The sequence below is a fragment of the Nicotiana tabacum genome, chromosome 1 (genome assembly GCF_000715075.1).
Source record: "Nicotiana tabacum cultivar K326 chromosome 1, ASM71507v2, whole genome shotgun sequence".
Lineage (NCBI taxonomy): Eukaryota > Viridiplantae > Streptophyta > Magnoliopsida > Solanales > Solanaceae > Nicotiana > Nicotiana tabacum.
In genome coordinates, this window is record NC_134080.1 from 215266109 (window position 1) to 215338197 (window position 72089).

Consider the following 72089-nt stretch of genomic DNA (forward strand, 5'->3'; position numbering starts at 1 on the left):
AGCTTGTTGTGCTTATTGAGTTTATCATAATGTGGATTCATCGTTTCTTACTTCTCAGTATTTATTTACTCTTATTACTTACTGGGTTGGAATATTCACATTACTCCCTGCACCTCTTGTGCAGATTCAGGTTTTTGGAACCCGGTAGTAGGTGTTGTAAGAGGCGGAGTCATCAGAGTTAGCAAGGTGGCTGCATGACGTTCACAGCACTGCTTCCTTCCTCTCATTTTCATTACTGTACTTAGTACACTTTTGACTGTTCTTGTTGTATTCAGACCTTGGTAGATGCTCATGACTAGTGACACCCCGATGTCGGGCTTGTGTAATTATTCTGCACTTTTCTTTTAAATGTTCATTATGAGATTATTGGTTTATAAATGGTATAAAAATAACTTTTATTGGAAAATGGTTGATTTGGGAATTGTGTTGGCTGACCTTGTCTTCACGAGAAGCGTCATCATGACCGGGTCCAGTTTAGGGTCGTGACATTTATACCTCAAAAACATGTAATCTAGTCGGATTATTCGATGATAATTCAATATTATGAGGTAGAAATGATCACAAGTGACTTACCTCAAGATTTTCCGTGACTTCTCGCTCAAAAATCGCTCCAAGCCGCGTTCTTTTCATCCAAAAATGTGGGAATGAGCTAAAAAACAAGACAGCTCAATAAAACACGATTCTGGTTGCTAAAATCCCTATTCCCGTTGCTAAAAGTGCCAAATCTGGTCGCTAAAGGTGCGCACCAGATCCTGCTGCACCAGCAATATTTATATTTACTAAAAACTCCACCATGAGAACTCAGCATTCTATGATTCTTATTCCTATGAGTCACAAATAATAATACGAACATATCCCTTCAATCGAAACTCAATTCGGAGCTCATTTGCTCAGTTCAATACCCATTTCGCTCGTTAAACAATTAACTCATGTTTCGTGTCAAAAACTTAATCACAACTTGATGAAGTTAGACCAAACTTTCCAGATTACTCCTATAATTCATTATAAAAATTTTGGAAGTCTCGAAATCAAATTTCGATCTCTAGAACTAAAAATGGACCTTTGGATCATTACATGCTTATGCTCAAAATGGCAAAAATCTTTCAAAAACTCCTCCAAAACCTATCCGAGCCTCATGGGACCCCGACCAAACATGCCAACACACCCCATAACATTATTGAAACTTTTTCCAAACTTCGGAATGCTAAAAACAACATCAAAATATCGAATCACCCTCGGATTCAAGCCTAAGAATTCCAAAACTTTCGAATTCCGAATTCGATCAAAATGTCTATCAAACCTCGTCTGAATGACCTAAAATTTTGCACACACATCAAAAATGACAAAACAAACCTACTCCAATTTTCAAAATTCCATTCCGACCCCGATATCAAAATTTTCACTGCCGACCGAAAAATGCCAAATTTCCAATTTCGCCAATTCGAGGCTAAATCTACCACGGACATCCAAAATACATTACGGACGTGCTCCCAAGTCCAAAATCACCTAACAGATCTAACCAAATCATAGAAATCCAAATCCGAGATCAAATACTAAAAAGTCAACACTTGGTCAAACCTTTCAAATTTAAAACTTCAAGCTGAGAATTGTTCTTCCAAATCTATTCTAATTATCCTAAAATCAAAACCGACAATTTACATAGATCATAATACATCATACGAGGCTATTCATGCACGAGAACTGACGAGCAAAGTGCAAATTCTCAAAACGACTGGTCGAGTCGTTACAACGAATCTTAACAAGGACAAGAATGAATCTGTAGTTAGAGGAACAACAGTAAATTTTTCATCTGAAAGTATCAATGAAGTTTTTAGTTTAGAAATAGTGAATGATGACTTGACTCAATTGATGATTAAAACACCTAATTGGGAAGAAGTGGAAGAGAAATTGTGTCCATTCGGGTCTAATTGGAAATTCTATGCTGATGGTTCCAGAAAATATTTAAAGGGAAGAAATGTTAGTTATTGTGAAAGACCATGGATTTCATTGATCAGTAGCAGATTGAGTCCGTATCAAAATAACTCAGTGGTATTGGCATCTAGAGTTCTTATCCTCTATGCCATTTGTACTGACATGCCAATTGATGTTGGAAAAATGATTAATCTTTACATCAAAGATTGTGTAGATAACCCAAATGTGAGAAGCATTTTCTTTCCATCTATAATAACAAATTTGCTGAAAAAATTTGATGTATGCCCAACCCGCCTAATGACTGTTAGATCTTATTTTTGGGATAGTATTGGAGAGACGGATGGTCCAAAAAGAAAGTCAAGGCAAGAAGAAAAACCGAGGCAATCACTCCTTGTGCCGAATGCGCAATTGATGGTTGTGAATCAACTTGCAGCTCAAGTTGATGGTTTGCTACATCAATTTATTCAACTTGCTAAAAAAATTGATAAGTTAGAAGAAAAAATGGTGAACAAGACTAGAAAATTAGAAGAATGGATAAAGTCGGGGTTGCGTCGAGTTGAAAATGTCCTGATGCAAGGTACAATATATAATTCTACTATGCTTTGTACATTTGCTAACATGATGCGCAACATGGGAACAATCTGGGGTTTCTTGAATATGCCTTGCTTTCCCACCATTGTATGGGGCGATCCAGATAATACTCCTATGCCACGATTTTTCGATGTTGTTGAGTTTCTGGACCAACCATCACCACCATTTGATGTACCAAATACTTCTGATCCAACTCTTGCTCCCATTCCATAATTTTTTGATGCAGTTGATTCTTTTGACCAACCTTTACCACCAACTGATGCACCAAATTTTCCAGAATTTGCTCGTGCTCCTGATCCGCAATTTTTTTATGCTGATGAATTTTTGAGCCAGCCCCCTTTACTCCATGATACACCAAATGTTTCAGCCACATTGTCTACTAAAGAGGGCAACATCTTTAGTGATTTACCTGATTTTGATCAACTAACTACTTCTGATGCATTTTCCAGTATCTTTCCACCTAGCAAAAATGATCCAGTTATAAATGAAGATGCACAACCAAGCAAAAAAGCAAAAAGGTCAAGAGAAGTGGTTGAAACAGAAGATAAGGTTGAAAGGGACATGTCTCCTCTGAAATAGAGGATGAGATTCACAAGGGTGATGAAAAATGAACAAAAGTAATAGTCTCTCTCACGATGTAGTTCATTCAGGGGAATGAATCATTCTAGTGGGGGAGAGAATTATGTGGTTTTTGAACTGATGAAAGTAGGTTGTTGCTAACTTTTGAACTTAGGGAAATAGGTGACTGCTAACTATGGTTCTTCTGTAGGTATTTATATTATCTAGTGTTGTTTAAATATATAGCTTGTAGGATTAAGTCTCTGTTTATATATCTAGAAGTTTGTTGTTGTCCAGCTAACAAGTATAAGTTTTGGTGTTAGCTGTAGAATTTGAACTTTCTCTTTAGAGAACGTCTGCTGGCAGGTGTAAGTTTTTGGTGGCAGCTGTAAAAATAGTAAACTTTTGTGTATGAATATATAGATCTATAAAAATAGTGTGTTTTAAGTAGTACTATTACTTTTAATTTTCAAGTTAACAAGTGTACACTAATTGTTTTTTGCTTTTATTGTTGGAAAAGTTGATCATAAGAGAAAAATGAAGCCAAAGTAGAAAGTGAAAAACACATACCTAATGCGTCAAGCCCCCACAGGATAGGTAATTGAGAGATAGAGCTAGCCTATTTGTTATGGGAAATCAATGCTCTGGGCTAAATAGAGCTTACCTACGACACCTGGATTTCTCCGGCGAGCTTTCTATCGTAAAGCCAAAGACGCCCCAAGACAAGGTGTAACGTATCGGGAGGTAATTTTTTAATAAAAAGTTATGTATTAGCCATATATATAAGTTTATCAAGTTTGTTTCGTTTTCTTTATATTGTTGATATCATAAGAAAGAGTATGTGGAACTTGGAAGTTTTCATTTTATCATTTCACTACTATATCATCAATATATGTAACCTTTATTGAAGGACATATAAGTGATAGAAAAATAACAATAATTAAGCATAAGTTAAATGTGTTGGTAGGGAATGGGGTGTTGTGTCACATAATAATTAAGAGGTAATATTTGACTTTTATAATTTTCTTTCCTCTGTTAAATTTTATTTCAACTAACAGTGCTTATTGGGACAGGGGTAGGGGTTATATTATGATGAGTCATTTTCTTTCTCTTGAATATTTTTACTTTAAATAGATACGCACAATAGTTTTTATATGAACAGAGGTTTTTATGGTACATCTTGGAAAATTTTATCACCAAGTATATGTACAAGGTACTTGGAATAAAGAAGCATAATAGACTTTTGGCTACATAAAGAAAAAAGATGCATAGTTCTTTCCTCAAGGCATCTGCAAATGTACACTTTTTTTTTGCAGATCAATTGTTGTGGCATCTATTTTTCTCTCTATATATATCCATCTTTTATTTTATTCTTAATTATTGTTCTTGTACACTATTAAAGTGTTAAAATAAATATTTGCATATTTTCAAACATAATTTTTTTTATTTATGCCATATAACTTCCAAGTTTGTGATTTTATTTTTTTGAAGGCAAGAATGAGTATCTCCAAATTTGAGAAAGTATTGGTGTCACGCCCTAAACCATGGTCTGGGCGTAACACGACACTCGGTGCCTGACTGCATGTGACCGAGCGAACTAACTATATGGCTAGATCAACATGTGATATAACTATGAGCTAGAGGTAAATATAAACATGATAATCTACTAAAGAGTCTGACTGAAATATCATAGATGCAGAAAATACTGAAAGGTCTGTAAGTATAAACAAGTAGCCGACAAAGTTAACACGTGAAAGCTTGCTAATATCTAACTGGCTGGGTTATAGTCTACGAAGACTCTAAAGAATACTGAAAATGCTAACTGTTTACCAGGACAAGGTCCCTAGTATATCTTATTAACTGAAATACTATAAGGACTGGAAAAAAAAAAAGAGGGATAAGGACCCGAAAGACTGGGGCTCACCAATAGCTGATACGAGATGTCCTAGCAAGTAGAAACATCAACCTATAAATCGTTACCTGCATCGCGAGATGCAGGCTTCAGGAAAAAAGGGACGTCAGTACATTTGAATTGCACTGGTATGTAAAACAACTGAAAAAAAGAACTGTAAATACTGTAACTGAAACTAAAAACTGATAACTGATAACTGAAACTAAACATAGGAAGTAAGGTTATGAATACTCCCTCTTATGAATAATGAACAACCTGTTTGTCTGAATATTAAACTGCGGCCTCAGGCCCAAAGATGCATAAAGCATAAACTGCGGCCTCATGCCCAAATACAGGTGTTCAACATTCAAGGATTTAAAATCAGGAACTGAGAATCATACTACAATACATGATAGTGAAATATTGAATCACACTGAGTTATATGATACTAGAATACTGGATCACACTGGGTTACATAATACTGGAATACTGAGTAGGATTAGACTGAGACATGTATTCTTGAACTGATTATGAACACTGAAACTTCAACTTTTTATGACATGCTGAGTAAGCTATACTGAGAGTCAGGGATATCAAACCCAAGTATATATTGAATACGAACTGAGCTCACAATGTTCAGAATGAAAGTCATGAACGAGCGATGAAGTTAGAGAATAGAAGTTCTACAACTATTCAAGGAACTAGGCTTAACTATATTTCTGAGGCAATTGATAATGCAATAAAAAAACATAGTGTAGGGGGAATACATTCCCAAACATAGAGAGTTAGCGTCACATACCTTAACTTCCTACTCTTGAGCATAATACAACATTTTTCAATCCTTTCAACTTTAATCTATAGTGATACAAGTCAAAGGAATTCCATATTAGCTATGATGCTTATATTTTAGTCACTTAGGCATTTTATCAAACACTTGATGGGCATAAAGTCTCATAGTCCTCATTAACGGTATTTCTACCCATAATAACTCATTCTCTTGCTCCTAGATAAATTCTAAAGTCTAAAATGGTTATAATCAACATTATTCTTTATCACACATAAGGTAAACAACACCTTTAACCAATAATCAACAATCAATACCCCAAACCTATAATCGTTCATACTTTTCTATCAAACTTATCAACTCATATGTCATGAACTAGAGTCTATAATTATTAACCCAATGCTAGAATCAATTAGAGGGTGAAGACATTACCTTTTTGAAGTTCAATCCCCTTGAATTCGAGTTCTAGGGCTCCTTCTCTCAACAATAATGTCCCAACTGAATATCTAATGATATGGAGGATTTACCCATGTTAATAAGATGTTGAAAAATTGAAATTAACTTAGAATCACCATTAGAACTTACCTTGGGTGGTGGAGGGACCCTTAAGGAGTTAGTTTTTTGAGAGCTTTCCTTTCTAGAGCAAGTTTTTATGTTTTGGGGCTATGGGGGACGAAATAAGGCTTAAAAATGACTCCCCAAGTCTGCCACCATGCCCCTGTAGGCCTGACCGCGGCCCGACCATGGTAAATAGCAGGAACACTGACTCATGACCGCGGTCGTAGTTCGGGCGCGGTCCGAACGCGGTGGTTGTGACATTGTTTGGTAAAACGGGCATAACATTTTTCACAGAGCTTCGTTTGGGCTACACAATATATCGTTAGAAAGATATTTCAAAGGGCTGAAACTTTCATGCTTTGAGTTTTCCCAAATTCCTTACACATTTTCAATAAACCCTACTAGAAGACGGACCTTCTGCAAACTTAGTCGATTTTGTCGAATCTTATGCACCTCACTTTCCATCTTGATTTTGAAACAACTATTTTCACCCATAATCATCCCGATGGGACTTCACATGTCCAAAATATAACTTTACTACTCCTTTAACTCATTCATACCTAAGCTAAATTTACGGGGTATTACAGTTGGAATTGAGAAGCATTATGATCTCAACAGGTAGAATCAATAAAATTTTGCTAGAACTTGCCCCAAATGTCTATCAAGGCGAAATTCTAGACAATACTATTTTTAGAATGAAATTAGGCTTTCGTTGACACACTTTTTAGCCTATCTATTTTTAACCACAACTATCTATATTTTTCCTTTTAGCACCCAACTTTGAGCCTAAAAAATAAAAGAAAAAAGAAAAAAAAGGAGGGGGGTGGGGATTAACCAAATTTTATTGATATACCATATTGGTTTATCCTATAAAAAGATCGATACTACTCCTTCCTGTTATAGTTGAGCAAAAAAATGATTATTAAAGCAAGCGATGAAGGAATACTTGTGGAGAAAATGTTCTATTTTACTCTTTAAAAAAAAGAGGAAAAAAAGGTGTGTATATATATGTAGAAAAAATTCTTGGTTCAAGAAGTTTGAATTTAAGGAATCTATTGAGAGAAATGATGACTTAAGTGATATTAATTATGGAATTGGAGACCGGGGCATTTAGCCCAATCTCTAGAGTTATTTTCTTTGTGTTGAGTTGTACATAGTTACTTTGGTAAAATAATCGGCTCTTATAATAAAGCTGGATGGAACAAAGTCACTACAAATATATCTCTTTACCCTACCAGCATTAAGAATATCATTACAAGCCTCAAAAAGTCCTAAAATAATTTTAGGAATTAGTGTTGATTCTACATTTGTGGAGACTGACATGAAGGGCAAGCTTATGGACAAAAATTTGAGAAACTCAAAATTGTGATCAGAATGTTATCAATCTCAAAAGGTTCATCAAAAAAGGAGTTGAAAGTTTTTGGCAAACAAAAGCAGAATGGCGACTTGAAAAACTTATAGGTTTTGAATCTTATGTAAAATTCTATTTTTTTACTTTTCTACTCTACAAGAAATAACAATTATTAATAAAATTATTGCCTCGAGGACGAGCAAGGATTCAAGTGCGGGGGAGTTTGATGACTATAAAATATTCATATATTATATACTTAAAAATAAAATATTTTAAATATATATATAAATTATGTTAATTCTCTATATATCAATTCTCTATATTTTCTAATAATATTTTGCCGGAAATAAAAATATCATGATAAAGCAAATAAAGGAATAAAAAGAGAACCACGAGACAACATGGCAAAAGAAGCAGGAGGCAACATGACACCTTATGAGATTTGATTCCTATAAATAGTATGTCATATTTGTGTTGAAGACAGAGGGGGCAGATCATACGTTCCTAATTAACAACTTTTCTCTAGCTTTGGTCTTTACTTCTTTCTTTATCTCTTGTAGTTTTTGAATTTTCTAAGAATGTTGATAGTATTTTAAGAATTTCTTCCTTTGTGAGATTTAAAAACTCCATAATGGAGTAATCTCTTTTGTTGGGATAGTTGATGAAGCTCGATATCGTAATAATATTAATCTCAATTTTACTACATGCTTGACCTGAAACGTTCTAATTATATTTCTGTATTGTGCTGGAATATTAGTTTTAATTAATTAGTATCACTTCTATCTATTTATTTCCCAAAGTTAGTTGTATGTCAATTTTGTAATTCTTACGAAGCAAAATTAATATACGATAACTATTGGGTAAAATAATAGAGTAAGAGTAATTCTTTTTAAGCTATTATTCCAAGTCTGTAATCTTGCTTACTTCCATTCTAATTCTCACGGAGGAGTTGTAGTTGGCAAGATTATTGATTTTTAGTAAAAAGTAATCGCAAGAGGTTTTTGATATCTTTTAGCACAATTCAGGCAAGAAAATTATTTCAGTTTAATCGTCATGAGTCATATATCAATTGATTTACATAACCTCGCGGAGTGTTATTAATTGATTATTTCTTAGTGAGCAAAATATAATTGTATTAGCAATAAACATTTATTCTTAAGAGAAATACTGTAGAAGCTAAGATTTTATTATTATCACGCTATCAAGTGAATTCAATGATTCCCAACTCTTTAAATATAAATCTTTCGAAAGTTATTTTATTTACACTTAAGCAATTTAAATTTTCAACAAACAAAAATTTATCAATTTGATTCTCTCAAATAGTAGTAAGAATATTATAAGTTTGTAGCTAGATTCTCCAATCTCTGTGGGACGATATCATAAACTATACTAGAATTTGATAGAGTACGAGTAGCAAGATCTTATACGCATTGACCTCATCACATTACCGAGGCCTGATTACTCTACGACATCGATCCACCCGGCCCTTTGTTGTAGTAATGAAGAAGGCATGGACCAAGGGTGGATGAGTCGATTTGTCCGAGTGCGGACTGTTGACATTATCCCCGTAGAGTTCCTATCATTCCCTGAGAAATGGAATTTCATACGTAAGTGGTACACTTATGTTTTTGTCATTTTTGTTCATGGTGGAGGCAGACTCTGTAAAGATATTTTCCTTTTCTTTTCTACAACAATCCCGTGGCTGCCATACGAGGTCCCTGACCTAGCAGATTGAACTCGAAAACTGGCAGCTTGCTCGTCTTATGATGAGCGTAAGTGGCGAGATCTATCCAAGGGTCGATGGGAGGCCAAACATCATGGTACGTGCTGTGCGGTTTATTTTCTTTGAAAGGTACTCTCTTTTATATGTATTAACTCTGTTACCATAGGCATTGGAGAATTTTCTAAGATGAGATTGTGCCCCCTCGGAGAGGAGGAGGGGTCGTCATCTTTAGGGCCGAGGAATGATAACAAACGGAAGGAATCCTCGAAGGACGAAGGTGCTCATAGCGAGGCAAGCCCTGCTCGGAGGCTCAAAGAAGATGTATCAGCTGAGCCTGTAGTACCCGAGGCTTCTAGCCTTGGAAAAATGGTTCCTCCTTTGTCGCCGTCTTCTTTTCCCGTCGAAGGTACTTCGAGGGGTGTTTGAGGTCAGGGGCCGCCTAAATCAAGCGGGGCCTCGAGCGATCATATCCCTGCCGAGAGCGATTCAACTAGGGACGATGAGACCAGGCCAGTAGATGTACGCTCAACTTTTGAGGAGGCTCAACGGCTCTATTTTGTGGTGAGTTTTGGTTGACTTTGTTGGTTTTTCAGTTTTGCATTTTCATTTTCTCACTGAGCTTATTTTTCATAGGCCTTTGACAAGCTTAAGTCTGAGCTGCTCTGCCGTGAAGTTAGGTTGCGAAAAGCCTTGGACAGGGAGAAATACCTCAGCCTTCTTTGCGATAAAAGGGCAAAGAAGTTGATACAAGCCTGAACTACGAAGGCTGCCTCGAGAGACAGGTAACCTTTGTTTCGAGAGGATACATGTTTCTTCTTCTACCCTCGGAGATTAATATTTTGATATTTCAGTTGCAGAGAAAGACGGAAGACTTGGAATGCCTTTGAGGCAAAGTTGGTCAGGCCAGGTATGAGTGTGATGATCTAAAGGCCCAGATAGATGCCCAAGTTGCGGCCAAGAAGAATGCTTTGGCTAAGGTTTTTGCCCTCGAGGTGCAACTCTGGAATGCTCGTGAAAATAGCTCGGTCCAGATGAGCAGGATTGCAAGGCTCGAGTCTAACCTTTTAAAGATGAAGGCTGAGGTCGTGGACGCCAGGGTTGAAGCTGAAGAGATCCGAGCTAAGGCTGATAAGAAAGTGGCCGTCTATTTAAAAGACGATGCTGACGCTCGAGCTGAGTTGAGAGGGGCTTCCGATCGGGAGAGTAGAAATAATGAATATGCCCGGTGCAAATCCCGAAGGGAAACCCTCGAAGAGATCCATGCTAGGGGCTTTGATCTCTCAAAAGAGATAGAGTAGGTCAAGGCAGATGAATACGATGCCAAGTTCTTCGTATTCGATGCCGAAGATAATGAGGAAGAGGCCGAAGGGGCCGTAGTCCCCGAGGGGAATGCAGACTAGGTCTTTCCTTTCTAATTCTGTGTATAATGCTCTTAGAGAACATTGTAAATTAAGGCTTGTATTATTTCACATATAAATATAAAAAGAAGTCTTTCGGTTTTCCTCTTTCATGAATTTCTCTTTGCTTGTTTAGGAATAAACTGTGACGCTTGTTGACAATTGGTCCAAAATTTTGGACCTCAAATTAAACCCTTAGGTTCTTGCTACTGCCGAGCGATTTGTAAAGGGTGCAAGTTGACCGTTTGGGGCTCAGTCCCCGAGTCAAGTTTCGGCTTGAGCTCATCAACCCTTAAGTTTTCAAATTTTAGGCTGGCTCTTAGGCTCTTACGTGTTAGGTCGGCACAACCTATAATATAGGCTGGCGCTCAGGCTCTTACGCGTTAGGTCGGTACAACCTCTAATATAGGTTAACGCTTAGGCTCTTACGCGTTGGGTCGGTACGACCTCTAATATAGGCTTTATTTTTCCCTCGTTAAAGATTTTTTTGAAGTTTTTATGTTCGTCCGACTCTTCGACGGAAGAACCTCAATTGTGAGTCGTTATGTAGCGATAAATGAGTACATCGGGAGGTTCCGCTCGATGGGATTATTTCGAAGCCTTTTCATTATTTGGAGTTGACATGATCGAAGCTTTTTTGCTTATGCCGAGGGTAGCCTGGCTAACAGGTTCTTTTCGAAGTATTTTTGAAGTAATTGAAGGCATGTGATTTTATGGCGACGATCGGGCATCCCCGAGTCACGTTAGTTTGGTCGGAGCCTTATGATCGTAGTCATTGTGTTTGGCCGTAGCCTTTTAGTCCCAAAGCGAGGTAGCCTCGGCATCTATATCAAAGGTATGCCATTTTATGGGTCTTACAAGTTCGAATATATAGCCTCGACTTTAAGATCGAGATTATGCCTTTTGTAAGGTCTTATAAATTTAAACATGCCTTACTTTAGGTCTTACAGATAGGTTACTTGGCACAAGTATAATTCATGCTTTGCTTGAGGCCTTACAGATTTGGTGTTGCCTTATGGAGGTCTTATGAGATTGGGGTTGCCTCACAGAGGTCTTACACCTTCTAGTATTTCCACATGGAGGGCTTTCGGGCTCGAGGTTGCCCGCTTGGGGTCTTACGGGTTACGGCCTCGAGTTTTTGATAGCTCAATGGGGCGACAGTCAATGGTAGTCCATGAGAGATTGAAAGTTTTTGGCTCTGGAGCCATTTTTTGTGAACTTGATGTTGCCTCATGGAGGGCTTATGAGCTCGAAGTTTCTGTCCCAGAGGTCTTACAGCTTCGAGTTTTTCTAACCGGACACCTGCACACAGGTTAGTGTAAGACGTAAATAACAAAGGAGACGGTTATACCTTAGTAGTGATTGCACTTCGAGCCTCGATATACTTCAACTGCTCGCTCCGGGGACACGGTACGGTCCTTTGCTTATTTGCTCGGGTGCAGTCGAGAATGTAGCTTGTGATTACTACTTCGTTGTTTGCTTATCCTTTGGCTCCTTCGATGTTGAAGGTGTTGATTTGGTGCCATGTCGTGTACCGCGAACATCTCTCTTGCTGCATGCTACTCCCCGTATACCGTTTTTATTCCGTCCTTTGTTGAAAACTTCATCATTTGATAAAGGGTTGATCGTACTGCCCTCATGCAGTGTATCCATGGCCTTCCGAGCAAGGCATGCACCCCATGTCTCCTTCAATGACATGAAAATTGAAATTTTGGGTTGTGCCTGCCACATTGACCGAGAGGGTGATCTCCCCCTTCGTTGTCTCGCTCGCCATGTTGAAACTGTTGAGTACTCGAGAGGCGGGCATGATTTGGTCGAGCAGTCCAAGCTTCTCCACCACCCTCGACCTGATAATGTTGGCCGAGCTACCTGGATCCACAAGCACATGTTTAATTTGAAATGTATTCACAAGAAAAAAAATTACCAATGCGTCGTTATAAGGCTAAGACAGGACCTCGATGTCTTCTTCGCTAAATGTGAGAGTGTCTTGTGGTATGTAACCTCGAGTTCGCTTTTCCCTGGTGATGGATATTTTTGTTCGTTTGCCAACGGGTTCCTGTGGAATATCGATTACTCCAACGATCATGTGGATGACATGATGTGGCTCTTCTATTTCATCTTTCCTGTTCGCCTCTCTTTCCCGAAATTGATTTTTGGCTCGATCGCTGAGGAACTCTCGGAGGTGCCCTTTACTAAGTAGTCGGGCTACCTCTTCTCGGAGCTGTCTGCAATCTTCAGTCCTATGATCGTTTGTGCCATGAAATTAGCATAGCAGGTTAAGGTTCCTTTGCGACGGATCTGATAGTATGGGTTTTGGCCACCTGGTGTCTTTGATTTTACTTATGGCTGATACGATATCCGAAACATCAATGTTGAAATTGTACTCAGATAACCGGGGTGCCTCCATCTGTCCTATGTGTCTGTCGAATCCGGCTCTGCTCCCGAGTCCCCGAGGATTCTGATCTCGATCTGCCCTTCAGACGTTTCGGGGTATGTTACGCCTTGGGGCGTTTCTTCGATCTTTAGTGTATGGTTGGTACCTTTCCTTGTTTGACCTTGGTTCCTTTGACAGGAGCCTGCTAGGATATACTGAGCCCGAGGGGGCTCCCAGTTGGTCGTCCTCGACCGTAATTTTTGATTGATACCGATTGTGGACATCCGCCCAAGTCACAGCGGGATATTCAACCAAGTTCTGCTTTAGCTGTTTCAAAGCTATCAAGCTTTGTTCATTCAAACCTTGGGTGAAGGCCTGCACTGCCCAATCATCGGAGACTGGTGGTAATTCCATTTGTTCCATTTGAAAGCGAGATACAAACTCCCACAACATCTCATTTTCTCTTTGTTTGATTTTGAAGACGTCGAATTTCCTTGTAGCAACTTTGATGGCACCGACATGTGCCTTTATAAAAGAATCTACCAGCATGGCAAATGAGTCTATCGAATTCGGGGATAGGTTGCGATACCACATCATGGCCCCTTTTGAAAGGGTTTCTCCAAATTTTTTTAATAGGACGGATTCAATCTCGTCGTCCTTTAGGTCATTTCCCTTTACAGCACAAGTGTAAGCAGTGATGTGCTCGTTGGGGTTCGAGGTTCCGTTGTATTTCGGGAGATCGGGCATTCTAAATTTCTTTGGATGGGATTTGGAGCAACACTTGATGGGAATGACTTTTGTAAGAAATTCTTTGAATCTACACCCTTCAGGATCGGGGGTGCGCCCGAAATTTAATCGACCCTTGAATTGTAGGTCTCCACCTTTTTGTCATTGGCTTCTATCTTCTTTTCGCCCGATTCAATCCTCTTTGTGAGATCCTCGAGCAACTTCATAATAGCAGGGTTGGTTGCTGACCCGTTGTTGCTCGATATTTTCGGTACTTGTTCGGCTCGAGGAGCCATTTCTAGTACTGTTGTGCTTTGGAGTTTTTTGGTGGATTTGCAGTTAAGCAATCGCCAGCTATTGTGCCTGCAATATCTCAAAAATAACGTGAAGGCTAACCTCTCGTTCCTCCCGAGCTGGGGTTTTCTGAGTTTCTTATTGGTTTTCTTGGCGTATACTCCCGTTAGTGTGGGAGCTTATATTGATGTGTTGGGTGTTGCGTGAGCCCACCTCCACGGGGATTGGCTTTGGTGCGTCCTCAAGGTTTCGCAGTGGTACATCGGCGCCTGAAACAGCTACACCATTCTCTCTATGGTCCTTAGGACCGTTGTTTTCAGGTGCATTTACTCTGTTAGACATTTTGACCTTAAATCAAAGATTCTTGGACAAAGAAAAAGTGTGAAGAATAACTTATGTTTTCAGTAAACCAGCACCAAAACAATCACTATGATTTTTAGCCCCACGGTGGGTGCCAAACTGTTTACCTTGAAAACGGTAATTGCAATTAGATTTGATCTTGTGGTTCTAAAAGTACGTGATTTATTTTAATACTAGTTGTTAGGCAATAGATGCTAAGTATGAGTTAAGAAAGTAAAGTAAGAGTAAGAGGCAACGTGGTTATTCATACCGAACGGCTGCGAATCGGGATCTCGGATTGGCCAAAGCTGGGCCTTGGGTCGAGCTAATGAGATTGACTGGGAATGATTGATGAAGGACTAAAAGTTTCAAGGGCCTCAGTAATGGCTCTTTATGATCAATGATGAATAATAAATGAGGAACAATCAACGAAAGACAATAAATGGAAGCAATAAATCAAGGGAAAGACAATGGAGAATGTTTAAGTTAGAGAGCAGAGAATGTTCCCGTTCTTGTATTGAATATCATGTGTCTTTACAAAATAACAAGGATCCCCTTTATATAGGAGGGAGAATCCCAACATAGTACATATGCATTTATTACAAAGATAAACAGCTGATACAACTATTTAATGTCACGGTACGGACTTGTACTATTCTTGTAGACCTGGTCAGCTTTAGCCATGTGCCTTTTGGGAATTTTCCGCTTGTCTAGGATAGCTACCGATTTGCACTGCCCCGAGGTCGAGCATTGGGATCCCTCGGGGTCAAACCTCGAGCTATGCTTCGAGGCTTCTAAAGACGGGTTGTGAAATCCGATTTTAGCCGTATATAATACTATTTATGATTACCTAAGTGATCTCCTGTTCATCGCTTATATTACGAGGATCATTTTTTTTTATAAATTGGGAGATCCTAGTAAAATCATAGATTACCTAGGTGTTATATATGAATCCATATGTATTATTTATGATCTCCTAAGTGATTTTCGATTAGTTGCTTATTGGTTGTTAGCAGGATCATTTTTTAATAAAATGGAAGCTCCAATGAAAACATAAATCGCCTATGTGTTATTAGAAATCACCGTGTACTTTATGATAGTCTAAGTGATCTCCAGTTGATCGCTCATTAGTTATTATTAGTATCGTTTTTTTATAAAGTGGGAGATCCTATTGAAATCATAAATAACCTATGTGTTATCTAAAACCGTGTATGTATTATTATAATCGCCTTAGTGATCTCTGATTAACCGCTTATTCATTATTACCAGGATCGAATTAACAAAGTAGGAGATCCTAGTGAAATCATAGATTACATATGTTTTATTTAGGAATCCCTCATGTATTATTTATATTCGCTTAAGTGATCTCGGGTTCATCACTTATTAATTATTACCAGGACGATTTGTTATAAAGTGGGAGATCCTCGTGAAGTCATATATCACATGTGTTATATAAAAAATTATTCATATTACAATATTATTTGCATAAATAATAATAATTATCCCATAACTATTATGTGAATTAAATATCTATTACCGGTAATCATACATTAAAGACGAAAATTCCTAAATAATTTCTTCTATGTGAAAAAAAGAAAAAGAAATCATATACGTATAATTTATATTTTTGACACAACAACAATATCATCATCATCTTGTGGTCCGTCTCTTTGACGCTATTATAATATCGACCCTCTCTTTTTTACATTTAGGCATAAAATTGGATTCTTCCTTTGGCTCTGCTTTCAATAGTCCAATCTAAAATCTCCAGCACACAGTTAATCAGAGTGTAAACAATTTCTTTAATCTTTTGACAATAGACTTTGTCACTTTTGTATGATTTTGTCCTGGATCTAATCTCCACCTAGTTGATTTCTTTGACCCGATCAAAAAAAAAAAAAAAAAAAAACAAAGAAAATCATAAACCCTAATGGATTTAATCAGTTTTCTATCTAAATTTTGTTATGGAAATTGCAAGGAGGAGTACAATTTGATGATGATGAAATGGATCTGAAACTGAAACCCTAAACAATAACGATCGAAGTTTTGCAACTCAGAGAAACCCATTTGCTTCATTTCCCTAAAAGGTAACACTGCTGCTGCTAAATTCTAGATTGTCACTTAACAGATCTGTAAAGATTGAATCTTTGACCTTATTGACTGTTTAGTTATAGTTGGGTTTTTTTCACAATGATCCATGAATTTGGAACAAGAATAAGGAAATAGAGTTTATTAGCTTTCTGAGAATGGGTTATAGAAACTGCAATTGTTGTTTAGCTTGTGTTTGGTTGAAGAACTGAATCCCTTATAAGTACAAGTTGAATTGGTGAAGAAGAACTGAACCCTTGAGAAATTCTTCAACCCCTTTGATCATTTGAGGAATTTGGGAAAAGACTTACATTTTTAAGGTAAAAAGATCCAATCTTTGAAAAAATGCATGCCAGGCATCGGAGTCCGGTAGCTGGGTATAAGTCTAGTTCAATGGGGATGGGTGGAGTGGCTACTGCCTCGCGGGTTTCACCCGAGGAAACAGTGAGAGGTCGTGGATTGCACAACTTGGAGTACAGAAACTATAATCGAGGTGGATTTGGGCGTGGTCAATCGAAGCAGTTTGGGTTTCAGCAGCCTTCGCATGGAAATGACCTTTTCATGGAAGCTGGACGGTTAGCAGCCGAGTACCTGGTTTCCAAAGGGCTGCTGCCACCGAACGCTCTTTCAGGGAAATTGCCAAATGGTAACTTAAAGAGCCCGGTTGGGAATTTTCAGGGGTTTAAGCGACAAGATGTTGATGAAGGTCGGACATCAGCTCTTTCACGTTTCGAGAGTGGTGTAGGCGATAGGAGAATGTATCCTGATGAACATAACTCGGTGGGTTCAAGAAATTATATGAGAGCAAGGAGAAGAAATGAATCCTTTAGAAATTACATCTCTGAGTTCAACCAAGAATTGCAAAGAAGTGGATCGTCCGTTAGAGCCAGGGCCTACACTGATATGAATGGTCAAGATGTCGCTTTCCCACGTGATAGAGATGAACAGCAAGTGGCTAAAGATAGTAATGAGATGTTACCTAGTTCCCTTCTTCCAGGTAAAACAAATCCAGATATAGAGAGTACAGAGGAGTCAACGGGTGGTGATTCAAAACCTGCCTCGGGAGATTCTGGTAAAGAGACAAGTCCCATCAACACTGGAAATGATATCCCATCAGAGGTTCAACCTGAACCAAACGAGAAACCTGATGACATTGAAATGTCCGAGAAAGAAGCTGATCCGGTTAATCTTTCCAACAGTACTGAGGGTTTGGAGAAAACAGCTGGCAACGAGGATCTAGAAGTAAAGTTGTTCAGCGAAGAACATAACCAGACGAGCATGACTGCTAATGATTTACTTAGCTTATGCAGGTTTGGAAACGTTCCCACAAGAACACGTTCTTCGTTGGCAAACAGAGATTTGAAGGTTTGTCATGATTCTGTTACTGTAGATGAGAATGCTCATGAGGGCGGGCTCCCTAAGGAAACTGAAGTGCATTCCCAAGACATCTCTGTGGATGCGAAAAGCCTCAATTCTGAGAAATTGAAAGCGCCATCCATGGAGGAAGAATCATGTCTTACTTATGCCATTAAGCAGTTAAATGAGACAAGTTCCTTATCCTTTCGTGAAAGTACGTTAATGAAGGAGGAAGAGAAATTAGAGGGGCTAACTGAGATTGAAAGTTGCAGTTCTATAACCACGGGAAGAGGTGAGAAAAGAGAGTTGGATGACGATGACAATTGTAAGGAGGGAACTAAGAGACCTAGAGAATTGGCTTCATTAAAAAGTACTTTCTCAGATGACTTTCTCTACCGTTCTAATTCAGTGGAAGAACAGCTGACTTCACAGGAACCAAGGACATCACAGGGAGAGCCAGTAATGTTTCTGTCTGAGGAGAAGAGATTGGTAGACATCTCTATGATACCTGAGGGTGATGTGAGGCTAGGCAGTGACTTCACGGAAAAGCAACTTTTACCGGCTTCCTTCAAGACTTTTGATCTCAATCTTATGGAAACTTCTGATGTGAATGAACATCATGATGCCAATCCTGTTCATATCTTCCCTGTGATTGCTGAAGGTGTAAAACAAGAAGCATCGGTTGATATGCATCTGACCATGGGTAGTAACTCTAATACAAGTAAATATGCTAAATCTGGCTTTGATGGGAGAGATGTTGAGGTGATTGATTTGGACAATGATTCTGAACAAGAAGAGAAGGCTTTCAGTAACCAAGAGAGAAGGTTAGTGTACACCTCCAATTTACTTATCCTTTTCTTTTAACTTTTCTTTTGCGCAGTTCCGTTTGATCTTCATGTTGATTTAATTGCTTTTGTTATTATCATTCAAAAAAAAAAAAAAAAATCCCATAAGATGGTTGTTGCCTTTTACACAGGTCTGAAGTTGTATTCACTGAAACAGATGATTTTTCTAATAATGCACATAGTACCAACAATATACCCAATGCTCAGGACGGTTATGGACTTATGATTTCGGAATTACTTGGGAATGATATAGCAAACTGTTCTTCTCTACCAGAAGATATGAATTCTCTGCACAATGATATGGGCCTCCATAATGGAGAGGTACTAATGCCATAGTTTTCATAGTGAATTTTTCGCACTGATATTTGTACAGTTTTTCCATTTTACGATTAGCTTTCTCTGCTTCACTTACAATTTAAAGTGCAATAATGCTTATGAAAACGCCTTGTTGTATATTTTCTTAATCATTTTTCTTTTTCCTTCAGGGCATGCTTGGTGACGATGATTCAATATATATGTCCTTGGGAGAAATTCCGATAAGTATGCTTAAGATCTCTTAGCAACACTTTTTGAATCTGAACTTTGTGTTGAGTTGTGTGTGTGTGTGCACCTGTCCATGGTTCTGCCGTGATCCTTACCTATATCGTACATTCCTTGATGTTTTCGCTGTTCATTTTTTTTCCTGATTACGCATATTATATAACCATGTTCTTTTGAGCCTCCAGGGCTTTGGTCCAATGGTAAGAGCGCAACACGTGATGTGTGGGTTAGGTGCATGTCGGGTTCAAATCCTGCCTTAGATTAAAGCCTGGTGTTCAAGTGGAGAAGGGTAGAGGGGTGGGCCCATTATCCACCGAGTTTCGAACCGTGCGCCATTGACCATCGGGATTTTTCGGATAAAAAAAAAATAAAAAATGAATAAAACCATGTTCCTTTGGTAAGGATAGTCCATTAGATTAGTTTCATTTGTTGATCAAGTGGCTTGCTCTACTTATGAGGACTACGTTCTTTCAGAATTAGAAAAAAAAAAAAAAAACTGTTGCAGTTTTCTTAGTCAGCAGATTAATGTTCATCTATATGGCCAAAAGCATGTACAAAATTATCTGTGCTTTTCTGCTCCTCTCTTTTGATGGATGAGAATTAAGATAACAGGTATCTGGGGTCTTCTTTCGTGTCTAAGTGTGCTGAATGTATTTGCTGTAGGTTTTCTGACAGGCTGGGAGCAGCCGACACAAGAATTCGGGAAGCCATTTTAAGGTGCTATTACCCAGGTTTTCTTGAGATGTATTATCACAAATTTTTCTTTATGCCTAAGCCTAATGTCAGTTGTCAAATACTAACTCTTTAGTAGTGCAACTTTGTAACATTGTATGCCTTCGGCAAGATCTTGCTTGTTTCTAGCATATGAAGAATTCCGTTCGCCCTTCCTCTCCGTGTTGTTGGAAGTTGGCAACAATGTGGTTTTCTTTTACTCTTTTGCTGTTTCACCTCTTGTTTGAATTGGAAAATTCTTCTACTTTGTTGAAAGCTTAGTGGTCAACTACTTCCTTTATTGCTCTGCTGTCTATACATTTGCTTGCAAAAAACTACATGTCAATATGTCATCAAAGGGATTGGAAAGCTATACATTGCATCATAACCCGTGCCCAGGGGCGGTGCTAGAGACCAAGGTGCGAGTTCGGTTGAAACCAGTAATTTTGGTCTAAACTCTGTATTTGTCTTAAGAAATCTATTCAATATGTACAGATTTTTAATTTATAACCAATAACTTAAAATGGTTAGAATCCCGAACCCATAATTTTCAGATCCTGGCTCTGTATCTGTTGGTTGTGCCACGCCTTTCTTTTCTTTACTTTGACCTCTTATGATTTCCTTTATACTTCTTGACAAATATAACCTCTAGTCGTGGAAATTAGGTTAAGCTAGAATGGTTTAGTCATGGACTCGTTTATGCAGATTGAAAAAAAAATGGACTCGTTTATGCAGACATCAATCCCATGCTCTTGAAAACATTTTATCCTGTTAACTAAAAACTAAAAGTGCAGCCTGGGGAAGGGCCGGACTACAAGAGTCTATTGTACGCAGCCTTACCCTACATTTCTGCAAGAGGCTGTTTCCACGGCTCGAACCCATGAACTTTTGGTCACATGGCAAAACTTTACCAGTTACACCAAGGGTCTATGTTTACTGCATCGTGGAAATTGCATTACTTGCTTGATTTGTTCATTCAACTTTGGACGGGTGAATCTTTGAAATTTGACTGGTCACTGAATAACATATATCTTCGAATCCCCCTCTAATCTGTCTTTTCTTCTCTTGATTTTCCAGTTGCAGCCACTTATTGGATTGCCTTGTTATGGAGTTGAAGTTCTCTGTGATTGTTTAGGTCTTTTCATGTTCCAACAAGTAGCTCAAAAACAATCATATGAAGAATAAAGACATATGTATTTAACTTTTAAGCAAAACAGCTCCTCTCTTGTTGTAATGATTTCCTAATAAGTAGCTCATACAATCAGAGTTAAATATCAGAGTTAGTTCGCTTGGAGCAGGGCTCGAACCTGTGACTTAAAATCTTCTACATGGAACTTGTAGTAACCAATTCCATTCTGAAGCCAATGTAAAGTTCTCAAAATCCTTTCTAGAAAATGGCCAAAAGTCTGACATGTGAAAAACAGTATTGGATGAATCGAAGTTACATTTTACCTTATGATTATACCTTGGTGACAAAGGGTGAAAGCTAATGAAATGAGAAATGTGGCAAATGCAACACTTTCACCAAGTAGGAAGAGTAAAGACAAGCAAGAGTTTCGTCATCTTACTTTACTAGTTTCATTTCGGTATGATAGTCACCCCTTCTGCTTCCTTTCCCCGTAAAAAGTAGAGTGAACAGCTTCTTTCTAGCTCTGGGCAAGCCAGAGCAAGAGGGGCTCAAAAACTAAAGACCACCCCAAAAGTGTCCTTTCTGCAATTTTTTGAGCAAAAGTTGGGATTATTTGCATTGAATGGCCTGGTTTGAGGTCACTCTTTAAATTTTGTTGCTGTTAGCTCAACAAAAACTACGCTTAAGTCCTAAATAAATTGGGGTCAGCAATAAGAATACTAACATCTTTATTCAAGTTCAATTCATATCATCATTATACCATGTTGTCGTTAGCTCAATTAAATGGAACAAAATTTAAATAGTCGCCTTAAAAAAGGCCATTTGCGAAAATGCCCCCGAAAATTGAAAGGAAGAAGAAAAATTGAATCATCTGATCTCAAGTTCAAACTTCAACAAAGGTAAAAATACTAGCTGATTTTTTCTCATTTATCCAAGCTTTGACGCTCAAAGTTACTCGCTATCTTTGCTGGTGAAATAGCATATACCTCATGGACTTAGTCGGATGCACACAAGCTAACTCGGACAATTATTTAAAATAAAAAAGATTCCATCAATAATTGATCACTCCAAGATTTGACCCCCTACCCCCACTTTGATTATTTGGCATTGGCATTGTCATTTTCCATATTTTTTCCTCGTCAACACTAGCGTCATGCGGATTTCCAGATCATCAGCACACTGCTTTGTCCCACTTTGGTCTCTTATCTCCTTATTAAATTTCTGGCTCTCCCACGTTCCACCCATCCTTTCTTCTTCCACTCACCCATTTATTTTTCAATTCTCAAATATAAATTTTATATAATTCGATTCATGTTACGAGAATGTAAGGACCCGTTTGTCGGTAGATTTTTTTCCCCAGAAAAGTCCATAAAATTTTGCAAGTTTTTGAAATTTTTTTGAAACATATTTTTCAAAAATCAAAAAGTGGTTTTGATCACTTTTTTAAAAATTTCAGAATTTTTTGTATTCCCGCTCACAAAACTGAAATATTTTTTCAAGTGAAATGCACGTACAAACATGATTTTAAATTCCAAATACCATTTTTCAACTTAATTCCAAATACTTTTTTTCTTTCAAAAATTATATTTTTTTATATCCAAACGCCTACTAATTATACACGACTTTAACACGTTGATTTGGTTTAAATATTATAAGGTGGAAAAAGTTATCAACAGAATACCCAATTCGTTTCAATTCATATAATGCTCATTTTTTTTTTGGTAATATGCTCATTTCATTTCAATTAGATTGTTAACAGAACTTGTAGACTTCCATGAATTTAAATTTAAACCTTGATATGATATTTCTCTAAAATTAGCTTTTTAATTATTTTTTAATATCTCCTTTTGTATTATTAATAAAATAATAAGTTAAAATAACGTTTAATTTTGTTTCCTAGCTGAGGAGCCATAATCAGAGAAGAAATTCAATTGAATCTCCTTTGTTGAAAAATCGTATGCTCAAATAAAGCAAATAATATATAAACTTTTGAATCTAATTTTAATAATAAAGGCAGTGTACAAATTATTTCAGGCCAAAAGTTTAATTTTTTTGAATTTATTATAAAAATGTTGGCTCCGCCTTTAGTCATCTACAATATTGAAAAGAGGTATGTTATAAGAAGTACCATTTATTGATAGTTGTACAAAACACCTACTACTTTCTTCGTCTCGTCAAACACTTTTTTTTTGTCAATTTCAAAAGAATGACATCTTTCTATAATAATTTAGATTTAAACTTATCATCTTATCCTTAATTAGATGAATTATATTCGTACTTTTTGCGGCTTATTTTAGACCACAAGATTCAAAAGTCTTTATTTCTTTCTTAAAACTCCATGTCCAATCAAATAGCATCATATAAATTAGAACGAATGGAGCATTTATGAAACAATATTGAATATTTTGTGGTATGAGCATAACTTGTAATGTGTTGATCAGACGCACGCAACGAATTCTATAATTTGTCGCTGACAAAATTTAAATAGAAAAAAATAGAGGGGCGAGTTCATATTCATGCATGTCATTTGTCCTCGAGGATTTATCGGTTATTAAATAAAATCACAACTCATATGTTATGTCACTAGTTAAAAAAATAAAAATAAAAATAAAATGTTTTTTTGCTAATTAAAAAAAAAATATGTTGTAACTAGTCTGACTCCTTCCTTGTTCATATAATTAAATCATTGAAAAGAAAAAAATTATTAACTACTCCCAACCCGACCCGTTCTACCCCACTCCCCAAGTGGACCTTGTCCCCCAAATAGTGTAGTTCTGAGGATTTTGTGGCTATAAATTTCTAAATCCACATCAATTCTAGGGTTTCCTTATTCTTCTAAATTTCATCTCCATTCTCTGCAAATCCACGATCATGGAGAAATAGGTACGCTAATTTTATCTAATTACTGCAATCAAATCTGTTTACATTGGATTTGCCAATAACGAGTTAATTTTTTGTTCTAAATTGAGCATAATAGATATTAATGATTCCTTTAGCTAAATCCAACTAGTTATCATTACTGTAACAAATTTGATTTCGCGACTATGTTGATTTTTAGCTGGAATTTACCCAAGTCATGTAATTCATTTAGAGTTTAAGTTGTATATACTAATGGTGTAAATAATTGTTTCACTATCAGGTCACTTACTGCGTAATTACAGGTAAATCCGTTGATATGCATTAATTGATAATCTGGTACAAATGATAACTAACCTGCTAACATAGGTTAATGTCCACTGATCTTTACACTGTCAGTGTATATAACTTAAATCCATTCATTGAAGAGAATTTTGATATATTCGGTCCCCATAAGCTGGAATGATGGTTGTTTGTTCTCGATTTTGATCTGATTCTTCTTCATGTTGTTCAAAAGGCTAAAGCCCTAGACTTTTTTTTTTTGGGACTTGGAAGGTCAAAAGATCAGTGCTTGACTTTGTGGAAGATGATGAAGCAATGACCACACTTCAAGATTTGGATGATCCTGATCGAAACAAGGTTGAAAACAATGGGTCTGGTATTGTTGAGATTAATACCCCTATTTCGAATGAAGTTAAAGGTAAGGGAGTGGATTCACCTCCCCATGTGAAATCCTCACCGATAACTAAAGGGTTTGGCTTGAAGAAATGGAGAAGGATCAGGAGGGAATCGCACAAGGATGGGGATAGTAACACAGACAGTGGTAAGTTGTTGAAGCGTGGTTTGTCGAACGCCGCTGCAAATTCCATAAAACCTGTGCATTTGTCTGCTGGAGCAATCCAAAATAGTGAGGGATCCGTTTCTTCAACAAATGCACTATTGAGGAGCCCTGGTGTTCTAGTTGATGCCTTTGGTGTAATTGGTGATGCTGGGCTGGCTGATCGGCCTCTAATTTTTGGTGCCACGGACTCAGAGAACAGTGAGGATCAGAGTAGTAGGTCTTCGACTGCAGCCAGTGCTCCAAAAGCAAGGTACAAATCACCTGTGGTCTATGGTTATGTGCCTGATAAGAATGGCCAGATGAGTCTGAGTGGGAAGAGTGTGAGTTCTTTAACTCAAAAGTCTCATCAAGGAAAGGGTCGGGCTGAAACTAGTAAAAAGCCTAGAGGAGAAAGGGTCAAAATCGAGAAGGAAAACTCTCTTTCCAGCATGGAGTCTGACTCACAGAGCTCCAATTTTCTCTGTATGCAGAGTAATAATCATGTAACAATTAATGGTATTAAAGATGGAATGTCAGTGAATAATGGACAATTCAATGATGAAGCTGTTGCCAGAGAACGGCCAGTCAATGAGGAATTTCAGATTTATCTAGATGGAAGAAATGGTAAGAATTCTGAAACTCAAGAAGATCTAGCTGCTGAATCACCCTGGGATGTTAAAGAAGAGAGGAGTGAGAACCAGGGGCTGTCCGCAGATCATGATCCTCTGCTGGAGTCTATCTTCACCCTTCAAGCTGCTCAGGACAAACTTGAAAGAGGTAGATCTTCGGTTTTCATTGAACAATTCGAATATATACTTCTCGTATGATTTTTTTTGGGTGATTGTGATTTCTATTTTCTGCTTTGCTTCTTCAATATAAAGTGTGAAGCAAATTTCTTTTTAGTCAGAAGTTTATTCCAAATTCAGAAATGGATAAGAAAGGTGGCAGTTATTGCATAGTTATGTGTAATGTCCTCCCCCTCCCCACTGCGGGTACGCGTCCCTTCTTCCCCCAAAGTTTGAGCTTCAGTTTTTGACAAATTTGGCCATTGTTCTAGAATTTAGGACTGGCATTATTGCTGGAAGATGCGACAGTAGTGTCATGAAATTCAATCGTGCAGTATTGATAATCTTAATGGCTATGTACCTAGTAGTAGGATCTCTGTGGCAAGATCCACTCTTCTTCAAGAATTTTTAAATAGTTTTATTCTACATTTGGTATCGGCTATGATGCATATATTGCTTCAAGATCATGTCACCAAAATAAAAAAAGTTTATTGAAGAAATTTTATATGCCTTTAAGTTCTTCATTAGGTAATCATTTAACATTGTTTGTAGCTAGTACAGTAAGATTTGGTTAAACTCTTTAAGGAGTTGATATCTATTCATTATGGTAAATTCTGACATTGCACATTGAAGGTGGATATATGTGTTACTACTATTTACTATTAGGACGCTGTTGGCTTTCTCAAGAAATGGAGTAGTTTTAGCGCTAGAATGAATGGGATTTGCACTCACAGTAGTTATAACGTTGTGTTTTTCTTTTGATCATAAAAAAAGGTTGGGGAGTAGATAATTTGGAGATTTGATAGTATGAATAGCCTATAATGTTGGTGTGGAAGATAAGGAGTTTGAAGGTGTAGTGGCTGACATAGGACTTAAAACTACATTTTTTTCCAGCCGAAGTTAAAGACAGATTTAGGTAAGAAAATGTCCTGATTATAATAAAGGGGTCTTAAATGCCTCGGAGAGTTGGAGTATTCTCTTCTGTTAGTTTTCCATCCCCGCAAATGTTACTCTGGTGATTGGCAAATCTCCTTCTTTTTCAATTTGTTTGAACCTTTTCGGAGTATGAGAGAGAAATTGACTAACTTTCAGTGTGAATTTGGACATAGATTTTTTAAGCTTTTTGAAATAAACTTTTCATATTTATAAACTACATAAAAAAGTTTCATAAAGCACAATTATTAACAATCCAAAATATCTAAAAACTATTTGCAATTTGAAACGGAGGGAGTAAAAAGTAAGAACTCCAGAATAGAAAGAATATCTGGAGGGTTGGGTTTTTGGGTTGTATCAATAGCAAATCTGCAGAACAATCAAGAAGATGGATAAATAAAATCAAGGGCAAAATGAAAAATTTCTCTCAGAATTCTCATAATACTAAATTAATTCTGTAAAGAGGAAGGATTAAGAAATTGAATCTATATCTAAACCAGATCTCTTCTGCAACATGATCAGAATATTCTATGCTCCTTAAAGTAAAAAGATTAAACTTAAATCTGACCTAAAGTTTTTGAAACAACAGATGGTAAATTGATTCGAATAAATACCGTTCTGACTTTCTTATGGACCGAAAGGGCTTTTATCTTGGCGAAAGACTTGTTGGCCGCTTATTCTATGAATCACTACCGAGTAAAGCTAAAGGACCAATTCCCTTCCTTTCTAATGGCCAATATGTCCTTAAGCTTTACCTGCTTTTGGTCCAAGGAAGGCGTGCGGATTGGGATGATGATCTTGTACCCTTTTTGAGCTCTTAAACCACTTTTAGTTTTCGTTTCTAGCTGTTTATTCCCTCTTAACTGTGATTTGCAGCCAATTCTTTTACATGTATCTTGTGGATCATATTCGTGCGTTTTGCTTACCAATATACTTACCCTTTTACCTGTAGTGCAAGGACTAAATCAGTTACTCCTTGAAATATCATTATCTGATATTAATTAGTTTGCGTGCCTTTCTCTGCAGAAATTCAGAAATTCAAAGATATTGGCATACCTTCAGATTTCGATTCAGATGACAATCCTGGACTGAGCACATTTCAGCAGTCAGAATCCAGGAATGGTGTGCAACATTCATTTAACTCATTGGAGTCTGAAGTGGTTAGCTTAAAGCAGAATGTCATACTGTTGCAAAACAAGCTTAATGAGGAAGCATATTTGCTTAAGTTAAAGGAAGCCAGAGTTACTGAACTGGAAGCCATCTTAAGTAGTAACTCAAAGAAGAAAGAAAAGAAAACAGGAAATGATTTGCACGAGAGTTCTGAGGACATTGAGAGAGATCTTGAAGGCCTCTTTATGCAGAACTTTGAAGCTGAAATCGAGTATCTGGTAATATCGAGAACAATCCAAACGTTGAGAGCTGCAGCAATTGATCAAGTTACCCTCTTGGAAGAACAGAAGATATTAGCTACAGAACAAGCACAGATGGTGAAGAAGCTTGGTGATTCAGAAACGAAGACTGCAATGCTCAAGTCACAGGCTGAAAGTTTAGCAAATTACTGTGATGATGTGGCCAGCACTAATAAAACACGAGCGCTGCAGAAGGGAGTCTGCAAGTATAGTTCCTATTTTTTGATACAGTTGGTATTGCTGGTTATCGTCTTTGGACTGTATGTTTTGCAGATGTCACCTGATGCTGTTGAAGTTGTACCGACATAATTTTGAGAAGTGAGCCTTTTTCCTTTTTCTTGTATTTTCAACATAAAGCAACGATGAACGTTAATTAGGTCGTTTTAGTTGTTCATAGATAGAGGATACACCTACTTTCCATTTTGTCAAGTCGATGTTGAATTCAATGATAAATATAAACAATGATTTGGTGGCTCATAAGTTCTGAGTTTTGCTGATGTTGACCATCAGGTTGTTGTAGAGCTACCCGGCAGTGTTACTCCAACAAAGTAGACCTTGTTCTATTGATCTGAAGCATCCAGTAACGTTGTGCCAGTAGAAAGAGTTAAAGCTACGAAGCAAAGCTGTTAGTGGGATGCTCGGTATAAGCGATTTGCTGCTTCCACCATTAATTCCAGGCTTCACAATAACTCCTCCCCCCCCCCCCTCCCCATTTTTTTTAAGAAATTCTTTTTATTCCTGCTTAGGGTGAAGCAACGCTCGAAGTTTAGCTGATGTTTCGTTGGCAGTAGTGAAGAAAATAATCTCCACGTAAAATTTAACATTGTCTATTGATCAAGTAATGTTGCATTAGACCATGTTTCAAGTGTCCATGAATTTAAGTTATATACAGTAATAACGTAAATATTCTTTGACACGATCAATGTACTTTAACCTATAGTAACAGGTTAGTTACTATTTTTATCAAATTATCTAGTGATGTTTGTCATAGAAATTTATCTATGATTAACTTACAACCCAATTGTTTAAAAAATCTTACTGTGTAAATGTTAATGGAAAGTGAAGAGATTATGTTTGGGGCAAGAATATGTAATCCAAGAAGAACCAATGAAACAAAGCCAACTCACCATCCAAAATCTTTCTTTGCCTCATTCCCACCCTCACAAAATCTTTCTTTGCCTCATTCCCACCCTCACAAAATCTATCTCTTTTCTCCCAAAGCCTTTCCTAGAGTATAACCTCATCTTTAACTTTTCCAATTTCCAATATCCACTGATATATCCAATTAAAGATCAATTCCTCTTCTCCAAAGAACACTTTGCTGTAATCATGGCTTCTGCTTTGTTCTCTGCACCAACATTCCAAGGTCTTAGACCCCTCAACAAACCAACTGACACTTGTCTTTTCCTCAACAATAAGGTCACTTCCTACAAACCAATGAAGAAAAGATGCAATCTTGGTGTGAAATCTGAGCTCAACACATCACTTGTTATCAGCCTGAGCACAGGACTATCACTTTTCTTGGGAAGATTTGTTTTCTTCAATTTTCAGAGAGAGAATGTGGCCAAACAAGGGCTGCCTGAGCAAAATGGAGTGAGCCATTTTGAAGCTGGTGATTCTAGAGCCAAAGAATATGTTAGTTTGCTAAAATCTAATGATCCTGTTGGTTTCAACATTGTTGATGTTCTTGCTTGGGGCTCAATTGGTCATATTGTTGCTTATTATATTCTTGCCACATCTAGTAATGGATATGATCCTAAGTTCTTTGGTTGAAAGACAAAAGAGTCTTCTTGTTGATTTGTACTCTTCCATTGACATGTCTTTGTTTGTAATGCAGTAACTTAAGTTGCATACTCTCATATATAAATGTTGCTTTATTTGATAATGATCTTTCTTGTGTGATTTACTTTTCAATTTGAGAGAGATAATCATTCTTCTTTTCTTTTTCTTGTTATTTGGTTTGATCCGCACAAAGTATCATATAATTTTAAGAATTACTTATAATAGATTCGACAATAAAAATAAAAATTAGATAACCTTACACAAAGTCGAATTTAGCGTATTTATTTTATTGTTTCGATGATTTGCCCCTATTTAAAATATCAGAGAGTGCTTGTCGAAAAAATTCGAAAATATTATAGATATTTCTTATCAACTATGAAAGACAAAATTTAACATTAAACAGTAGGAAAGCTCCATCAAATTCTAAAATATGCAATGAAAAAATGGCATTAGACACAAAAATTTACTAAAAATAGAAGAAATAACAACTTTAAAAAATTACATCACACTCTAAAAATATACCAAAATAACAGAAACTACAAAAATATTACCGTTAGATGTGAGTTCCCGCAAAATTCCTTCTTTTTATAGGTCTAATCAAATCTAAGAGATAAAGTTCCTTAAATATTTGCCTTTGAGACCAAAAGTGTTAAATTCTGGCAAATATGATTGGGCTAAAAGTACTCAGAGCATACTTAAGGGGACTACTTTGAACCTATACCCAAACATAAGGGACCGTTTTTGTCATTTTCTGCTGACTCATACATCTCATAAAATTTATACGAGGTACTATAAGCTTTTAGAATAAAGTGTTAATAATCTTCATTTCCGCCTCCGTCGGCTATGAGAAACCATCTCCGCCCCCTTCCGACGAACGGACCTTCAATTTCAAAGGTATCTACCTATTCGCCCTTCACTCCGATTTTTTTGTTTGATTTTAGATATCTATTTAAATAATCTGTTGATATTCGAATTATAAGGAAGATATATATAATATATTGAGGCATTGAATATTTTAGGATTCCCGGACTCGATGTTTGCTTGTATAGCTTTTGCTCAATTTCATGGAAAGTTTGCTCCTTTTGTTCCTCTCAAATTCTGAATTGTGCGCCGTTTTTTTTTTGTATAGTATTTACTGTTTTTATGGTGCAAATAGTAGTGTCGAGTTCGCATTATTGTTCAGATTTTATGATTTTGAGTTTGTAATTAGTTGTGTCGATAATTTTAGTAGAGCATAGTTGTTGGGAGAATGCATTGATTCTTCTGAAACCTAAGTATATATGTGATTTATGAATTTTTGTACTTATCCTCTTCATCTGGTTGTTTTTAAAGAAAAAAAGAAAATGCATATTTAGGTGTATTGAGAACATAAAGTGTCACAAAACTGACTGTAAGTTTTTAAAAAAACCGAAGCTACTGAAGACATTTGTCATTTTGTTAGTGTTTAACTTAGCAAAAACCTATCAAAAGATAAATGAATTGAATAATTGGTTTTAGGAAAATTGCTAGCTGTTTTGATTTTCTGAAAACGTTCTTAGAGTTTAGGACGATAATTTGCAAAGGCTATTAAATTTTAAGTATCATCTTTTATACATTGGAATTCCAATATCCCTAATATATCCAATTAAACATCAGTTCTCTAAGAACAGAGTTGATGTTCTTGCTTGGGGCTCTATTGGCCATATTGTTGCTTATTATGTTCTTGCCACTTCTAGAAATGGATATGATCTTAAGTTCTTCGGTTGAAAGAGAAAATAGTCTTCTTGTTGATTTGTACTCTTCAATTGACATGGCCTTATTTGTTTTGCAGTAGCTTAAGCTTGTATATTGGCAAAGAATTATTAGTACTACATTTTTCATTTCTTTGTTCATCCATGGTTTCAATATATTTATGTTATTTTAGTTCAAATTTGAGGTTTACGATTAGTTTAGAAGTATAGTCCCAAACTATAGTAGTATTTATTATACAGTTGTCCATATATTTCAACAGAAAACGAATACTCCCTCGGTTACAATTTATGTGATATGGTTTCAGGTTTGAGTCGACACGGAGTTTAAGGGAAAAAAAAGAAGAAAACTTTTGAAACTTGTAGTCTTAAACATGTTATAGTATTAGTGTGGCTATAAGACATTTGAAATTTGTGGTCAACACCTTCTGTTTGTACCTGCAAATGGTATAGGAGTTCAATTTTCCATCGGTAAACTCCTTTCTCTCATGTTATTAGTTTTGTACCGGTTATTGGTTAATAGAATTTGATGGGGGCGCGTTTCGTACGAGGAAAAATGACTTCCTGGAAAATGTTTCCATGAGTAAATCATTTTATGGTATTTGGTAATGACGGACGCCATTTTTATGGTATTTTCCATCAAAAGGAGGAAAATGACTTGTCTGATCGCTAATAGCCGGAAGTCATTTTCCTTACAACTATTTTAATTTTTATCTTCATATTACTTCCATACAACAACTCCTATTGCTGCATTTGCTATATAACAGGCATGGCAAATGCAGCATTAATAGAGGCGGAGCTAGCATGTATTATAAGGGTTCACGTGAACTCCATAGCTTTTGTTGATGAAAACAGATATGATTTACATAAGCAAAAAGATCTCTATTCATATTATTTATAAGAATGCTTTATTGGGAACCTATATAACATAAACGATAAAATAACGAAGAAGAGAATCTCTAATAGAGCACAACTCTTTGACAACCTCCTTTATATTTTTTCTTTCACTTGTATCATACATTGAACAACAACTCCAACTCCAAATAAGGAGACTAAACCCCTCACAGTTTTGTGCCTTCTCATGAAGCCTGGAATGAGAGCTCTGATCTTTGCTTATGATCATTTCCTTTTCCAAAACTAAGAACGGGTTCTACTATTTCAAGTGCTCCCTCACCATCAGGTATGGCATTCTTGACTAAATCATGAAGGTTTAATTCACCGCCGAACATGCTATCTGTAGGCCCTTTTTCCGTGAACATTTCTAGTAAGAGAATACCAAAACTATACACATCGCCATGCTTTGATGGCTTTGTTATCAAAGGAGAAAAATGCAAAAAAACCCTAAGATCTGTTGGGGCTTTAAGCGTAAAGCGAAAATAAAGCGTGGGCTTCAATAAGAAAGATGCAAATGGAGAAAAATTACAAATTTGTATGAGTAATCCAAGAGTAATTTCTATAAGCACGGATACCAAATATATGGACAGAAATTGAAGAAAATTTACGATAAAGTGAAACAACAATTGTTTAGTGTCACCTTTTTAGGATTATGCTCATTTTCAAGGAAAAGTATGTCTTAGAGCCTTGATGACAACACTAAAGTGCCCGCTCAACATGTTTTGAGCCTCGCTTCAGGGCTTAAGCGCGCCTTTGATAACATTATTTGATGGCTTGCTTCCCATCCCATACTCTACAATGGAAATATATATCACAAATCATTAGACTATCATTAGAATTATTATGGAACATGATCATGTATTATGAAATTACCTGGAGCTGTGTAGCCGATAGATCCTTTAACAGTTGTAGAGCTTGTCTGAATTTCAGGTGTTGTTTTATTAGTCAGTAGTAGGAAACGTGCCAATCAAAAATCACCAACATGGGCAACCAATTCATCGTCGAGGAGAACGTTGCTCGGTTTGAGATCACAATGAACTATTGGTATCTGACAATCATTATGAAGATAATGGATTGCACCAGCAACATCAATAGCAATATTGAGCCGTTGCAGAAACCCCAACCTTATAATTGACTGACCATCTGCTCTTGAATAATCTGGATGCAGCCAGTCCTCCAAACTTCCATTGGCCATAAGCTCATAAACCAGAGCCTTGAAGTCATTTCCACGATAATCAACACCAGAACATGCAGTGACTAGCTTGACTAAATTACGATGTCTAACATTTCAGGGCCTCACATTCTGCTCTGAAACTTTTGATGCTGTGAATGATTCAACACTTTTATAGCAACATTTTTACCTTCATCCGTTTCAACAATTCCCTTATAAACATCCATGACTCCCAACACCAATCAAGTTGTTCGTGGAAAACCCATTGGTAACTTTGAGAATACTTTGGTAGGACATAGATAGGAGTTGGTTTAGATATTTATGTAAAGAAGGAAATGTCTGTTTGGTCCTTTGGAACCGATAGAGGAGAAGGGAAAACCAACCATAACAACTAGCCCCAAAATCCCCAATATCACAGAGATTATGACAAGCTTAAAGTTAAGCTTGTTTGAATGACTGAAGTAATTCCATGACAAGATTAAATATTGTAGCTTATAAAGCTTTCCAATAGTCGGTGGAATGATACCTGTGAGTTGGTTGCTGCTCAGCCTAAGTTCTTCCAGGTTAACAAATTTCCCAATCTCTATCGGGATATGTCCAGAAAATCGATTGCTTGACAAGTCGACAAAGGCTAGATTATCCGAGAGGTTTCTGAAAAACTCATGAAATCTCCCTCCAATTGCATTGTTCTGCAGATACAGACGTTTCAGGTTAGTTGCATTTGTTTAGGAAGAAATGAAGCTTAAGTCATCAGGTTTGCCTATCTGTCATATTATTGTGATATTCAGTAGTAGTATATGGTTTTTAGGGAGAATTCAGTGTGAAAAGCAACAGGAGAAGAAATATCCCATCAAGATAAAAGGCCATGGTTTTTGATACATTCTGTAGAGCTTCTTAAATGCTCTATTATTTGAAGGTGATAAACTCTCCACAGCATATATATATAGGTCATAAGCTGTTTATTTTTTGATAAATAAAATTTTTGACATAGTGTAAGTACTTCTAAGAAGGGGAGCCTTGGCGTAACTGGTTAAGTTGCTACCATGTGACCAGGAGGTCACGAGTTCGAGCCGTAGAAACAACCTCTTGCAGAAATGCAGGGTAAGGCTGCATACAATATAGACCCTTATGATTCGGCCCTTCTCCAGACCCCGTGCATAGTGAGAGTTTACTGCATCGGGCTGCCTTTTTTTTTTTTTTTGTAAGTACTTCTAAGTTTGCTCGGATCTATATTGAAAAGTCTAAACTCAAAGATACAATCTAGTCAAGTTGCTAAATCTTTTGTTGTTGGAAGTTGATCCAAAAGGGTTTTCAAAGTTGAATTGAAAATAGGAGGCCTCAAATTCATCACTCTATCCTGCAATTGATATTTTGCTTCTAACACTGGATACTAGAATTTTTAATAAGGAGATTTAAAATAGAAAGAACTAAATAGTGAAGAAACAAGATAGACTCAATATCTACTAGTACATATACATAAATTAAAAAATTGACCTTGTATATACAGTGTAATTTTTCGAAGTTGCACCCCTGGTTTCGCCCTTGAATGTTGGGTGGGGAGAGAAGGAAGAATCTGGTTTCGAGACTGTTCGTTTGGACATATTTTTATTACAAGTAATTCATTTCAAATCATGTGTTAGGACTTTTTTGTTGGCTCATACTATGAAAGTAAGATAATATTGTTGAACTATAGAATATGACTCCTCGTTGAAAAAGAAGAAGAATATAACTCGTTATTTCCAAATTATTGTTGGCTTTCACGTCTACGAGATCAGTTTACGTAATATTGACAAATTATTTTAAAATAAATGAATTGTAGTACCTTTGGTTTAATGCTTTTATGTTTGTACATCAGTATTTATGGAAAGAAGAATCTGTTTTTACTTCCTTACAAGTTTTATTTTCTTCAATTGATTCTCCAAAGAAAGCGTTTGGACATAACAAATGTTTGATTTGAGAAATAATAATTTTTAAAGTTAAGTTTAAAAATGATATAGAAAATTGAGTCACACGAAGATGAAAAGTATACAAAACATTTTAGGTTAAGGGATCGTTTGGTTAAGAAACAAGTTATCTCATGATTAATTATCTTGGGATTAGTTATCCCATCCTCCGTAGGAATAAAAAAATACTATAGTTTTGGAATAATTAATTCCGAAATTAGTTATATCACGATTTTATTTCAACTAAATATGGAATAAATTTATCTTAAATTTAATTCTAAAATTAATTATCCCTTATTCCTTATACCAAACTAGCCCCAAATGTTAATATTTAGAAGTCTAAAATAAACAGGGACAACTTTTCAGACTCAAATTCTTCGAAAATGTTTGGGGCCAGAATCTGTGATCCAAGAAGAACCAATGAAGAAAAGCCACCTCACCATCCAAAATCTTTCTTTACCTCATTCTTATCCTAACAAAATCTATTTCTTTTCTCCCAAAGCCTTTCCTAGAGTATAAACCTCATCTTCCAACTTTTCCAATATCCACTTATATATCCAATTAAAGATCAATTCCCTGTATCCCCCTTCTCCAAAAAAAAAACTCTGCTGTAATTAATAATTATGGCTTCTACTTTGTTCTCTGCACCAACATTTCAAGGTCTAAGACCTCTTAACAAACCAACTGATTCTTGTGTTATTCTCAACAATAAGGCCAATTCCTACAAACCCATGAAGAAAAGATGCAATCTTGGTGTTAAAGCTGAGCTCAACACATCTCTTGTTATTAGCTTGAGCACAGGACTATCACTTTTCTTGGGAAGATTTGTTTTCTTCAATTTCCAAAGAGAGAATGTGGCCAAACAAGGGTTGCCTAAGCAAAATGGAATTAGCCATTTTGAAGCTGGTGATTCCAGAGCCAAAGAATATGTTAGTTTGCTAAAATCTAATGATCCTGTTGGTTTCAACATTGTTGATGTTCTTGCTTGGGGCTCAATTGGTCATATTGTTGCTTATTATATTCTTGCCACTTCTAGCAATGGATATGATCCTAAGTTCTTTGGTTGAAAGAGAAAAGAGCCTTCTTGTTGATTTCTCTTTCCTTGTTTGTAATGCAGTAGCTTATGCTTGTATAGTGGTAAATTATGAGTAAAACCTTCATTTCTTTGTTCATGGTTCAATTTGAGGCTTTAATTTCAATTCCCTAATTTGAAGGGGAGCCATGGAACAATGATAAAGTTGTCTCCATGTGACCTATATGTCACAGGTTCGAGCGTGAAAACAATCACTAATACTTGCATTAGAGTATGCAGACTACATCACATAACTTTGGGTATAGCCGAACCTCTTGTGTGAACGAGGATGCCTTATGTAATAGACTGCTTTTCTTTAATTTGAAGTTTATGATTAGTTGAGGACTAATAAGTGATTGAAATAATTCCAAATATTTGAAAAAATATTTTAATTCAGGTTCAATCATATGTATGTTTATTATAATTGTTAATTTAGATGTATATTTAATTTAGATCTTGTGTTAGCAGTGTCGATACTAAAAAAGTGAACAAATAATTCCCCCTCAGGTTCAATCATATGTATGTTTATTATAATTGTTAATTTAGATGTATATTTAATTTAGATCTTGTGTTAGCAGTGTCGATACTAAAAAAGTGAACAAATAATTCCCCCTCAAACCCCAGCCCCCCCCCCCCCCCCCGCCAAATTATATGATCTTAATAGAAAAAGTTCACATATATTAATACGATATTTGTCCTCATCGAGTTTAGTTTTTGTAAAATGTATTTATGATCGTATTAGGTTTGATCCAATTGATGTACCATCTTCTTACTGCATCAGGTTCATTTGGATGGTATTTGTGAGTTGTTATTTGTCGAATTGATGAATTCAGTTAGCTTCCAATCCAGATATGAAGAGTGAAAGATGAAGACGAGAGAAGAAGAATTGAGAAAATGGAAATATTACTATTCCATTGAGAAAGTATACTGTACAACACCTACAACTTCCCAACTAACATATATTTATACTAACTAATCTCTAACTCAACTATAGCTACTAGTATGTACTCTAGTTAGCTAGCTATGTTTGATAAATAACAACTAACTAGCACTGCCCCGTATCAATACATTTCTCAACACCCCCCCTCAAGCTAGGTCTAAGGAAAATGTTCTTTAGGCCTAGCTTGGATAACAAATGGTCATGCTGAATACAACTTAACCCCTTCGTCAATAGATCAGTTGGTTGCTCAGCAGAGGGCAGATACGCAGTCTCAACCAATCCCTGTTGTACCTTCTCAAGAATGAAATGACAATCAATATCAATGTGCTTGGTGCGTCGTGGAATATTGGATTCACAGCAATTTGCATTGCAGATTTACTGTCACAATAGAGTGGAATAGGCAAAGTGAGAGAGACTCCTAACTCATTGAACAGACCAACCAACCATACTATCTCTGCCACAGTCGACGCCAGACTCCTATACTCTGCTTCAACTGAACTACGAGAGATAGTATTTTGCTTCTTGGATTTCCAGGATATGAGAGAATACCAAGTGTGACCATATAGCCAAGTCACTGACTTCCTCGTGTTTGGGCAAGAAGCCTAATCAGCATCACAATAAGCTTGCAACTTGGTAGAACCATTAGATGACATAAGGATCCCCAGACCAGGATTCTTTTTCAAGTTTCTGATTACTCTTAAGGCAGCCTCAAGGTGCGATGTCTTAGGAGCATGCATGAATTGGCTCAAACATTGCACAGCAAATGAAATATCCGGCCTAGTAATAGTTAGGTAGAGTAACCTACCAATCAACCTTTGATAAGCTCCAGGATCAGCAAGTAAAATATTATTGGTAAGTCCAAATTGATGATCAAATTCAGCTGTAGTTAACTTCTGATTCACCTCAACAGGTGCCCCTACAGGTTTTGCCCCTGCCAAGCCAGCATCAGAGATAAGCTCGAGAGAATACTTCCTCTGATGTAACAGAATCCCTTCCTTACTCATCGCAAACTCAATGCCCAAAAAGTACTTGAGCTCCCCCAAGTCTTTGATTTTGAAGTTTTGATGAAGTGCAACTTTGGTGTCTGATATAAGAGCATCATCATCTCCAGTGATGAGCAAGTCATCCACATACACTAGGATGATGACTATCTTCCCATTGATGTGTTTAATAAACAAAGAGTAATCAAGATGGCTTTGTTTGAAATCTGACTGAAGAAGAGTAGTAGTTAGCTTAATATTCCATTGACGGGAAGCTTGCTTATGCCCATAAAGAGACTTATGTAGTCGACAGACTTGAGTCTTTCCTGCTGAATGTGAGAAACCTTGAGGTAGATCCATATAGACTTCCTCTTCCAAATCTCCTTGCAAGAAAGCATTATATACATCCATTTGATGCAAAACCCAACCTTTTGTAGCTGCAATAACAATCACAGACCTAACTGTGACCATTTTCACTACATGTGAGAATGTTTCTTGATAATCCAAGCCTTCCTTCTGACTATACCCTTTTGCCACCAAGCGAGCCTTGAATCTTTCTATATCTCCAGAAGCTGTGTATTTGATCTTGTAGACCCATTTACAACCAATTGCCTTCTTGCCATGAGGTAGTGTTACTACTTCCCATGTGTGATTATCTTCTAGAGCTTGAATCTCTGCTTTCATAGCTTCAATCCACCTCATATCTTTGGCTGCTTCATAAAAGGATGTCGGTTCAGTCTCTGAAGAAACCTTAGCAACATAGGCTTGATATTTGGCTGAAAGGCTATCATAATGTATGACATCACTGATTGGATACAAACAATGACTTGCAGAACTTGACCTTCCTTGAGGTCTAATGTAGTCTTTGAGCCAAATAGGGGGTTTAGTGGTCCTACCAGACCTTCTCTGATCACAAGCAATGAGTGGTCCACTTTGTCTAATATTAGATGGCACATAAGCCTCTTCTTCAACAACTTGTGCATGTATCTCTGGAACAACAGTTGCACTTTCTTCTGCATTGCTGGGAATAAAGGATGAAGTTGCATGCATTTCATGTGCAAGAGCATCAGCTGTTGTGTCAATGTGAGTGTTGCCAAGCTCCTCAACACCCCTGCTATCAATAGGTGACAATAGACAATCATTATTGATTATGGAAGTTGATTGAGAGTGCACTCTGAAATCTTCAGCATTATATTGGAAAGGATACACATCTTCATGGAAGACTATATCCCTGCTCACAAATATAGACCTCTGCTCAATGTTGTATAACTTGTAGCCCTTTTGTGTAGGAGCATACCCCAAAAATACAGACCTTATTGCATGAGGACCAAACTTGTCTCCTTTCACTAAATTAGTAGCAAAGCATAGACATCCTAGAACCCTCATGTGATATATAGAAGTTTATCTGCCAAACGATACTTCAAATGGTGATATGTTGTGCAAAACAGTGGAGGGTATCCTATTGATGATGTACACTGCTGCCTCCACACATTCCCCCCAGAATCGAATAGGCAAATGACCTTGAAACCTTATAGCCCTTGTTGTCTCCAATATATGTCTATGTCTTCGTTCCACCACTCCATTTTGTTGTGGAGTGTATGGATAAGAGCTTTGATGCACAATGTCATGCACTGAGAATAACTCATTGCAACTCTGATTAAAGAACTCTGTCCCATTATCAGATCTAAAGCATTTTATCATCTTCCCAAACTGTGTCTTGACCATAATAATGAAGTGCTTGAGTAATGCAATTACATCAGATTTAAGATGCAATAAAAAAAACCATGTCCATCTGGAGCAATCATCTACAATTGTGAAAAAAAACCTTTTTCCATTATGAGTTAAGGCTTTGTAAGGACAGTAAATCAAAACAATCTACTGCTCTAGTAGTACTTATGGGAAATGGAATCCTAGCTTGTCTTGCCAATGGACAAATGTCACAATGGCTTATTTTAGTACTATCACTACTAGTGAAATTAGGTAACTTCTTAATGACTGGAAACGAAACATGTCCCATTCTCTTATGCCACAGTTCAGTATCAGCTTTTACTACTGCAAAAGACTTAGCTGGACTCTTTAATCTTCTTTGTGTATGAAGCACATAGAGCTCCCCTTCCTTCTTACCAATCTCATTCACCTTCCCAGTGAAGAGATCCTGTAAAATACAGAAATCATGATAGAAAGCAGCACAACACTTAAGGGCCTTTGTCAATTAAGACACAGACAGTAGGTTAAACTTGAATGCTGGCACACATAAGATACCTGTAATAGTTTCTTCTCCATTCAGTTGGCAACTTCCAACATGAGACACTTTGGCTGAATCACCTGTAGGAAGCTGGACATTACCTGCATTTCCTGTTATCACTTTGTCATGCAAAATGTCTTGGTTACCAACCATGTGATTAATGTCTCCAGTATCCACAATCCACTTTTCATCAAAATGTTGAACATAGGAAACATTACCTGCCATATGTGCAGAAGCAGGAGTCTCTGAGACATGTGTTTTATTCAGCATAGTAAGGATTTGTTGATATTGCTCAGATGTAAAAGCTGGTGCTGGTGCATATTGATGGTGCCCTAGCTGCTGTCCTTGTCCAGGTCCTTATTGACCATAACTCTGTGATTTAATTGACATTCCATCTGATGGAGCATAAACACCTTGACTTGGAACACTGCTGGTCATATTTGCCTTCCTCTTTGGCTTAAAATCTGCAGGGTACCCATTCAACTTGTAGCAATTTGTCTTCAAATGCGCTTTCATGTTGCAATATTCACACCTTAATAACTTATAACAGTTATCTCTTGTATGTCTTTCATATTACAATAGTCACACTCCAAATTGTAGTTTTTCTTCATCTTTTGCCCCAATTTTGATGAGTACAAGGCTGTGGGATCTGATGAATCAGGAACATATGAACTATTACCAGCCACAAGTTTCTGACTTTCATCTTGTAAAATTATTGCATATGCTTGATTAACAGTGGGGATTTTAGACTCCATAAGAATTTGACTACGTGCTTGACTGTAACTATCATTAAGTCCCATCAGAAATTGCCATAGTCGCTGATATTGTTGGTGATCTACAAACTTTTTAGACTTATCACAACAGGTAGGAAGTGGCATTATTGAGTCATATTCATCCTAGAGATCCTTCAGTTTAGAGTAATATACAGAAACACTAGTCATTTCTTGAGTCAATGTGAAGATTTCTCTGTGAAGATAATACATGCGTGAAGCATTCACCTTATCAAAACGCTCATGCAGATTAGCCCAAATCGCACATGCATTTGAGCGAAACAGAACACCACACAACAAATCACGACTAACATTATGCATAATCCATGATTTCACTATAGCATTACATCGATCCCAGAGATTAGCATACTTATCTCCATAAGTGTCGCGATTGATGGTTCCATCAATAAATCCCAGCTTGTTGCGAGTCAACAGTGAAACCCTCATAGCTTGGCTTTACATAGTGTAATTCTCCATTTCGATCAACTGAAAACCTAATGACAACGCTCCAGGTGTATCGGATGGATGCAAATACAGAGGATGATTGTGATCAATCACAATCTAGCTTTGATCGACAACTTTATCAACTGCCATTGGAGAAAATTAGGTTTTTGAACCAAAACAGAGAACAAAACAAAATATCGATTTATCTCTTGTTATTCAGCAAATTCACAATGAAGAACCCTAGATTTGATCGATTATTTGCTCTGATACCATGTCGAATTGATGAATTCAGTTAGCTCCCAATCCAGATCTGAAGAGTAAAAGATGAAGACGAGAGAAGAAGAACTGAGAAAATGGAAATATTACTATTCCATTGAGAAAGTATAATGTACAACACCTACAACTTCCCAACTAACATATATTTATACTAACTAATCTCTAACTCAACTATAGTTACTAGTATGTACTCTAGTTAGCTAGCTATGGTTGATAAATAACAACTAACTAGCATTGTCCTGTATCAATACATTTCTCAACAGTTAAAAGTCAAAATGGAATTTTAGTTACTCCTAGTATTCCATTAATTATCCTCGAGAAAGACACCTTTTGCAAAGAGTGGTCAATTGACCATTCTTCGTCAAAATATTACGAAAAATTACACTGTGTATATAAGAAAAATATTGATTTTAGATGTATAAAACATATATTGAATACCATTTATTGGAATTTTTTTTACTTCTTTCAAGTCTGAACACCCTTGAAAATATTTCTGGCTCCGTCACTGGATGCCATCTAGTTTCTAAAACTAGGTAAGTCGATCACTTAACAATATTTAAAACAATAAAAACATGATATAACGAAACAAAGTTTAACATAAATGCGGAAATAAAAGTAATACAAGCCAAACCACAATACTCAACATAACTCTCTAGAACTAGGTAGTACAGAGTGACAAGCTCTAGCTGAATGTATAGGAACATCTCAAATACACAATACTATTTGAAAAATATAATGATAGTATAAATAAAAAAGAAAATGACTTCAAAAGACTATGACGGTCAATCCAACTATCTTGAATCCTCACGATCTATGTAGCTCTCACTACCTAGGCTACCTCCAACACCTGGATTTACACAAAAATGTGCAGAAATATAGTATGAGTATACCACAGTCAGTACCAAGTAAGTATCTAGACTAACCTCGGTGAAGTAGTGACGAGGTTTAAGTCATGTGATACTCACTAGCCAAAAATAACTTGTGCAATAAATCACAAGACTGGCAACAGAAAGAGATTACAGAAACAACAATAATAATATTTCACACTTGCACGAAAGAAACCTTGTGCTCGCACGACGAAGTCCTCATGCCACAATACCAATCACACTCGTGCAGAAGAAACCTCTTGCTCAGACGGCAAAGACCTGGTATCACAATACCAATCACACTCGCATGGAAGAAATCTCGTGCTCACACGACAAAGACCTCATGCCACAATACAAATCACACTCGCACGGATGAAACCTCATGCTTGCATGGTAAAGACCTCGTACCAATACCCAAATAATTCGCTCAGCATGTTCACATGTGCCACAAATCACAAACAATAATGCCAAAACTTTTTTCACGAATAGGAGTTCATAATTTATCAATAAGTGCACAAGAACAGGTAAAAATAGTAAAGTGTGTATATGTATGTAACAAATAAAGCATTTCTACAGCTAAAAACAAGTGTAGTGATCATGCCCACATAGCCACAAAGTGATTAAGCATGGTTCATATAAAATACATCCTCAAATTAAGGCATATTAATAGCCTAAGGTCTAATTCGGTTATAAGCCACACATAGTACCCTGTGCATACGCTCGTCACCTCATGTACACGTTATTATTTTACATAACACGAATAACAATTAAGGCCAAATTCTAAGGAGTGTTTCTTCCGCACAAGGTTAGGCAAGATACTTATCTCAAATAAGCAAAATCAATACTCCAAAAAATCCTTGCCTCTCGAATCGGCCTCCAAACAAGTCGAATCTTACAAAAAATAGCTCAATAATATCAAACACGGCTATAGAAATCGATTTAATTAATAAATCTCTGATCTTTAACAAAAATCAAAAAGTTAACCAAAAAGTCAACCTGGGTCCGTATCCTGAACACGATAAAACTCATAAATTCCAAACACAATTCGAATATGAGTCCAACTATACCAATTTTATTCCAAATCGACTTCGAATTGGGGTTCAAATCCCCATTTTTCATTTTAGAAAAAGTTTACCAAAATTCATAATTTTCTTCACTTAGATTTATCATTCAAATACTAAAATCAAGATTGGAATCATGAGTAATAACCAAATCCGAGTTAAAATACTTATCCCAATCCAAATCGTAAAATTCCCTCCAAAATTACCTAAAATCGAGCTCTTAATCTCAAAATATGGTAAAATAACTCAACCCCTCGAAATGGAGTATTTTAATGAGTCTGCTTAGTGATTTCCGCTTCTGCGATCCCAAGATAGCATTTGCGACGCCACATCTATGGAAATGCCTCGCAGATGCGGAATCCACTAAAGTTCCAGCCCTTCGCTCTACGGCCAAGACACCGCTTCTGCAATGTCGCTTTTGCGATCCCTCTTGTGCACATGTGCTGTCACTTTTGCAACATGAACACAACAATTGCGGACACCCTTAAGCTCAGCCAATTTGGCATTTGCGGTCCCAGGTCCGCTTCTGCGGACTCGCCCCTACGGACCAAATATCGCAAGTGTGAAAGCACCAGAACTGATCACCCCAAGCAACCACAAATGATCCGAAGCTCATCCGAAACTCACCCGATGCCCCGTCCAACCATACCAACCAGTCCCAAATTATAACACGGACCTACTCCATGTCTCAAATCACACAAAATAACTTAAAAATCACGAATTGTTCACCATTCAAGCCTAATGATCTATTTCAAATTTCCATCTTTCGAACTCACGCCGAACATGTCTAAACAACTCAGAATGACCCCAAATTTTATACACAAATCATAAATCACCATACGAACCTATTCCCAGGCTTGGAATCACAAAAGGACATGGATAGCCACAAGGTCAACTATGGATCAAACCTAAGAACTTCTAAGCCTTATAACTTTCAATTTTTGCCAATTAGAGTCAAAACAACTTAGGAACCTCCGAATCCAAATCCGAACATATGCCTAAGGCCAAAATTACCATCTGGACCTGACAAAACTATCAAAACTTCGATCTGAGGTCAACTATACAAAATCAAAGTTCGATCAAACTTCACAACTTAAGCTTCCAACCTTGGGACTAAGTGTCTCAATTTAATTCAAAACTACCTCGAAATCAAACCAATCGCCCTCGCAAGTCGCATAACGTTGAATACACGTGTAAAGCATTAAATAGAAAAAATGGGGTTAAAATAATCAAAACGAATGTCCGGTGTTTACAATACGATTTCAAGTCCGAGTTGGAAAATTATGTAAAAGTTGGAGAATATGAGAATTTTTGAAAAATTATTAAGAAATTTTAAAAAGTATTCTTGTTTTAAGACATTTTTAATCCTTATTGTGAAAAAGAAAAAAAAAAGTTTCTTTAGATTCATTTTTATTTTTTTGTCCTTTTTTGGTCTTTAGATCTCCTACAAAATGACGGAGAAAAAACTAGATAAGGCACGGTTTGGAGAATCAAATTCGTGACTTTTCGTTGGCAAAATATTCAGCGATCCCAACTTGTTTGTAAAGTGGTGTGTCATTATAATTTTTTTTTTTTTGAAATACATTAAAACCATATATGATACTATAAATTAAGTTCTTAGAGTCGTTTCCTTTTCTCCATTAATTCATCTCAATGAATATGCTGTCACATCCCAAAGCTGGAGGACCAAACCGGCACACAATACCTTAACCTTGTTCGAGCGAATTAATCTTAACATTGACTTGATGACCGTAATTCATCTTTGGATTTTAAACACAAGTTTTCCATATTTTCTACTCATATAACCTTTAAACAGAATGAAAAACAAAAATACACTCTCAACAAACGCCAGACTGTATCAACAAAATTAAGCCTCAATCCCAACCGGTTGATATCACCTTATATCACCTGTAAGCACAAGCTTAACGAGGGGAAAACAATTCATTCCGACCTAGGATAATAAGCTCATGAGCTTGGTCTTACTTCACCGCCGACAAAGAAAAGAAACATTTTGGTCAAATGCAAATCAATGAGTCAACTTTCAGTTTGACTCAAGGTCCCAAATACATGATGAAATCGCCCCCACCCCACAAGATCACAGTTCTGCCCTATGCCTTATGGAAACAACACTTTGCTTTCTTGTTCACATGACTGGAGTTCCTCTCGCTTCTATACATCTCTCCATTCTACATCTCCTGACACTTGAAATGGTGCACAACAATTTATGCGACAAACGTAAATTGCACAACATAAGAAATTTACAGCCAAATCAACTACTAACTCCTATGCTACTGGTTTACAAAGTTAAAGCCAGAGCCACCTTGAAGCCAAGTAAACATACCCGAACCAGCACGCAAAGTGCTCAGATTATTGTATCAAGGTATGTGTAGTTGTGCCGTCGTCCAAACTCCAGAAGGCTACCATATGTGCGATCCCAAACTCCAACGAAAAGAGACTCTGTATCAGGACTAAAAGACAGACCTGATATCTCACCAAAGAAATCAATTTCTTGCTCCTGCTCATACCCACCTTTTACATCAAAAACATGAACGAAGTCTGCAGGTTCTGCCATAGCCATATATCTGCCATCAGATGTGTAGCGGATTGACCGAATAGCCCCAAGGTTACCCTTCAAAGCAACAACTGATTTCGACAAGTTCCGTATGTCCCATACTCTGCAGGTTTTATCCTGGTTCCCAGTTGCAAAAGTTAGGCCATCAGGATGCCATGCTGACGCAAACGAGAAGTCACCATGTCCGCACAAAGGCGAAACAATCTGTAAGCATTAAATTTGATTACTGACTGGTGCATCAGATATTGAACAATTCTGATAAATTGAATTATGGGAGGAGATAAATGCACAAGTACCTTTGCATTTCTGGAATCAACCAATAAACCGTCAGGATTATCTCCAACTATTGCGATAAGCTTACCGTCAGGGCTCAGGGATGCATGCTGCAAGCATAAAATGGGGAAAACAAAGTAACACCTTATTATGGAAATAAAAATAAAAGGAAAATAGAAGTTAATACCACCAAATAGAGAGTTGTATAAAGATAAGACGTGTGTTAATCAATATAAGATGAGTGATTAGAATAATAACTGTATACAAAACCCCTAGATTGAAACCAGTGAAGTATGAGAAATGAGAAATGTATTTTTTTAGTTCAACCTAAGCTATTCATAAATTATAATTCAATAAAAACTAGCAAATTATTAGTACTAGTGCTGCATCACTAATGGCATGCACTAGTAGCACATAATTAGTAAACCTTCTTGGTATACATCCACTACGACATATACATTTTGGGGCATGTGTGCAACCATAACACACGCAGTACAGACTTACATTCACTGGCCAGGGAAAACGGAAATGCTTGGACAGTTGAAATTTCTCCATATCGAAATCTCTAACTCCAGAGTCGTTATTTGAAGCTATAAAATGAAGTGCGCCACTGAGGAGCAAAAGATATCTCAGTTAACTTCATTCTCACTAAGAAATAGCATGTTTCAGGAGTATGCAGGATATACTACCTGGCAGTGTTATAAATCTCAACAGCATTAGTAATTGCATTGTCGTCATATGTTGTCCGGGAACAGAAGCAAACTCCAGGCCTGTCTAAATACTACATATAGTTTCAAGAACAATTAGAGACTAGGGGAAATAGTTTCACTTTCTATAAAACTGCAAATTCAGCACCATGACCCAAACGTAACTAGTGCAAATTCAAAGGTGCAGGTACATGCTCCAGTTGTTGATGCCCAAAAAAGCAAGGAGTAAAAAGGTCCAAACCACTCCTACCTTGCAAATAAGTTCTCCTTGAAATCCCCCAGCAACAAGCAACTTGTCTTTCACCGTAAGAGTGCTGACTTGAGTCTGTGTAAATCCTTCTAAAAGGCTCCCAGGATGCTTCTATAATGCCAAAATAAAAAGAAAAAGGTCATAACCAAGTATGCATAAAACAACAAGCGGATTCCACGTTCAGAACACCTACCTCACATGGTGCTACGTGCCCTGATACATTCAGAACTTCAGTTTTGCTGCAGGTCAAGGATGACCAGTGAATGACGGAAAAATGTGACATAAGGTACACATCATGCTTGGAGGTTGCCCACACCAAGTTCCTCAGCTACATCGTGAAACAAACAAAAAAAAAGCTTCAGATTTATTGTGACAAAATCATAAGTTAACTTGCCTAAAAGAAAAAAATAATTAACATTGACATGCACAATTCTATATCAGCAAATACAGATCATATGGTTTATCCAAGTCACTTGGTTTTACATTCAAGTAACTAGTTCGTTCCCTCCATAATAATGCCGTCTTCACATAACCCTCAAACATATTCTTAATCTAGTTCCTTCCATACAATGTAAATAACCAATAGTAAAGAAAAAGGTAAAGAGGGCTAGAATTACCTGGAAGTGTAAAATTGTTGATTTAACAGATCTTGAATTACGTCTGAAGTCATAGTACGAAGCCTCTTTGTTTGTGGTTTTGCAGTCCTGTTGAAAGCAAAATGATAGAGCCACCCATGACCCCATTAGAAACAAACGTCCTTACTCAGACCAATTAGAAAACCAAAAGAAAAACACATCTATTTTACCTTCTCTGATGCCTCCCCAGATTGTGGAACATTTTCATAGTTCTTATATTGTTCTAATCTCGTTTGCCTGTATTTCTCCCTGGTTATGCTAAGTCTTTCCCAGGGAATCCCTTGAATGTCTCTACCTCTCCGTGCCTCAGCAGCAGAGGTATCTTGCATTTTATTATTCTTCAAGAAGAAAACAATTTAATAGGTTCAGATACTGAAAGCACAATCATCCAAACAAAATGAATACATCTAATATGCCCTTGTACAAAACAACTAAGCTTTTATTGATGAGTTCACAAACCATGTAGTCATACTCATCTGCATCTGAATCAGAGGCATCAATATCTCTGCCATGGAACTCATCATCCATATCATCATCTATAGCTTCCATTTCATATTCATTTGCCATGTAATCAGCATCATCCTCTTGTTGATGGGACATATTTTACCCCTACTAAATTACCTACAAACTACAAAGGTTAACCACAAAAGTTAACTACATTCAAGAATTGAGACAGTGTACATTAAACAAACTTCCAAGTCAAATATGGGACAAGATACTCATAAAGCACCTCAATGTTAAAGCACCAGAGCATCCATATAGAGAAAGACCAAGTTATTGTTGGCCTTTGAACACTATGTCAATCCATAAATGCATTCAGACCCAAAACAAAATGATTATATATAATTTTTAAAGCAACAAAATCACATGTATCATGCATCATCTTCTCCTCTATCTAGGGTCCTACAAAGCCAGCTCCTTATCAAATCAAAGATTCCACCCACAGGGATGGACAACAAAAAAGGCAAGCATCGGAAACATGAAGACTTGCCTGGATCTGCATAGAGATCATGTCAAATGAGCACACTAACAATCCCTGAAGTAAAATTTTGAAAAAGAGAAGAATTCTTGTAGCCTAAAGCCCTCAACTATAGCCAGTAACTTAATTACAATACCTGAAGAAATTCACAATTTCAACTTCCTCAATTATAACAGTAGATTTTATCTTTTTTAATAAGGAAAACTTCCTCAATTAATAATAGTTAGGACTCACACCGTAAAAAGCAAGTAACAGCCTACAACATGACTTTAGAGAAAAAGCTATCCCCCTACATATTTAACCAGCACAAATTCAAAACTCAGGAAAGACTGAAACTTGAAAACTGTGGTTTATGCAACCAGTGACTGAAGTAAGTAGAGGGAAGGGGGTTCAACTGAATCCTCTTCGTCAAAATATCGCAAATAAGATAAAAATCAATTTTTCTGGTTATATATAAACTACTGGATCACCTGGACATGAAGAAAAACTCTAGTATAGTGGTAAAGGGGGTTCAAAATTTGCAGTAGGTCATAGGTTTAAATACTTATTATGACATTCTAGATTTTTTTTGAATCCCGTTGTATAAATTCCTAGCTCTGCCACTGGAGGCAACACCATATCTAACTTTAGACACACACACGTGCGCGCGCAAACACGTATAGATTCACAAACCTAGGATATATGACCAAAGGGAGGACCTTTCTAACTTACAGAATTAAATGCTGACCAAAAGAAAATAAAAAATTTAGGTTCAACCTGCATATCAAAACTTTATTAATTCTACAAATTGAAAGTAATCATCATTTCATAAATAACCACAATAATACCATATCAAAACTTTATTAATTCTACTGCGCAAATAGGATAAAAATCAATTTTTCTGGTTATATGTAAACTATTGAATCCCCTTGACATGAAGAAAAGTTCTAGTATAGTGAAAAAGGGGGTTCAAGAGTTGCGATAGGTTATAGGTTCATATTCCAATTATGACATTCTATAAATTCCTAGCTCCTCCACTGTATGCAACACCATATCTAACTTATAGACACGCACACGCGGGCACGCGTATAGATTCACAAACCTAGGATATACCACCAAACGGAGGACCTTTTCTAACTTACAGAAATAAATGCTGACCAAATTAAGAGGAAAGAATTAGGTTCAACCTCCATATCAAAACTTTACAAATTCAACAAATTGACAGCAAATAAACAAGCAAAAATCCAGCATGGAAGATCATTAACCCCAATAATACCATAAATTCCAAAATTGAAAAAACAAACACGAAAAGTCAAACTCTAAAACATCAGAGATAATACAAAAACATTAATCATACATAATAAACGCATAGCAAAAGGAGAAAAATGAATTTTTAACAAAAATTTCTGACCTTTGACTATGAGCGCAAAAGGGAACAATTGATCGAGGTTCCTTTGATCTCGATCTAGATATTTGATAATCAGAAGAGGATAATTAACACATGAGAATTTAATTGATTTGGTTAATTACGAAAATAACTGCTGCTGTTTTAGGCTTCTAGATCCAAACAGAGATGTGGGGAAAAAGTTAATTTCTTTGTTCTTCTGCAAACGACATTTTCTACTCCAAATATGGAATGGAATGGAATGAAAAGGATAACCTTTGGTTGTAGGGGTATTCTTGAAAATAAATTATATTACCACATGGAACTGAAAATGACTTAAATAATCAATTTTAATAAATTGATGTAATCTTATAAACAAAAAGAAAATGTAATCTTCAATCTGATTAATGTAATAAAAATAAAAATTTATAAGAAAACTGATAATATTTGATGGGAAAATCACACAAATAAGATTATTTGGTGTCCCCATTTAAGTTTTGATCTCGATAATTAAAATCTTGGAAAAATAATCTTTAGTAAGAAATTCGTGGGTAAGTCTTTAAAATTTTGACGGTATCATAATTTTGCAAGTTATGATGATTATCACAAAATTCTAAAGGTTGTCATATTTTTGTGTATTTGACTATAAAATTCTAGCCAGCTTTCTTTAAAATTCTACGAGGGTTATTTTTTAGAAGTTTTTTTTTGCGATTAAACTCTTATGTTGAAAAAAACCCTACTCGGTACTCTCTCTCTTTTATTCTATAGTTACCATATTATCTAAATTATGAACTGAGATTACCCCTTTACTACTCTTTTTTTTAATCCACTCTGTTCATCTCTTCTTCCCAATCTTTTAAAAATTTTAACAATTTTCTTAACTCTTATTTCTTTATCCTCACCCCGGCCATGGTTAAACACTTATACCCTTCTTAATTGTTTTCGGGTTTTACTTAACCAGTTTCTCCTAGGAATTTACAGGTTAATTCATCATAATTGTTAAGAAATTGGGAAGCTAACCATATACTAAGAGTGATATCTAATAATCGAGCATATGAACATGAAACATAAAACTATATAGAATAACAAAAAAATTTAAAATAAAGAGGGGTAATATCTAGCAGAAACATAATTTAGATAAAGATGAGTAACTTACATGCTTATAGGAGAGAGATTTCCCTTTCGGGAAACCCGAAAAAGTCTACTGAGCTTTGAGAATTAAAAACGATCACACATAAACATAAAGACTTATTTATTTTACAAGCTTAGAGGAGGAACTACTAGATTTTCTTTCCTTTAACTTTCCACTTAGATTAAGTTCTTTTAAAAAAACTAATTTTAGTGTACGTGTGTTGCACGTGTGCATCACGTTAATCAATATAAAACATATACAAATTATTAAAAAATAGCAATGGAGGTAAAACTAAACGCAATATATGTTTAAATAACGAAAAAAGTATTACTACATTGATATAATATATAGCTGAATTCAACCTTTTTTGAGTGAATTTAGTGTAATTAATTATATAGTATTTATAGCTATAAATATTTTATTATATTAGATACAAATATGCTATGTTGTTATATCTCATCCAACATCTCTTTGTAAACTTTACGTTCATAATGTCATTATACAAAAAAAATAGTTTTTCATTCAAAGTTAATCAAAATTATAGCCAAATGAACATCTTCTTGTGTAAAAAAAGTTGCCTGAATTCTTATTGATTTAAGTCTAAATTTACTTCTTTGCATTTTCATCCAATACCAAATAATAGTCAATACCATCCTAAACTCACTCCGGATGCACTCTGCTAATAACAATTTTGAAATTTCAAGAGTTCACAATGTTGAGGTCAATTTTTCAAAATTATCAGAGGGTGAAGGGGTGGGGGATGCAAATTTATAGTTATTTCAAGAGTTCCAAATACATTAGTTTAACTTAGATTTAAAATATTAACTATAGTTGCACATTCACATAGTATGGTGATAACTTAATTTATTTCTAAATTAACACCATATTAGTTCAGACTTCTAGAAATTTAAAGTTAAGACTAAATCAAAACTCTTAAAAATTTAACAGGGAAAAGCGAACATACATTGTTGATGTATGTTCCATATTTTAGGCAATCAATTATTGGCAATTTGGAGGGAAAAAAAATATACTATTATATACCTTAGAGGCTAAGAATTAAAAAAAAACTTTAATGGCCACGTACTAAACTATAAAAGGATATTTATAAAAACTGGTCAAATAAGGAAAAAAAAATAATAAGGTAAATTTTAATTGAATTCGAAGACCTAAATATTGGGATCTTCTTAAAACAAATTTAGTTGATTTTGAAGTCCTAAATATTCGAAAAATAATTAAATGACTATTTTGTCTGGTGTGAAATTAATTTTTAAAGGATAAAGGCAAACGATATTTCGATAGGGGCTTCGTGCCTTTAATATAGTACATATATATATATAATAAAAGGAGAGGCAAAGATATCATATTAAGCCAAGTGGCAGTATAACAAAAAGTCACTTGGCAATTTAGGACAAAGTTAGTTAGATGAGGTAATAATTAAATTTTTCGAATTAAAAAACATTAAATTGTGCATTATGCGTTGTTAATAATTAGTCACTGTTTTTGAATTTGAACTTATACATATTTAACTATTTTTTAACGAAAAAAATAATTTTTATATATTAAAAATTATTTGTCTTAATTAACTAAATATTAAATCGAGAATGTGTTGGCAAAAAAATAGCTTTCTCTCTCTAGCGTCAGATAGGGTGCTCTAACTATACCGGTGACGAAAAATGCCTAAAGGAAGGCCGTCAAAGAATGGGAATAGGAACCAGACGATGGAGAAGCTTCGACTAGTAGCTAATATTGTTTCTTCGACTGGTAACTGAAGAGAATGAAATGAGAATAGTTTTGAATATTTTCTGTGTGTTTATTTCTCTGCACAGTGTAATGTATATATACAAAAGAATAGAATCTAGTCTAAACTTTGCCAAGTGATAGTATTTTACTAGTCTACTCCTAACAACTATTGTAACAAACTAAGAAATATTTACAAAAGAATAATTCTATCTACTATGCAAATTATCTCTTTGTATCTTTTGGGTTCTTCTAGAGTGGGCCAATAAAATCAGTTGAAGCTTTAAGGCCCATTTGTTGTAAACTAAGTCCAAATGCCTTGACTCGTTCTTGTAAGTTATACACCCCTTCTCAAACACAAATCAAACATAAGAAAAACCTAGCCGACTTTGTGTCACGATCCAAAACCAAACCGTTGTGATGATGCCTATCGTGGAACTAGGCAAGTTAACTACTTAACCATTTCAATACAACAAAAGCTTTGAAAAAAATACCGAAGCAGTTAAATTTAAGGAAAATCTTTTAAAAGTGGAATAAAATTCGTAACTCAATACAAATCTCTCCCAAAATTGGGTAGTCACTAAGTACATGAGCATCTATACAGGGATATAGTCTAATACAACATCTAGAATATAAAGACTGAAAGATAAACGAAGATAGGGAGGAAGCGTCAAGGTCTGCGAACGCCATACAGCTACCTTGATAATCTCCGAAGATCTTGACTCCACAACTCAGCAGCCGCCGTGATCGGAAGCATCTGGATTTGTACACGAAGTACAGCGTGTAGCGTGAATACTACCAACTCAATAAGTAACAAATCTAACCTTTGGACTGAAAGTAGTGACGAACTCAACTGGTACAGTTCAACACCGAAATAACAATACAAAAATGTCGACATACTTTGAATTTCAACAGTTAAATCCAATACAGTAAGATAGGTAAATTCTGAATAATGTGAAGAACATAACTTTTCTACTTCTACATGCCAATGCACATGTTGTATGTGATGTACCATGCTGAAAGCCTCGTATGCTCACACTCTCAGAATGCTCAATTGCTTAGTACTATATATGGCAAATCCGGTCCAGGGAAGATCCATCCCGGAATATATACATCAACTGACCATTAATCACTTAGTAATGGGTAGGGCCAATCCAGCCCGTAGGGAAGATTCATCCCCAGGTATAAATGCTTCGGACAAGATCCATTTCCAGGGAAGATCCATCCCTCAATATATATCAATCGCGCTCACTGGGGGTGTGTGCAGACTCCGGAGGATCTGCTTAAACCCAAGCGCTATCATAAATCAGTAAAACCTGATGCAACGTGCAGCCCGATCCCATAAATATCGCTCATAATCAGGCCCTCGGTCTCACTCAGTCATCAATCTCTCCAGTCTCTCTCTTATGGGCTCACAATGTCATGAAACTAGCCCAAAATGATGATATGATGTATCAATAAATAGCAACAGAGACTGAGATATAATTTGTAATAAAAGAATATGACTGAGTATGAAATTTCAATGAAACTAATAAGTCAACAGCAAGAAATGACCATTGTGGTACCCAACAATATCAACATATAGCCTAGACATGATCTCTGATTGACAGCTCAATTCCTTTATCACATAATAAAAACATGGATATCAACAGGATAAATTCACTATACTGTTCCATGGAATCGACTAAGTCACAATTTCTGCGGTGCACGCCCGCACACCCGTCACTTGGCATGTGCATCACCTCAACACCAATCATATAACATATAATTTGGGGTTTCGAACCCTCAGGGTCAAGTTTAGAAGTGTTACTTACCTCAATCCTAGAAAATCTCTACTCCAATACACCTTTGCCTCGCAAATTGGCCTCCAAATAACTCGAATCTAGCCACAAACAATGCGATACAATCAACACGGATGAAAGGAATCAATTCCATAAGGAGATACTAGGTTATAAATCAAAAGTCATCGACCCAAAGCCACCCCCTGGCCCACATCCCGAAATCCAACAAAAATCACAAAACCTGAAAGCCCATTCAACCACGAGTTCAGCCATACCAATTTTACCAAAATCCGATACCAAATCGTCATCCAAAACCCCAAATCAAACTCTCCAAATCCCTAGCCTCAAACTCCAAAATTTCACCTTAAATACACACTAACTAGGTGGGAAAATCAATGGGGAAACAAGATTATTGATCAAAAACGAGCACAAGGGACTTACCTTAAGAATCCTCTCAAAAATTCGCTCAAGAATCGCCAAAACCCGAGCTCAAAATATTAAAATGATGCCAAAATCGCGAACCCTTGTATTTAAACATTCTGCCCAGCACTTTTGCTTTTGCGGAAACTTAACTGCTTCTCCGGCGTTGCAGAAACAACCTCTCAACCATATCTGTGGCTCCATCCGCTCCTGTTGTCCATCATTATGCTACTGCGGACTCGCTTATGCGAGCAACTAATCCGCTTCTGCGGAACCAGCTCCTCTCTCAACTTCTGCTTCTGTGCAACTCTCCCTGCATCTGCGAGCTTGCACTTGCGATCAAAGCTCCGCAGATGCGGTTACACCAGTAGAGTTCCAACTTCAGCAGTCTTTCAACTTTAAACCTTGATCCAAAAACCATCCAAAATCACTCGGAGACCCCCTGGACCTCAACCAAACATACCAACAAGTCTTAGAACATCATACGAACTTAGTCGAGCCTTCAAATCACATCAAACAACACCAAAAATATGAATCACACCCCAATTCAGGCCTATTGAAACTAAGAAATTTTAACTTCTACAAACGACGCCGAAAACCTATCAAATCACGTCCGAATGACCTTAATTTTGCACAAAAGTCACAAATGACATTACGAACCTACTTCAACTTTTAGGACTCCAATTCGACCCCAGTATCAAAATAGTCCACTCCCGGTCAAACTTTCCAAAAATTCAACTTTCGCCATTTCAAGCCTAATTCAACTATAGAGCTCCAAATCAAAATCCGGACACGTTTCTAAGTCTAAAATCACCCAATGGAGCTAATGAAACTGTCAAAACTCCATTCTAGGGTCATTTACACGTAAATCAACATCTGGTCAACCTTTTCAACTTAAGCTTCCAACTTTGAGACAAATTGTCTTAATTTATTTCGAAATCCCTTCGGACATGAACTGACTAACCCGTCAAGTCATATAATAACTCTAAATAACAAAATGAGCAGTAAATAGGGGAACAAGGCTACAACTCTCAAAACGACCGGCCGAGTCCTTACACTTTGTCTCTCTTATCTCTCTTCACATTTTCATCGGAAAATTCGAGAAGACATTCATTTTCATTTCTAACACCAACACCTCCCTCAAGTTGGAAGGGGATGAAAGGACACGCAACTTGCCCAAAAAGATTGTGATAATTCGGCCATATGAGAGACTTTGTGAACAGATCTGCGAGCTGAGAAGAGGATCAAACATAAGAGAGTGAAATCATACCGGTGAGATATTGTTGCCTTACAAAATGACAGTCTAGTCCTACATGTTTAGTTCTTTCATGGAAAATATGGTTTTTCATAATATGGATAGTTTCCTGACTGTCCGAATAAAGAGGAACAAGAAGTGAAATTGGGATTGAAAGATCATTAAATAGGTGTGCCGACTACGTATCTCAGCTACAATGCGTCACATTGAACGATATTTAGCCTCAGCAGAGCTTAGAGAAATGGATGTCTGCCTTTTGGATTTCCACAAAATTGGAGATGAACCAAGAGAAATGTAGAAACCACTGACAAATTTGCACAAATTTGGACAAGTGGCCCAGTCGGAATCACAAAATGCAAGGAGCTGATGTGAAGGAGATGAAGACATGAAAAGCCCAAATCCAGGATCCTTCAATAAATAGCACAGGAAACGAAGTGCATCATTTAGATGGGACTGTCTAGGATCTTGCATGTACTAGCTAAGGTACTGTATAGTGAGCGATGAATCTGGCCTTGTATGTGTCAAATAATTCAGCTTACCCAACAAATGGCGATACAAAGTCAGATCTGGAATAGGGTCACCAGACTAAGCAAGTAGGCAAACAGAAGGGTCAAGTGGACAAGAAACATGCGTCTTGTGGATAGAATCATACTCCTACTGTAAATCAAGTGTGAACTTCCGCTGAGATAGAATCAAACCACGGGGCTCGCGTAGAACTTCTATGCCCATAAAATAATGTAAGATTCCAAGGTTCTTGATTCTAAACTCCTGATATAACAATATCTTTAAATGTAATCAATTCCTTTGTATTATTGCATGATAGTAGTATATCATCGACATACACTTCCACAATAGAGATAGAAGAATCTGTCGTTTTAAAAAATAAAGAATAATCATTCAAGGAATGTGTATATCCCTTGACATTAAGAGCAGTAGTATTCCGGCTAAGAGCATCCGCCACAAAGGCTTTTCCTAGGTGATATAGGATATCAATATCGTAATCTTTGAGTAGCTCAAGTCATTTTCTCTGCCTCAGATTCAATTCCTTCTGTTTGAAAATATATTGAAGGCTCATGTGGTCCATGAATATATCCACATAGACCCCATACAAATAATGGCGTCATTTTCAATGCAAATACCACCGCTGCAAGTTCCAAGCCATGTGTTGGATAGTTCTTTTATGATTCTTGAGTTGCCTAGAAGCATAAGCTATCACCTTGCCATGTTTTATTAATGCACACCCAAGCCCGATCCTTGAAGCATCACAATACACCACAAACCCATCTGTACCATCTGGTAGGGTCAACACCGGCACCATAGTCAATCTTGATTTTAGCTCCTGGAAGCTCTTCTCACAAGCATCAGACCATAGAAACTTAATTGCCTTCTGCGTCAATTTAGCCAATGGAGCGGAAAGAGTAGAGAACCTCTTCACAAATTTTCTGTAATACCCAGCTAAACCTAAGAAACTGCGAATCTTTGTTGGAGTTATAGGCCTAGGCCAATTCTTCACAGCTGCAATCTTCTGAGGATCAACCCTAATTCCTTCTCTAGAGACGATATGACCCAAGAACGTGACAAATTAAAGCCAGAATTCACATTTTGAAAACGTTGCATACAACTTGTGTTGATTTAGAGTCTGTAGAACTGCCCTAAGATGATTGGCATGGTCCTCTCGACTTTGTGAATATACAAGAATATCGTCAATGAACACTATTACAAAGGAGTCAAGAAAAGGCTTGAAGACTCTATTCATAAGATGCATGGAAGCTGTTAGGGCATTGGTTATCCCAAAAGACATCACCAGAAATTCAAAGTGTCTATATCGGGTCCTGAAAGTTGTTTTCAGAATATCTGCTCGCTAATCTTCAATTGGTGATACCCGGATCTTAAATCAATTTTGGAGAAGTACTTAGCACCCTGTAATTGATCAAACAAATCATCTATCCTTGGTAGTGGGTACCTATTTTTGATGGTGATTTTGTTGAGCTGCCGATAGTCAATGCACATCCATAGTGACCCATCTTTCTTTCTTACAAGGAGAACAGGTGCGCTCCAAGGCAATGTACTCGGTCGTGTGAAACCCTTCTCTAACAAATCCTTCAATTGTACCTTTAGCTCCTTCAATTCTGCTGGTGCCATTCTATAGGGTGGAATAGATATAGGTTGTATGTCCGGCATCACATCAATCTCCCTGTCCGATGGGATTCCAAGGAGCTCTTCTGGAAAGACATCCGAAAATTCATTCACAATTGGCACAGACTCAAGTGTAGGTGCCTCAGCATCGATGTCCGTGACCTGGACCAAATGATAAATACACCCCTTGTTAATCATCTTTGTGGCCTTAAGGTAAGAAATAAACCTACCCTTCGACACCACGTTATCCCCCTTCCATTCAATCACTGACTCATTTGAAAATTCAAACCTCACAGTTCTAGTTCAGCAATCAAGCTTGGCAAAACATAAATAAAGCCAGTCCATCCCCATTATTACATCAAAATCAATCATCCCCAATTCGATAAGATTGGCCATGATATCCCGACCACGCACCATAACAACACAATCCCTATAAACTCGTGCAACCACAATAGACTCACCAACCAGATTATATACAGAGAACGACTCATGAAGATGTTCCAGTTCTATCCCAAATTCCATAGCAACATAAGGAGTGATATAGAACAAAGTGGAACTGGGATCATTAAGAGAATATACATCATGAGATTGAACAGTCAATATACCTGCGAAAACATTTGGAGAAGCCTCTAAATCCCGGCGCCTTCCCATAGAATAAAATCTACTGGGCCCTCCCGAGTTCTGGGCACCACCCCTAGCTGAACCATACTCTGCGGATGTTGGGGTGCCTCGAGCTGGAGGAGGTGCTGTGGATGTAGTAGTTGTAGAGCTAGCTGGCTGCGCCGCACCTCTTCCCATGATCCGGCTGGACGAGCATCAATCCCTATGAATGTGACCCCCCACATCACACTCATATCATATAGGTAGGTCCATGAAGTAGACCCCAAAGTGCATCCTTCCACATTTAGGGCATGAGGGATTCTGCTGCTACTGAAATTTCCCTCTGGTCTGACCCTGTTGGTGGGGTACCCTGTTGCCCTGACTGGGCCTGAAACGACTCCACTGCTGCTGACTAGGCCCTATCAGTTGTGCACTCATCGAAGATTGGGCGAAAGACTGAGATGGCCCTGATGACCCTCCCCTAAATGCCGACCTACCATTACCACTACCCGATGAACCACCAAAGTTGCTCGCAGACCGGGACTTGCTGCTACCTTCAAGCTCCATTCTATTTTTTAGTTTAAGATTCCTTGTAGCTTAAGCAAACACCACCATCTTACCATAATTCATATTAGAATTTAAGGTAGTTGTCGCAACCTCATTGATAACCAAGGGGCTAAGGCGCTGTACAAACTGGTGCACTCTAGCCTCTATAGTAGGCAATATATGAACAACATACTTGGACAGGCACACGTACTCCATGTGGTAATCCCACACACTCATGCTCCCCTGTTTCAGGCTCTCAAACAGGGTCTGCTCGCGAACATATGCATGGGTTGCCTTGGTCTCAGCAGGCAAGAAATGATTCATAAAGGCATCGGTGAACTCACTCCACCTTGTCGGAGGGCTCCCCTCCTCCTAAGACTCCTCCCACAACTCAAACCAAGAATAGACCACCCCTTTCAAGCGGTAGGAGGCCAGTTCCATTCCCTCTGTCTCTGTAGCATGCATAACCTGGAGAGTCTTGTGCTTCTCATCAATAAAGTCCTGGGGATCTTCCTCGGCATTAATACTCGTGAATACTGGAGGATCTAACTGAAGAAACTTGTTCACCCTAGAACTAGCATATTCCCTAGGCTGACCGGAAGAAGTAGGCCCAATACTCGATCTCTGGGCCTGAGAAGCCACTATTTGTGCCAACATTTGTATGGCTCCCCTAATATCCCCATCGCAAACATCGGGACCGGAAGCTGGTGCAGGAGGTGGAACCAGAATATCGGTTGGAGGATTTGTTGCACCCTCATCAGGTGTAGGAACTGGTGCAGCCTGAGCAGGAATAATAGAATCAGGCAGTGTAGTAATCGGGGGAATATCCTCACCCCTCGGATGTTCACGCGCACCATTAATTATAGAATCACCGCCACTCCTAGGGTAACATTTGCTCCCTGGATAGTTCTTGCCTTCTTCCCAAGCGTCATCTACTGAAAGTGAGAGCAATGCACGAGTTAAAGGAAGAATAATCTTACAATCAGCTTTATCGCACGATCAAGAACATCAAAGAAGGGCATCATTCCTAAATGTCCAAGTAGACTCCAACTTATAGATATGGTTGATAATACACTGATAAGAAGGAACCTACCAGACATGGCTCCGAGACATCCTAGGACACTTTAAAACCTTAGGCAATGATACCAAGTTTGTCATGTCCCAAACTCGGGGAGCACAACTGACATTCAACCGAGTGAACCCCGTCAAGCAAACTTGTTGAATACTTGTTATCCAAACTCACCCGTGATTTAAAGAGAATACATAACTTTGTTAATTAACCAATAAGGAGATCATGTAGACAATACCGAATTCATTACCATTAATTACTTCTTTTAATAAGTCTCAAAATACACACATACTTTCATGGCTCAATGTGGAACAAGTGATTCAATCACAACACAACTTGTTTAATATCCCCAACAACCATATACAACCCATAGTATGTCTACGGAGCCTCTAAAAAATACCAAAGAGTACAATGATAGTGCTGGCAACAAGGCTCCAGCTATACCTCAAAACATGATAACACATATGAAACAAAAGATGCACAACCCTGGAATGAGATGAGGCACTCCAAGTCAGCTGGGAAGATCGGGCACCACTGTCACTTATTAGTATCCTGCGCTGTAGAACCACTAGTATCCATTAAAAATGCAGTGCCCTTAGCAAAAGGGACATTAGTACATGTCGAATAGTACTCGTACGAAAACCAAACACCTAATCAAGAACTTGGAAATACAACATAGATATGATGAATCAGGGTGACAATAGAATGGCATAGGTAGCCATTTAAGCCAAAGCAAAATTTATCAAGAGCTGTCAATAACATTTATAAATTTTTAAGACAAGATCCTCTGTAACCATCTTTACAAAAAGCGGCCCCTCTGTCTCACCCCAATGTATGCAGGTGGAGTTGCGAGAACAATACCACAACTCTACCCAAGCGGCCCTGCCACCTCACCCCAACGTACACGGGTGGAGGTGTAACCATGACATCCCGAGTTTTAGGTAAAATTTTATGGGGAGTTACATGCTCATCCTTCGTGTATGCTATGCTATGGGTATAGATGTATTCGATTCAAATCAATCGAACATGTATTATGACAACAATATCAATAATACCAACTTAGTATTTTCCAACACTAAGAGGATTTTACTCACAAAAGCCTTTCCAAGCTATTTAGAGCTCTATGCAATATAATTGTTCATGACCAAGTAAGAATCTCCCTATTCCTACTTTGATTCCATTAATTAAGATGAGATTAATTCTTTAATATACCAAATTCCTTGCTAATTTCTTTATACCTAAACTTGGTTCCACTTTTCCAAGTTATAACTAAGTATGATAGGCGTTAATCTAGTGTTTGCAACCACTAAATTATATAAGAAATCATGGAGCAATTAGATAACACAATATTTAATCAAAGACAAACCTATATTAATAACCCATAGTCATAACACCACTACGGATTCATAACCCTAGCTAATGTTTTTAGATAGATATGACAATAGAAGAAACAATCAAATTATCCTTTAATTCTGTCATTGACACTAATAGAGAAGAAGAAGATTGAGATATCGTGATGTCACTTATTAACCCTTAGGAAAACTCATAGCCACTCGTACAATATTCCTCTTTGTAAATAGTTCTCAAAAAAGACCTAAAAAGTTCTATTTATACTCTTCTAAAAAGCTGACAAAATTATCCTCTTCGGGTCTTGCGTGGCCCAAGCAGGATGCGTGGCTCAATACTCTAATTCTTCATCTCTCAGTGCGTGGCCATGTTGTGTGGCCCATGCAAGATTCGTGGATACTTCCAGAACATAAACTTTCAACCTCCTAGTTCTCCAAATATGTGGGTGACCTGCATGGGTGACTTGCGTGGCCCACATAGGATGGACTTTTTCTTCTTTTGCTTTCTTCTTTAGTTTTGGCCTGAATTTGATGGTTTTCTTGCATGTATTTGATGATTTTCAATCTCTTAAGTCTCACCCAACTCCATGACCTGCAATTATATCATTCAAAACATATTAGTCTATTAATCACATCAACTGGGGCATAACTCTATTCAAAGGCATAAGAGAAGTCTGAAAAAATACCAACTTATCAACTCCCCAAACTTATTCTTTGCTTTCCCTAAAGCAAATCAAAACACAAGCCAGACTCATAAGAACAACTAAACAATCAAGCTAGCAACAAAATTCAGCACTCGGCCACAGCTCAATTCCAAGCATAAAAGTCACAATATCGGTTGGTACCAATAATTAATCCAAAACATATGAATCAACGTGTCTTTCCAAAAGGCTCAATTTTCATTCAAGTGCTTAATCACTACCAATCAAAGCAACAACCGAAGTCATGACATTAAAGCCTCTAAATTTGTCTCTTTATCACAAAATAACTTTCTTTTGCTAATTCATTCCAATTGAAAAAAGAAGCAAATTCTCAACTAGAGTTTACATGTGCCCTCACAATTAACAAATAATCTCACACACATACTACTATCTTTCAAAACAAGAGTGGGATAATAAGTAGAAAGAATTAAGTATTCCCTCTCACAAAGATGTTCAATTGCTCAAGAGTGGTACTATAGACTTGCCCGTCGTGTAACTTTCTACTGATGTAGGCGCACATAGTTCAAAATTATTTAGGACTTGTGGGAATATAATGTAGGCTTTTGGTTAGAGTTAGAATATCAATATAGATAAGAAGTGACTACGACCTTCCTAAGCACTGCAATTCAACACTTCACAACACTTAATATATATATGACACCTACAACCCATTTTCACACATTATTTTTCACTCTCTTCATACCCTAGACACCAAAAAACCTTATCTCAGAGTTATCTCATGATCAAAGATCTAAGCAAAGGACAAACAACACAAATCAAGTGTCGGAAATCCCGTGGCGCTAGTGAGTTTCTTGTTCTTCTTGTGGTTGCTAAATTTTGTGTGGTTCCAACTCGTGTCGGGGGTTATTTTATGTGATTTATGTTCTGAAAAATACTCTCCCAAGGTTTTCATATCAACCCTAGGTGATTCAAGTCTTCCAAAGTGATTCTAGTGCCGAGAAACCCGAAGTGCTTGCTAGTTTCGCTTTCTTGTACTTGTGATGTATTGGAAGGATACTTCATGGTGAAGTAATCTCAAATTGGAGTTATTCTATCTGTTCAAAGTTAAGGAGCCTCTTACTTTATATGTATATTGGTCACGTCCAATCCTACTCTCAAATTAAAAATTAAAAGTAGTACGGTCGATTGCAATAATAAACTCAACAAGGTTTGGGTTGATCCCACGAGGAGTATGTTGTGTTCTACGATATCAAAGAGTGTGTGAATTAAATGAATTCAAAGTAATCTTCAAATAAAAGACTGATATTCTGCAATTACTTCTAAAATTCTGACTATGAAATTTAATCAAACACTTAAAATGCAAAAATAATTAGAGTGTAATAATCAATGAGAGAATGTACTAGAGTTGCTCATCCTTTGTGTATGCTATGATATGGGTATAGATTCGATTCCACTCAATCAAACATGTGTTATGACAACAATATCAATAATGCCAACTTAGTAATTTCCAACACTAAGAGGCTTTTACTCACAAAAGCTTTTCCAAGCTATTTAGAGCTCTATGCAATACAATTGTTCATGACCAACTAAGAATCTCCTTATTCCTAGATTGAGTCCATTAATTGATATGAGATTAATTCCTTAATATACCAAATTCCTTGCTAATTGCTTTATACCTAAACTCGGTTCCACTTTTCAAGTTATAACTAAGTGTGATATGTGTTAATCTAGTATTTGCAACCACTAAATTATATAAGAAAGCATGGAGCAATTAGATAACACAATATTTAATCAAAGACGAATCTAAATTAATAACCCATATTCATAATACCACCCTGAATTCACAACCCTAGCTAATGTGTTTAGCTAAATAAGACAATAGAAGAAACAATCAAATTATCCTTTAATCCGTCATTGACACTAATAGAGAAGAAGATAATTGAGAAACTGTGATGTCACTTGTTAACCCTCAGGAAAACTCACAGCCGCTCATACAATATTCATCTTTGTCAATAGTTCTCAAAAAAGACCTAAAAAGATCTATTTATACTCTTCTAAAAAGGTGACAAAATTATCCTTTTCAGGTCTTACGTGGCCAAGTTACGTGGACCACGCATGATGCGTGGCCACTTCCAGAACATAAACTTTCAGTCTCCTAGTTCTCCAAATGTGTGGGTGACCTGTATGGGTGACTTGCGTGGCCCAGGTAGGATGGACTTTTGCTTCTTTAGCTTTCTTTTGCAGTTTTTGCTTGAATTTGATAGTTTTCTTGCTGGTATTTGATGATTTTCAATCTCCTAAGTCTCACCCAACTTCATGACCTGCATTTATATCATTCAAAACCTAATTAGTCTATTTATCACATCAACTAGGGCATACTCTATTAAAAGGCATAAGAGAAGTTGGGAAAAATACCAACTTATCAACTCCCCCAAACTTACTCTTTGCCTGCTCTCAAGCAAATCAAAACACAAGCAAGACTCATAAGAACAACTAGACAATCAAGCTAGCAACAAAATTTAGCACTGGCCACAACCTAATTCCAAGCGCAAAACTCACAACTTCGGTTGGTACCAATAATTAATCCAAAGCATATGAATCACTGCATCTTTACAAAAGGCTTAATTTTCATTCAAGTGCTTAAACACTACCAATCAAAGCAACAACCAAAGTCATGTCATTAAAGCCTTTAAATTTGCCTCTTCATCACAAAATAACTTTCTTTTGCTAATTCATTCCAATTGGAAAAAAGAAACAAATTCTCAACTTGAGTTTTCATGTGCCCTCACAATCAACAAATAATCGCACACACATACTATGTCTTTCCAAACAAGAGTGGGATAACAATAACAACAACAACCCAGTATAATCCCACTAGTGGGGTCTGGGGAGGGTCTACGCAGGCCTTATCCCTACCCCAAAGGAGTAGGGATAACAAGTAGAAAGAATTAAGCACTCCCTCTCACAAAGATGTTCAATTGCTCAAGAGTGGTACTATAGACTTGCCCTTCGTGTAAATATCCACTAATGTAGGTGCACCTAGTTCAAAATTATTTAGGACTTGTGGGAATATAATGTAGGCTTTTGGTTAGAGTTAGAATATCAATATAGATAAGAAGTGACTACGATCTTTCTAAGCACTACAATTCAATACTTCACAACACTTTCTAATCAAAATTCCATCATTTTGCTCCTTTATCCGCATAGCTCCTTCAACACTTCGCAATACTTTCACAAGACTATTTAGTGAATTAAAGAGCCAAAGTTCGAACCTAAAAGTTATAACAAAGACCATTTCTTCAATCTCTCTTTTTAAATCCCAACAATTCATATTCTAAGATTTAAGTTGTATTGATACCAAACAAGCCATGAGTTGGCTAGGGGACAAGAATACTACCACCAACACTAATTTATTAACTACCAGCTACTATTAAAAAATAGAAATTTTTTGCAGGTTCAAAAATTATAACTTTGAGAAAGAACCATGGCAAAGAAAACCCAAAGAGGTTATTGCTAACTACGAGGAAGCATAAAAACATGAACTAAAAGCAGCACCTACAATTCTAAATGCCTTTCCCCAAACACAAAATTTGTATTGCTCTCAATGCAATCAAAATAAGATTAAGGGAAAGGTAAAGAGAAGTCCCTCGATCCAAGTGTGGTGGTATCACCAACAATTCTGGTGGGTACTCAGACTTCCCCCCTCCATCCCTCATTTATCACCAACAGATTCAGCTCTCTTCTTCAAATACCCAGTCTGCTCAAATTGTAACACCAAAATATATCAAAGTAACAAATAAAAGTCATGCTAATTTACTAAATAAAAAAAAGAAAAAAGAAAAAATTAAAGCAGAGAACTTGGGTTGCCTCCCAAGAAACGCCTTATTTAACATCGAGGCATGACGCAACAACAACCAACTTCACGATTCCATTGGGGTTTCCCCCACTCAATTCTTGGTGCTAATTTTTCTCTATCAGTTTCACCAAAATAGTGTCGAAGTCTATGCCCATTTACTTTGAATATTCTCATGCCATCTTCAGATTCCAAATTCACGACACCAAATGGGCCTATATTAACAACTTTGAATGGTCTACACCATTTCGATTTAAGCTTTTCCCCTAACAATTTGAACCATGAATTGTAAAGAAGAAACATATCCCCGAGTAAAACACTTTCTCCTTGATTTTCTTGTGGTAGAGGTATTTATTCCGCTGCTTGTACAATGATGCCTTCTCATAGGATTAGAACCGCATCTTGTCCATGGGGTAATTATTTGAATTTAGGAGAACTGTACTTAAGGATTCATCATGACACATTTCTTGCATATCCTCATCTACCATTTCATCTACTATATCAATCACAGAGATCACTCCATAGTCATGTGATTGCTTCATTGACTTTTGGATATAGAAGATTTCTTCATCATCGTTCATGCGGAATTTTAGTTCTCCAGCTTCCACATCACAAATGGCCCACACCGTAGTAAAAAATGGTCTACCAAGTATGATGGTGACCTCTATATCCACTTCACAGTCCAATATCACAAAGTCGACTGGAAGTAGAAATGACCCACCTTGACATGAATGTTATCAATGACTCCTAGTGGCTTTTTCAAAGCTTGATCTGCCATAAGAAGCTTCATATAAGTAGGCCTTGGATAACCTAAACCTAATTTTTTGAACACATCATAAGGTATTAACTTAATACTTGCCCCCAAGTCACACAATGCTTTGGAAAAGCTTGTCACACCGATAATATAAGGGATAGTGAATGCCCCTGGATCCTCCATCTTTTTCACTCTGGCATGTGAAATGATTACACTGCACTGATGTGTCACTTTGATTGTCTCAAAGTTGACATTTTTCTTCTTGGTGACCAAGTCCTTCATGAACTTGGAATACCCTAACCTTTTCTCCAGTGCCTCCACAAAATGCATAGTAATAGTAATTTGGTTCAGCATGTCATAGAATTTCTATAACTATCCCTCTTTTTGCTATTTGAAAACCTCTGTGGATAAGGAGGAGGTGGCCTAGGTAGCTGCTTGTAGGACTTAGGAGCCTCCTTAGCTGCTTCTTTGATTACTTCATTTCCCTTGGGAGGTATATCAATCACATCTTGAAGAGAACTAGGTATTTATTGCATCTCTTCAACAACATTTGGCTCTACTACTGGTACATCGACGTTAGGAGGTTCACCAACTCTAGGAGGTGTAGTCTCCTCTTCATCATCATCTTCAATCAAAATGGTTCTTCCTTTAAGAACTTTACCACTCCTCGTGGTAATTTCAAAGACGTGGCATATACCCTCATTGCCATTTGGATTTGCAACAGTATCACTTAGCAATGCTCCATGTAGCCTCATGTTCAGTTGAGATGAAATCTATCTCAATTGTGTCTCAATTTGCTTGATTGACGTTGTATGAGAACTGATCACTTAATTCATTTTTCTCCTTTCCTTGTCGAACTAGTTTTTAATAATTCTCTCCATCATGCCTCTTAGCACGGGATCACCAGAATATTTCCTTGATTGTTGTAGGGCCTTTGGTGGTTGTAGTTCTGAGATGGCCCTCCATTGTGATTTTTTTAATTATTGCGGTTTGCTTACCTTGAAAATGGTAATTACAATTATACTTGATTTTGTGGTTCTAAAAATACGTGATTTATTTTTATGTTAATTGTTAGGCAATAGATACTAAGTGTGAGTTAGAAAAATGAGATAAGAGCTTAAGGATAGTATGTTATGCAAACTGAATGGCCGTGAATCGGGGCCTCAGACTGGCCTAAGCTGGGCCTCGAGGTTGAGCTAATGAGCTTGAGCTTGACTGGGGTTAATCGATGAAGGAATAATAGTTCCAAGCGCCTCAACAATAGCTCTTTATGATCAATGATGAGTAATAAATGAAGAACGATCAATAAAATACACTAAATGTAAGCAATAAATCAAAGGAAAGACAATGGAAAATGTTTAAGTTAGAGAGAAGAGGATGTTCTTGTTCTTGTATTGAATATCATGTATCTTTACAAAATGACAAGGGTCCCCTTTATATAGGAGGGAGAATCCCAACATAGTACATATGCATTAATTACAATGATATGCAGCTGGTACAACTATTTAATGTCATGGTACAGGCTTATACTATTCTTGTAGACCTGGTCATCTTTAGCGACATGCCTTTTGGGAATTTTCCGCTTGTCTAAGATAACCACCGATTTGCACTATCCCACGGTCGAGCATTGGGAACCCTCGGGATCAAACCTCGAGCTGTGCCTCGAGGCTTCTGAAGACGGGTTGCAAAATGCCATAATAATCACAAAATCAGACTCTCCAATTTTAGCCGTATACAGATAGTCATCGCGTTTCTTAGAGTAAAAATGATAAGAAACGGTCTTGAACTCTTGCCTCTTCGATACTCCCGTCATGACGTCAGCTCATCAGAGCATTAAATGACATGACTCAAACACTGTGCAGCGGTTGCTGTGAACATGATTATCGGGAAACCCACAAACCGTTATTGGTTTGACTCCTCCACTCCTCAAATGTTGCCTAAACGACTTCTATAAATACCTCAACTGTTTGTCATTCATACTTTTACAATATCTTCAAGTTTTTAGAGCCAAGTTACTATCTTCTATATTCATCTCTTTTCTGTGCTTGTCTATTCATCTTCTTTCTTTGAAATTAAGTTATAATCATGGCAAAAACTTCAAAAACGGTACCTCAGAAAGAGGATACCACTTCTTCATCATGCCCGTCCAAGGGCAAACCAAAAACACCTCCAAGTATTGAGCAATGTACCCCTAGCAACTTCGATACGGTCTTCGATTTTACCATTGAAAGACCTCCTTCTACACTAGGCTGATGTGAGCCCATGTCTCGGTACATCAGTGTGGTGACCGACACAAAGAGGGTAAAGATGGATTGCCAATGGGGGGGGGGGGGGGGTAGTGCAAGTAGAGAACCCCAAAGCTGAGGAAAACATAGTAGAACACAAAGTTGGTTTCCTCAGCGTATTCACATACCCTTTTACTTTAGGACCCGTAGATTCTTCTTCCCCGCTAGTAGATCCGGTGATTCTTGACTTTTGTCACCAGTACCGAGTGACACTCGGTCAGATCTATCCTCATTTTGGAGGATTGTTTACATGCTCCAATATTTCTCTAATCGGGTCGAGGGAATGACCTTCGCCCCAACCATTTGTTCAGATTGTACAGCCCCTATCTCTTCCAAGGGGTTTAATCAAGCTTCACCATCGATCTGCTAAGGCATTCTTTGCGAGCATCGATGAAGATAAAGACCGGGGATGGATGAGCCAGTTTGTCAGAGTAAGCACCTCGGACATCATCCCTGCTGATAGGATGCCATTCCCGAAGGAATGGAACATGAAACGTGAGTATTACTATATCGAGCACATTTTACTGCCCCATCTTCTTCTGAAATGATCTTATTTTGATTATGTAGCCACCATTTGGTTCCCCGGCGTGGTTCAGAACCTTTCAAGATAGATCACACAACTAGACGCTGCTTTTTCATATAGTGAGCATGCTTGGCGTGATTTGGCCAAGATGCGGGTGGCATGCTAAGAACCACGGTAAGCCCTTCTTGCTGTCGTTGCCAAATTTCTTATGAGTATTCTTTGTGGCAATAAGTTTAATACATCATGCATATACAGGCCTAGGGGAAGGCCTGAGGGAAATAAAAGATGCCCAGAACACGGGCGCTGCCGATGTAGGGAGTTCTCAGGGAGCAGATGATGTGTTCAAGGACTACTTCGTCGGTGTCGATGAAGACACAGACCTCGATGCCCCCGTCGCTCTCGAGGAGGCTGAGAGGCTTCAAAAGCAGGTGATATTCTTGACATACCATTTGTGCTTCAGATTTTTTTCCTTGCCTTTTTAACTTCTCTGCTTTGATGTAGGTCAAGAAATTGTATGACCATGCCTTTTCTAAGCTTCAAGATGAGCTTTCATACCGCGAGGAGGAGCTCGAGAAGCTCACCTCGGAGCTAAATAAGTCGAAGGCTTCCTCAGCCCGAAAGGAAGAGGAGTTGAGCGAGCTTCAGGCTAGTATGGAGGGAGTGCACCAGGAACGGACTAGCTTTGCTGAGCAGGTAACACGACATTCATGAGTTCGTCTTTTTATTCTTATAACTTGATGCTCACTATCTTGATTCGTCTTTGCATATTGGGCAAAAGGATGCCCTGGTGGGGTAACTTTAGGAAGAGGTTGCATCCAAGGAAACGGAGATTCTCGAGCTGAAGAGGCATAATGAGGGCGTGACCTTGGAGAGAGACCTTTTGCGGGGAGAGTTGGCCTTGATCCAGGATCTTCTTCGAAGTGCTTAGAAGGAGGCCACTGCATTATCTGTGGCCAAGTGTGAGGCTGAAGAAAATGTGTCCTCATACAAGAGAGATGCCTCCATCACAAACGATCGAGCCAGAGAGATATTCGAGAAGGCTGAGCAGAA

General features: G+C 37.2%; 6 protein-coding genes across 8 annotated transcripts; 4 read left to right on the forward strand and 2 right to left on the reverse strand.

Annotated features, from left to right (window-relative positions):
• The first annotated feature begins 16177 nt into the window (after nucleotides 1–16177).
• LOC107794156 (uncharacterized protein At4g26450) lies at nucleotides 16178–21334 on the forward strand. The gene is made up of 5 exons (XM_016616620.2): nucleotides 16178–18786; nucleotides 18939–19128; nucleotides 19293–19347; nucleotides 20011–20064; nucleotides 21136–21334. The coding sequence occupies exons 1-4, from the start codon at nucleotides 16952–16954 to the stop codon at nucleotides 20061–20063; spliced, it is 2133 nt and encodes a 710-aa protein (XP_016472106.2). The 5' UTR covers nucleotides 16178–16951; the 3' UTR covers nucleotide 20064; nucleotides 21136–21334.
• Nucleotides 21335–23933: 2599 nt separating this feature from the next.
• Nucleotides 23934–29875, forward strand: LOC107794157 (WPP domain-interacting protein 1-like). Of its 2 annotated transcripts, XM_016616623.2 has the most exons (4): nucleotides 23934–24070; nucleotides 24599–25640; nucleotides 27608–28308; nucleotides 28501–29875. In XM_016616623.2, exons 2-3 carry the CDS (start codon nucleotides 24641–24643, stop codon nucleotides 28297–28299), a joined length of 1692 nt encoding a protein of 563 aa, XP_016472109.1. In that variant the 5' UTR covers nucleotides 23934–24070; nucleotides 24599–24640; the 3' UTR covers nucleotides 28300–28308; nucleotides 28501–29875. The 2 variants fall into 2 exon arrangements, with proteins under 2 accessions (XP_016472109.1, XP_016472108.1); XM_016616622.2 differs by lacking the exon at nucleotides 28501–29875 and having other exon boundaries at nucleotides 27608–28464.
• LOC107794159 (photosystem I reaction center subunit V, chloroplastic-like) lies at nucleotides 29320–29875 on the forward strand. Its single transcript, XM_016616624.2, has one exon. It carries the CDS (start codon nucleotides 29320–29322, stop codon nucleotides 29761–29763), a length of 444 nt encoding a protein of 147 aa, XP_016472110.1. The 3' UTR covers nucleotides 29764–29875.
• A 6061-nt stretch (nucleotides 29876–35936) lies between these two features.
• LOC107794160 (photosystem I reaction center subunit V, chloroplastic-like) lies at nucleotides 35937–36687 on the forward strand. Its single transcript, XM_016616625.2, has one exon. It carries the CDS (start codon nucleotides 36131–36133, stop codon nucleotides 36572–36574), a length of 444 nt encoding a protein of 147 aa, XP_016472111.1. The 5' UTR covers nucleotides 35937–36130; the 3' UTR covers nucleotides 36575–36687.
• A 4953-nt stretch (nucleotides 36688–41640) lies between these two features.
• On the reverse strand, nucleotides 41641–41961 carry LOC142164779 (uncharacterized). Its single transcript, XM_075223368.1, has one exon. It carries the CDS (start codon nucleotides 41959–41961, stop codon nucleotides 41641–41643), a length of 321 nt encoding a protein of 106 aa, XP_075079469.1.
• A 4209-nt stretch (nucleotides 41962–46170) lies between these two features.
• Nucleotides 46171–51204, reverse strand: LOC107794162 (putative WD repeat-containing protein C2A9.03). 2 transcript variants are annotated; one of them, XM_016616626.2, is made up of 10 exons: nucleotides 50968–51204; nucleotides 49058–49226; nucleotides 48769–48936; nucleotides 48581–48667; nucleotides 48157–48291; nucleotides 47964–48074; nucleotides 47696–47787; nucleotides 47511–47616; nucleotides 47030–47116; nucleotides 46171–46937 (listed from the first exon to the last, which is right to left on the reverse strand). In XM_016616626.2, exons 2-10 carry the CDS (start codon nucleotides 49196–49198, stop codon nucleotides 46524–46526), a joined length of 1341 nt encoding a protein of 446 aa, XP_016472112.1. In that variant the 5' UTR covers nucleotides 49199–49226; nucleotides 50968–51204; the 3' UTR covers nucleotides 46171–46523. The 2 variants fall into 2 exon arrangements, with proteins under 2 accessions (XP_016472112.1, XP_016472113.1); XM_016616627.2 differs by having other exon boundaries at nucleotides 49058–49219; nucleotides 50968–51154.
• Between the last annotated feature and the right edge of the window lie 20885 nt (nucleotides 51205–72089).

Coding starts and splice junctions, on each gene's coding strand:
- LOC107794162 (XM_016616626.2), bottom strand. CDS start 49,198: ATGTCCCATCAACAAGAGGATGATGCTGATTACATGGCAAATGAATAT. Junction 48,075..48,156: donor GGCACGTAGCACCATGTGAG/GTAGGTGTTCTG, acceptor TTGGCATTATAG/AAGCATCCTGGGAGCCTTTT. Junction 47,117..47,510: donor GTTTTCCCTGGCCAGTGAAT/GTAAGTCTGTAC, acceptor TTATGCTTGCAG/CATGCATCCCTGAGCCCTGA.
- LOC142164779 (XM_075223368.1), bottom strand. CDS start 41,961: ATGAGGGTTTCACTGTTGACTCGCAACAAGCTGGGATTTATTGATGGA.
- LOC107794160 (XM_016616625.2), top strand. CDS start 36,131: ATGGCTTCTACTTTGTTCTCTGCACCAACATTTCAAGGTCTAAGACCT.
- LOC107794157 (XM_016616623.2), top strand. CDS start 24,641: ATGACCACACTTCAAGATTTGGATGATCCTGATCGAAACAAGGTTGAA. Junction 25,641..27,607: donor TCAGGACAAACTTGAAAGAG/GTAGATCTTCGG, acceptor CTTTCTCTGCAG/AAATTCAGAAATTCAAAGAT.
- LOC107794159 (XM_016616624.2), top strand. CDS start 29,320: ATGGCTTCTGCTTTGTTCTCTGCACCAACATTCCAAGGTCTTAGACCC.
- LOC107794156 (XM_016616620.2), top strand. CDS start 16,952: ATGCATGCCAGGCATCGGAGTCCGGTAGCTGGGTATAAGTCTAGTTCA. Junction 18,787..18,938: donor TTCAGTAACCAAGAGAGAAG/GTTAGTGTACAC, acceptor CCTTTTACACAG/GTCTGAAGTTGTATTCACTG. Junction 19,348..20,010: donor CTTGGGAGAAATTCCGATAA/GTATGCTTAAGA, acceptor TATTTGCTGTAG/GTTTTCTGACAGGCTGGGAG.